Here is a 72,089-nt window from a genome sequence, read left to right as displayed (position 1 = left end):
CCACTGGACTGAGCATGGGAACCCAATGCAAGAGTTAGCAGAAGAACTGAATGAACTGAAGGGGTTTGCAATCCCGTAGGAAGAACAATATCAACCAACAAGGACCTCTCTCCCCACCCCACCCCCCAGAGCTCCCATGGACTAAACCACCAATCAAAGAGTACACATGGAGGGATCCATGGCTCCAGCCGCACATGTAGCAGAGGATTGCTTTATCTGGCATCAATGGGAGGGGGAGGCCTTGGTCTAGTGGAGGCTTGATGCCCCAGCATAGGGGAATGCCAGGGTGGTGAGGCAGGAGTGGGTGGATGGGTGGGGGAGCTCCCTCATAGAAGTAGGGTGCAGGGGATGGGATAGGGGGTTTGTAGAGGGGAAACAAGGAAGGGGGCAACATTTGATAAACATATAAATAAATAAAATAACCAATAGAAAATAAAATTTTGTTTCCATGTTTAGCAGAAAAAAATAAGATTAGATACAACACTAACCTACCGTCAATAAGTTCTTGCTCAGTGAAGATGTTTCAGTGCAACCAACAGAACATTGTAATTTGAATCTTTGCTTCAAGACTTTCTCCTCACGCCATCATTAAGAAATAACTTTTATCATAACAATGCCTTTATGAAACCTAAATCCTTGTGTTTTCTAAAAGTCAAACTTTCTTGAGCATGATGAAGAAAAAGAGAGACATGTGGTATGTGTGAAGTAAAACATCTTAAGATAGTTTACTGCTAAGGCACACACAGAGGAATGGGCAAAGCTTTCACCAGAGCCTCTGTCCTCCCTTGTGTGGATGGAATAGTGGAGTCATGGGAACAGACAGCAGGGGCAAGGCGGAATGCGACTGGAAGTATGGCTTTGTTAGAGAATTCCCAGGTCCCTCAGAGTGGATCCCTGCTCATTTGATCAGGAGCGAGACTAGCAAACCCACAGCAGACCCCAATATTCCCTTCAGCTTCACTGTCTCTCCTCAAACAAACGGTCTTGAGTATGAAAGTTGAGATCTCTGGGCTTTCTGAGTTTCAACGTGTATACATTTTTTCAAAGTTAAAAGAAATAGAAGTTGGTCCAGACCAAATTATCAGGCAAGTCGTTTAAAGTGGAAGTAAAGAGAACAGCACTTAAGTGCATGGTCTTCAAAGAATAGGGACCCTGCCCACTTCATTCTGTCCAAATACAGTTCACAAGTGATGAGTCGTCATGGGTGAGCTTGCAGAAGCAGGCTTGGCCCAGGGCTAGTGAGCTGAAGATCTCCCTAATGATGTAAAGAAAAATTCTCAGATCTCAGACCCAGTTAGACCTGAGCTCATCTACGATTAGCTTTATGGCTTCTAGTTGATAGTTAATTTTCTAGTTCATGAAATATAGACAGAAATGTATACTAAAGGTGTTGTATTGAATTAATACCCCAACACCACATTAACTGGCATAAAGCGGGTCCTCGGCAAATTTGCTTTGAAACCATACATTCTTTGTTGAAAAAAGAGTTTATCTAGTCAGCACTAGTCACAATATTCACAATGCCTAATCAATAGGGACACACACCAAGAGATGAATGATACAAAATAAATGTATGTTGCACCATAGTCTCTTTATTAGCTGTAAAAGCAGAATTACCTCACTTGAAGAAAAATTGTGTGCAGCTGGAGTCTGTAACAAGTAGCAAAGTTATCCAACAAAGAAATTACTCATGTTTCTTTCATGTGTGGAGAAGAGAAGAAAGAAGAGAAATAGGCTAACAGAGAGACACAGAGAAATACAGAAAGGTGAGAAAAGAGAGGACAAAAATCTAGGGAAAAGGACAGGACCTCAGAGGAGGGCAAAGTGAAGTGATGAAAACCATCTGATCTCTAGATGCACACACATACACACAGACACACACACACACACACCAAAGTCACAGTGACTTCCATTAATTTGTACAATTAATTATAATTAAAAAAGAAGAAGAGTGAAATCTCTTTATGCTTGGTAATGATTTTCTTAGCATTTTAATCTGCACTAGAGGGGACTTTAAATTTTGTGTAAATTAACTTCATTCTTTATTAGTTATTTACTAAAGCGTCGCTCTATTAAGATCTTAAAATCTCCACATCAACCTAAAACTGGGTAGCTCCCATGTGTACCTCTTATTTAAGAGTTTCTAAGAACATTCATCTGGGATCAGTCTAGTCACCAATGTGTACTAAACCATCTGTGCTGGGGTAGTCTTGTTCTCAGTCACTAGATCAGTTATTTTGTTGTCATAAGATGCATACTAACTATTCAGCTTCGCCATCCCCCTAGGAGCTAAGCTGATGCCAATTAGTGCACAGCACTGGATTATCTCATCACGGCATTGTGAAATTAGTTGTTCTGCCAGCAGCTCTTTGTAGCCAGCAAGTCCAACACTTGGTCAGTGACGTGCATCCTCAGCAGCTTTCTCCTAAGACATCGGTAGAGAAAGTCCCTCCACAAATTTTGACTCACATGACATTTTAACAGCTGCTATTCTTCATGATTACTATTTCTCTCACACTGACATGAGTAGAAGGACAGACTGTGAAAGAAAACTCAGTTTGGTAAGAAAATTTTCATGAGAATTGGCATTAGAAAATGAAAGATTTATTCTGATTTAATAAACCCTAACTTGGGTACTTAAATATTCTCGTGCAATTTTTTTCTCTCTGTGGATTATGCTATGGAGAAAATAGGATAAAGTGTCTGAAAGAGCCTGGCCCCTCATAACTGTTCAACAAATGCTACTTCTTTTGACTTCTCTTCCTTTTCCATAATAACTGCCTAACCTGCTTGATGGCTGCTATTAAAATAGGAAGAACTTGATCGAAGAAAAGTCTACTTTAACAGCACAGCTTTGCTCACAGATCCTTGATTACATTCACTTTGCTCGCCAATATCAGTCTTACTTTTACAGAACATTTATGCATTCAGAGATCTGGGAGGAGGATACGAGTGATTTTTTTCCAAAAGTATTGTGTTTGTTTGCATTATACATATGTGCTTATGCGGGTGTGTGCACTTCTGTGGGGGGTCTAAATGCATGTGTGTGCATGTGCACGTGGTGACCGGAAGCCAACATAAAGTGTATTCCTTGATTGTTATCCGATTTACTTTTTGAGATAAGGTCTCTCACTGGACCTGTTGTTCATGGATAGAGCTAAGCTGACTAACCAGAGGGCTACATTGACCCTTGTGGCTCCCTCCATTCCAAACCCTAAGAGCAGGATTGCAGACACATACTCTCATATCTGACATTGTGTGGGTGCTAGATGGAGAGCCAAACTTAGGATTCATGCTTGTGAAGGAAGCGTTTACCAACTGAGCAACCTCCCTAGCTCTCAACCTCAATCTTGTTTTGTTTTTTGTTTTGTTTTGTTTTGTTTTGTTTTGTTTTGTTTTGTTTTGTTTTGTTTTGTTTTGTTTGGAGCACTTCTATGCCTGGAATTCAAAAAGGGTGACACATTGTTATGTAAACATTGCTTACTAAAGACTTAATGGATGTGAAAAAGAATGAATGTGCTTAGTACATTGAATTACACACATTCCTATAGATATTCTTAAAATCTAAGAAAATCTATTTGGTTGAATCTTCCACTTCATATCCTTTCCTTTGGTTTAATTTGAATAGATTTATCAGAAGTGGAGCCTCTAGTTTCAAATCAAGAGACATCATTAATGGAATGAAATTTTGCACACCAATCTAAAAACACAGTAATAGTCATTAATTTTTCAACTTGTCAGTAGCAACTGTGTTAATGTAATAGTGCCTAAGATATCTAATGTTTGTCTTAACGCTATCACAACAGTTTTCTATGAAAACCTTTATCTTTAGTAACTTCATGAATGGACTCACAGTATCTGTTGTTTCAGGATTCTTGTTGCCATTGTTTGGCTCCTTCTGGTGTAAGTCTTTAGAAATGCAGTGCCTCATGACTGTGTGTAAAAGTTTTTAATCTCATGTGAAATCTCTTCCTTGAGGGAGACTGTGGAGGAGGAGGAGGAGGAGGAGGAGAGAAAGAGGAGTGGGGAAGAGGTGACTCCAAGTAGACTGAGCAATCATAAAACGTAATGTCTTTGGATCCACAAGAACATGGACTAATGTTCCTGTGGACCATAACAAACACTGTCTAACAAAGTGTTCACTGAGCTTGCAAGGGCACCAAGTCCTTAGGATGCTGAAACATCTGCTCCATAGTTCACAGAAAAGCTAGGCTAAGTGGACTGAGGAAATCAGATGTGTCCTTAGTGAATTGTATAGGAGGACCATGTGTTTTCTTGATACCCAGTACTGTGATGAATGAAACATCTGTGAAATCTTACACCGGCAGCTAAGTTTGAGATCCTTTTCTGAAATAAAAGATAGGTGCATCCATTTTTATCTGTTATGAGACTCCTGCAAGCTACTGGAAGATTTTTCACATGATCTGACAGCTGCTAGCTACAAACAAATACAGGAGCCCAGAGAAAAGCAAAGCCTTCCTCAACATCAGGGTAAGAACAGCAGGTTACCAGCAGAACTCAAGCTTCTCAGGGTTGGAGTGGGAAGAGGAAATGATGTACCCTTGACCTGCACCCACAAACTCAGAGCTCCAGTATAAGCACCCCACCCACACACAGCTGCATGGCCCAATTTTAAGCATGTGATCTTGAGAGGGAAAAGCTGGGAAAAAGAAACAGAGTGATTGCATAATTCCCCAAGTTTTTGCCAAAGTGCTCTACAGCTTAGCACTAGACACTCTCAGTCTGGTTCTAGACAGGCCAAAGTGCTTCCCTTGATCTCTACAAGGCCATAGGGAGGGCAGCGCTAGCAGGCAAATGACTCTCCTGGGCCGCTCAGACTCAAGTTCAGCAGTTTTGTAACATCTGGATGCAGCAAAGACCCTTTGTTGCTTGTGCAGCATCAGACCAACATAAAGTAAAATGAACTAAGTAACATGTTAGTAAGCCTTTTGATTGTTCACTATTCTCTTCCCACGTAGAAATGGTTTGTTTTCAATCAAGCTCAGCTAATAGTCTTCTCTCTTATATTGCATCTTTTCAAAAAAAATAATTAGCTGAGGAAAAGCATTAAACTATACTTAGTCAATGGGAAACTCTTATAAATATGGCCTTAAATAAGAAAATATTCATTTCACCTGCATTGGAGAATGATAAAATCCTGAGGTCAACATAAATGTTGTCATAATAAAATTAATGAGGATGTCATTATATCTATGGGGATAAAGATACCTCTTTGTTTCATATTATCCCCTGTGGCATGCATATGTATATATGCATATATATATGTGTGTATATATATACACACATATATATATACATATGAATAGCTTCAAATATTTAGTATTTTTCTAAAGCTGGTTTTGAAGTTGTCACCTTTAAACAAATAAAGATATGGGAGTAGATGGTAAAAAACAACAGGAAGAGCGAGGCCCAGGGTGCAGCTCAGGGGTGGAACACTTGATTAGCATGAACAAGACTGTACCCAAGACCACAACCCGGACTGAAGGTTGAAATGGAAAGAGGAGAAAGAAGAAAGTAATGAGCACACTTCCTTTCTTGGTATCCAAGAGCCCATAGTAATGCTCCTGAAAGGAGGCCAACCTCCCACTGATGAAGATAAAATGAGCACTCGGGTATTTGGTGTATGGCTCATGAGTACATAATCAGTGTGTGACTATGACAGCTCTATTTGGTCCCTAGAGAGATACTGAAGGGACTCTGGCCAGCTCTAGTGTGGTGAGTGTGGCTATGGCAGGCCTTACCCTTCTCTATCATTCCTTCTGCCTTCTTAAAAACCATTAGATTACATTCATTAAGCTAGCCACCAAGACCTATTTACTCCCTTCTTTAGCTACTTCCTCTTCCTGACGCTGACTACTAAGGTTGAGTTCTCAAAGTATTAAAGTTCAGCAATCAAAAGCCCCCTTTGGCTCACCTAAGTAACATTCCAAATTAAAATTAAACACCTCATCCTCACATGGTGTTTCCCCTTGTACCTTTATAAACCTCCATTTTCTAATGTGCCACACCCATCTCCTCTCTATCCAGAAGAAGCCCTTTGTCCTTTGGAACAAATATCCCTTCCCTCATTCCCTTGTTCCTTCCTCTTCTCCCTTGACCTCTATCTCCTGACTTTGTCTCTTATTCCCTACCCTCTGTCCTTCTGGGGTAAATAAATCTCCTTTGTGCTTGGTCTTAGGACTCATGAGCTGATACTTTTCTTTAGAGAAACTACACATCTTGGGTTTCTACTGCTATAATAAACCAAGAAACAAAATCAACTTAGTGGGGTAAAAGGTTTCTTTCCTCCGCCTTCAACTTATAGTCATCAAAGGAAGTCAGGGGAAGAACTCAAGGCAGGAAACTGAAGGCAGGGACCGAAGCAGAAGCCATGGAGAAATGATGCTAATTGGTTTGCTTGCATGGATTGCTCAGCCATTCTTTCTATACAAACAAGGATTACATGCCTAGAGTGGCTCCACCCACAATGACCTGGACTCTCCATATCAATCATTAATCAAAAAAAAAAAAATGCCCCATAGACTTCTGGTTGGTACAGATCAATCAGATGGAGGTATTTTCTCAATTGACGTTCTCTCTTTCCAGATGTCTTTGACTTATGTCAAGTTGACAAAACAACACATGCACACATACACACACACACAATTAGACATGTGGAGATTATATTTTGCCCAGGTAAGGATGTAACATACCCCAAAGGAAGGTGGTCTTTAAGGACTAAGGAGATTAGTGCCTTTGGTAAAGTGCTTGACTTGCAAGTATGAGGACCCAAGTTCAAGTCCTGGAACTCACATACAAATGCAGAGCATAGTAGTATTTATTTATAAGCTCAGCTCTGGGGACACAGCAACTGGAGGATCCCTAGGACTTCCAGTCAGCCAGGCTAACACCATTGGTGAGCTCCGGTTAAAACTCCATAAGGGAGGTGAGCATCAATTTTGAAAACGACAGCCAAGTCATTTTTAATCTTTCCAATAGAAAGGATTAGAAAAGCATCATTCATACTTCAGCAAATCATAAAACTATATTGACAGGTAACTCTGGAATATACCTACTATGACTCAAATAACAAAGTTGAACAAGATGAATATCCTTAAGGCAGCACGAACTACTCTGAGGAAAGCAAGCACCATTTTTTAATTCATTACACAAGCATAACCACAACATGGAAATCCCCTTTCTATTATTGAAATATCTGTTCTTTATTATATAAAACATAAGGGAGCAATTTTAATTATTAAGAACATTTTTACTGTATTTTTGGAGGAACCTTAGCACGTCCTATTGTTGCTGTTTTTAATTTCCCTATTATTTGTTCTTTATTGTCTCAGAACATCATTATAGAGAATTCATACATTACCTCACTATGAACTTCTAGGTACTTGATGCTAAACTCTGATTGCCTATCTTCAATTCCATGGGCAATATTATTAGCAGAATATTCTCCTAGCACAGCTCTGCCAGCCCTTAACCTGTGGACACTTTTCCTGTATTTGTGCTCAGCTGAACACAGTCAGCCACAGCTTCCTGTGTGGTGGTGATAACACATGCCAGGTTTTGTTGCTGGCTGCTAGAGTGAAGGGGAAGACAGTGCCCTTTGACCTGAGAGAAGTACAATAAAGCTTATCAGATCCTCGCCAGACATCATTAAAGGAAGTGAGTTGAGGAGGCCACCTCGGTAGGAAGCATATATTTTAGAAAGCTGTCACTGCTAATCTTCTGTGTTGTGGCATGAGACAATTGTTTCTGCAAATATCAGTCCTTCCAGACAATGACACTCTTCTAAAGGTACAGTGCAGTAGGCAGTAAGAAAAGCATACCAGGCCGTAAATTACTCTCACCAGAACAATATTCTCATGATAATTATTGGAAAACTAAGTCTGAACTCCATTAAGTAAAAAGAACAGTGACTAATGCAAAATTTTATAAACTTTAAAACAGTAGGGTCCAGTGTGCGTATGCGTGTGCGTGTAAGGGTATTTTTCCTGTATGCATGTCTGTATACCACATGTGTGCCTGGTGCCACTGGAGGTCAGAAGAGGGGACTGGCTCCCCTGGAGGAATAGATAATTTTGAGCAGCTTTATTGGTGCTGGGACTCTTCCTCTGAAAGAGCAAGAAGCTCTCTTAACTGCTGAACCATCTCTCCAGCCTTCTACTTAATTTCTAACCGCCGTTACCTTAGACAGTTTCAATCTAGTCCTACAGACTTTCAGCTTATTAAGAGAACTCCAGAATGTTTGTCTCTGTATAAAACAACTCAATCTTTGAAATGTTGACAATAAGTTCAAAATTTGTTATTTACAAACATTGAACTAGACATACAAAACAAGACTGCTGATTTTCGTTCTAGGAGCACTGTTATGCACCAGCCAGGCTAGGACAATTCCAGCAGCAATATACAACTCTCCAGTATCACATGGAGTTTGTGTTGGGAGGTAAGTTGTGTCTTCCTTTTTAAGAAGTTTTTTTATTTTCTAATATTATAGGAAAAAAATAGGATAAATAATTCCCGAAGTTCCTTGTACCCGAACTGATTCCAAGTGACATACAGAGCTCTGGACACAGGTCTGCACCTTAGGAAATAACTAAGTGCTTCTGAGGCTTGCTGACTTCTAATTGTACTCATTAAATGAGTCAAAAATATAAGAATTTGGATAGAAAATCATAACCATAAAGGGATTAATATTTGTTAAATGTATATAGAATCATGTGTCTTTCAATTCCAAAGTATAGTAGAGTATATAAGATTTCCATTAAAAAAATAAGCATTAGGATGACATCAGCAAGATAAGAATAGTAAGAATTTCTCATACCTGCTCTTTTATAGTAACGTCAAATCTCCAGTTGCATAAATGGGAAATCTGGAAACCAGTTAAGAGATTCCTATATTCCAAGCAAGTATGAGCTGGCTGCATCAAAGACAGCAAGGCACTCTGGACCCTCATCACAGTCCTTTCTGACTGACCTACATGACCAGGAGGGAGCTCTCAGCTTCTCACTTCTCTCTAGAGAGTTGGGGGAAGAGGGTGAGACTAGATTTCACATTGTGACTTCCTGAGAGGCCCTCTGAGGTTCTAGTTTATACCACTGCCTCAGGAACCAGAGTTGGCAATAGGACCCAACATATTTGAGATGCACGGAGAGAGCTGGGCAGCATGCTGCTGCCTCCAAGGAACCCACAGAAGGGCAGACAAGGTCTGTGTGATTAGGTAGCCACTCCCCCAGCAGCTAAGACAAGAGTAAAGCATGTGTCATGTTGCTTTTTCTGGACAGCATCCAAATGACTGATTCCTGTCTTAGCTACATAAGAACATGGTTGAAACGGAACAGATTCCAATGAGACATGCTGCAACTTCAGAGGATCCAGCAAATAGAGACCAAATTAACTCAAAGCCATTCCCTCGTGAGGGCAAGAAAAGAGTGGGAAATCTGTTCCAAATTTATGGTAGACTCGCAGAGGAGCTGGTCTGTCTCTCCACCTGGGCAAATAGGCAGGTCCTTGAATGACCAGGATGCTTAGAGCTCACAGAACTCAAAGGACAGGAGTTGATATACAACTGTCCTCAAAGATCCAGACAGACAGTGGCCTACAGACTTTGGTGGCAGAGGAAATGTGTTCTAGCTTTGGGACAATATCCATGAAAGACTGATTCCTATCAGGCTCTACTAGCTATAAGATGCTAGTAAGACCACAGAATGTTCCAGAAGCCTGAAAGCAGCTAAGAACAACAGAGTTGGATGCATACGGCTTCTTGAGGGGACCTGTGGTATAGCAAACCAATAAAAGAGAGGAACTCATTGAGAACGTCTAAGAAAAACAGGAAGATATCTCTAGTGAGCAATATACATGGACAACTTCTGAGAAAGACACAAATGTTCAAAATCTCTAGCCAATCTAAAGGCCTAGGGTCTTTCTGCATATAAAACCCACCTATAAAAAACAGTAAAAGTTGTTTTGTTTTCAAATGAATAGATGTCAACATTAAAGTTACAAGGAGCATAAATAAAAAGAGTAAAGGGATGGGGGGGGGGGTGCTGGAGAGATGGCTCAGCAGTTAAGGGCACTGACTGCTCTTCCAGAAGATCCAGATTCAAATCCCAGCCCTCACATGACAGCTCACATGTGTCTGTAACTCCAAGATCTGAACCTCCCACACAGACATATATAAGGCAAGACAACAATGCACATAAAATAAAAGTAAATAAACTTAAAGAAAAAGAGGGTTAAATGGTCAACCAAAAATATAAAATATTAAAAATATTCAGAAACCCACTATTAAAAAATTTAAGAATTTTAATGAGCTGTTAAACAATTAAAAATAAGAATGCTCAGTGAAGACTGATGACATAGCTTAGCAGGAAAAAGTACGTGTCACACAAGCCTACCTATCTGAGTTGGTTTGCCTGAATCTATGACAGAAGAGAAACTACTCCCGAAAATTATTCTCTAACCTTCACACATGCAATGTGACAGTTGAGTACACACACATCATGCACACAGGACAATAATAAATAAATTGTTTTCAATGAGATGAAGAAAATTACCCATTGGCAAATGAGACTTTTAGTAGAGAATGTTTTAATTTTTAATCAGAGCTTTATAATATAGTAAGCAAATAGAAATTTCATGAAAGAGCGCAAGCAGAAAATCTAGTAAAGTACTTACATAACAAACAGACAAGCAAATTCAGGATGAGGCATTTTAAATAATCCATTCAGTGGAACAGGGGAAAATGAAAGTGTTAAGGAGATCTAAGGAGATAATGAAATCTGATCACATGGATATTATGTACACCATAGAGGCTGCAGAGAAAGAAAGAGAAAAAAGTGAACATGAAATTTTATTTGTTTATTTTAATGACTAAAAACTTTCCAAATCTATGAGGAGGAAGGAATATCCAAGTCCAACAAGTCTAATGAGACCTCATTAAGATGAAGCAAACAGATTTACCCCATGCCACACAACAGCATAACTGGAAAAACTATTGATAAAGGAGAACATAGCTTATTACATGAAGAGAACTCAGACTGCTGGAGCCTTGCTCTATAAAACTCGTGCAGAACAGAAGGGACTGTGAAGATGTATACAAATGGAAGTGGAGGGCCAACAGCCAATACTGTATCTGCAGAGTGAACTTTCAGGAGTACAGGAGACACAAAGCTTTCTCAGAAAAACAAAAGCTGAGCATACCCATTTGCATCAGCTCTGCTTTGTAAGATGTGGTAAGAAAGACATCTTCAGGTGGAGATAAAAGGTACAGAGTGACAAGAAAGCGTGTGATTATTCAAAGCATGAAATACAGAGTTACTGGGACTGGAGAGATGGCTCAGCGGTTAAGAGCACTGACTGCTCTTCCGAAGGTCCTGAGTTCAAATCCCAGCAACCACATGGTGGCTTACAACCATCTGTAATGAGATCTGACGCCCTCTTCTGGAGTGTCTGAAGACAGCTACAGTGTACTTACATATAACAATAAATAAATCTAAAAAAAAAAAAAGAAATACAGAGTTACTGCACTATTACTTAATGAAATACTGTACTATGGCTGCAAGGGTACATGGGATGTTTCTTAATTCTTAGATAGAGCTAAAAGATAAAATTATCAAAATGTTTAAAAATTATGCAGTAAAGAGAGATGTAATTTGGAACCTCAATACTATAAAGTGAGAGATAGATGTCTCAGTGCTGAGAGCTCTTACTGCTCTTGCAAGGGACCCAAGCTGGTTCCCAGAACTCACATGACTGCTCACAACTGCCTGTAGTATCAGCTTCAGGGGATCCAACACCCTCTTACTGCCTCTCTGTACAGCTGCTATCATCATTATCATCATCATCATCACCATCGTCATCATCATCAAATTACATAATAACATAAATTTATAATAATATAAATATAATAGCAAAAACATAGAGTGGAGATGAACAAAAGTATGGTTTTTACATAGTTGAACCCAAGTTATTATAAACTTAAATGTGATTGTTATAAATATGAGAAATTTTAGGGCAGCTTCATTGGAACCAAAACAAGAAAAACAAACAAAAAATATAAACAACGTGGAGGATATTGAAATTATACCACAAACATTTCCATGTCCAGCTTCAATGGAGTGAAACTAGATATCAATGGCAGAAGGAAAATAGAAAATTCACAAATACATGGAATTTAACATACTATAGAATGAATGCTTTGAAAAAGAAATCAAAAGTAAAGTTAGAAAACAGTTTAAAATAGTGGAAAACAAACAGTCCCAAAACGGAAGTCTATAGCAATAAAAAGATGAAGTATATCAAGCAGTGTAATCCCATTCAATGATGGGATTATAAAAGAACAAATTAGGTTTAAAGTTAGGAAAAATATGCTAGGGCAATGGTGGCACAAAGCTTGTGGAAATAACTAGCCAATATCTGATTTGACTTAAGGACAACTCCATGAGGTAGAACCTGTACCTGACACTGCTTGGGTGACCAAAAACCAGAAACTGGATATCCCAGAGAACTTAGTACTAGTGAGAAAGAATAAGAAGAAAGGAGGAGGAGAAGGAGGAGAAGGAGAAGGGAGAGGAGAGGAGGAAGAGGAGGAAGGAGGAAAAGGGAGGTGGAAGAAGAGGGAGGAGGAAGAAGAGGGAGGAGGAAGAGGAGAAGGAGACAATAAAAAACACTTGCAATGATAATCTGGTATAGGCATAGATGGGTGCCTTATTGAGCCATCATTAGAGAAGCTTCCTTCTGCAGCATATATTCCTTCTGGGAATAAATGCAGACACATACAGTCAGATATTAGAGAGAAAGAGACAGAGAAAGAGACCTTGGAACACAAAATTCTAAGCAAGATGTCTCAGTCTAAAAATCCCTTCCCTCAGCTCAGAGAACCCCGCAGAAGCAGACACAGAAGTGGGGAACAGGGGGCAGGGAGCAGCACAAGAACACGTTCCTCTAAGTCAACTGATCAAAGCGCATATGAACTCACAGAGACTGAAGCAGCAAGCATGGGTCTGCACTGTGTAATATATACAGCTTCCAGTTTAGTGCTTTTATGAGACTTGTAAATGTGTAAACAAGTGGTTATCTGATTTTTGTGCCTTCTCTTTTATTTTTCCGTTGCCTTCCCTCATCCAGCTTGGATGTGACGGTTTTGTTTTGTCTTACTGCATTTTGTTTTGTTATGCTTCGCTGTCATCTCTTAGATGCCCATTCTTTTCTAATGAGAGAAGGAAAGGAAGTGGATCTGATTGAGAGAAGAGGTGGGGAGGAACTGGGAGGAGTAGAGGGAGGGGAAATTGTGTGCAGAATATACTGTATGCGAAAATAATCTGTTTAATTAAAGAAAAAAAAAAAGAACAGTAGTGCTAGAAAAAAACAACCAAAACCTTAAATGGCCATTTAGGAGTTTCTTCATAAAATCTCTACAGAAATTTAAAAAGCAAACCAAAACCACACTCATATCCATCTCCTGACACACACACACACAACACACACACACACACACACACACAAAGCTCAGGGCCTCAGGACCTTCAAAGCTGACCCAGTGCAAACCTGTAAAACACTGGCTACAAACCCTTCTAAGCTTTCCTGAAAAGACAGAAGTCTCCCTAAAGCACAGTACGGAGCCAACATAAAACAACCGTCCAGTCAGATCTACAAAGGAAGAAAATCTGCTATGGACAACAACAGAGATGAATTTTAAGAGTATACCAGATAAAATACACTAATCTCAAGACAAACAAACACTGCATGATCCCATGTATTTGAGGCTTACAAAGTAATGGAATCCATCAAAGCAAAAAGCATACTGGCATTTGTCAAAGATGGGATAACAATGGATGTGAAGTTTCAGTCATGGGATATGAAAACACCCTAGACATCAACTTCCATCAAGAATGGACGTGCGCTTGAGAAGGTGAAAGCAAACTGCAGTCATTACATAGCATGTGCTTCACTTTGGTGATTCAGCCACAAGCCAATGACATAATTCAAAAGAATCATTGGGACATTTGTATGAATGGTCTCGTTTTCTTCTTAGGGTCAGATAAAATGCAGTTATTCTTGTGCTATGTACCCTGCAGTACTTGATGTATTTTGACATCTTACAAGCAAAAATAAGTAATTTTTATTTAGAACCTCCCAAAAACTGACTCCCCACTCTTGGATTCTAGAATAGCTTTAAAATTCCAAGCATACCTATAGCACTATCCTCCAAATTTTGGATTTAAACATGCCTATCACGTTTAGATCTCTGTTCTCTTCATTTTTCCATAAGCCATGTGTCTAATCACCAGTTTCTGATAAAGTGGTACCCTGTCAGGTACTCCACATTGTATGGAAATAGCTTTAGTAATGTTATAAAAACATTTCTGCAGTCTCTACTCTTGGTACCAATATCCCAACACTTAATGAAAGCTCTTTTTGTTTACTGAACACCTTAATTTGTGCTTTAAAAGGTAGAGATCTTCTATGGTAAATCACATAGAACTACATCCATGAAAATTGTACTCATACAGAAAACCAATCCTAGAAACTGACGGCTGTCAACATTGGCTACTTCTCTTACTTTTAGGAAATATGTGTCCAGGTCTAACTACCAAAGTCCAAATTGTTTTCCATCCCTTATGAGCTATGTGACTTTAAATAAACTATTTAACTTAGGTAGCTTTATTTTTCCCAAATGAAAAAAAAAATCAAAATTTTACCTCCAAATAAGGCTATTGGGACATTGGGGACACACGGTACTGAGAATGGTATCTGTAGGAAGTGAGAGTTACAGGAATATAAGCCAATAGATGGCCTCTGCTTCTTTCTGTGTACCCTCCCAGTCACTCCATCTGGACATGGCTTCCACCCTATATGTTACCATCACAGTCACTCGGCCCTCCTCTCTTAATGGCTTCATCATTTGCACCATGCAAACAGACAGTTAACTGGCACTGGCCTAGCTGTCCTCCAGCAGCTGAAAGGATTATGAGGCATACATAGGGTGTGAACCATTTCGATATACTGAAACCTATGAACACATTGTCTTGACTCTATTCACTAAATGTTTGTGATCAATTTCCGAATGCAGTTTGGGTCATTTTCTGTTGATATTTCTAACAATTTGGTGGCCCAGACATCCCTAGATACGGGATGACTCATCTCTGTTTGATAGTTCATTTTGCTTATTCATCAGTGCTGCTACTCTACAGCAAGCAGGTTATTTCACCTCTCTCTCCATTGGCTTCTCAGATCTGTAATGTAATTTTATGTAAATCAATGTTGCTTAAACACTTTCTTCATATATCCAGATATTACAGACATTCTACCATGGAATATAGAAAACAATACAGACAAAAGAATATCTCTGAGCTCTCTCCTCTCTTTTTTTCAGAAGAGTATACCTATTAGTGGGTGAATCTGATATGGTCTGGAAAGCCTCTATCATTTAGACATAACTCAAGTTCTTGGAGAATACTTCAGGTGTGTCCACCCTCAAAATTACAGCACTGCCATCTTTACAGTTCATACTCAAGAACCTGCAATTGTGTTACCAAAAAACAAAAAAACATTTTTTTCATGTTTTAAATAAGTTTGTGATTTGGTGTGGGCTAAAATCTTCAATCCTGTGAGGTTACAGTTTATCTAGCAGGTTCCCCACTAAACAATCTAACCACAAAAATCAACGACAATTCTCTGATGACCTAATAGCCATTCATGTTGAGAAAGCAAAGATTTGGGATAAGCTCTCTCAAGAGTGAGCCTCCCCCATGGACTCCGAAGAACCATGGTGGCTGTCCTGTAGGCTGTTTGAAGGACTAAGACAAACTATTCCTTAGTTACTTATATTTGCTAATTATATTGGCAGAGATATGTGGATGTAATTACTCAATTCCAAACCTAGCCTACGTTTATGCTCTTAACACTAACTTTTATGTGTTATGCTCTTAACACTAAAGTATTATGAATATCTTGGTTCTAGAATAATAATTCATTTCTAAGCTCACTTGGATTTACTTTAGGGTAATAATCTAATATGTGACCTTTTTGAATTAAAAACAAACTTTCATTCTCTTTGCAATGGTTTTGGCATAAAATGGACTTAACTCTAAAGTTATTTTCAATCTTAATTGTTAGATAAAAATGTTTTATTAACAAAAGCATTTCACATCTTATCTTACTACACTATTTGTGTAGGGCCAGTTACCCTGCTGGGCTATTCCCAGGGGGTACATCCCTACATTAATGGCAAAGAGAACAATTCTTTAAGCACAGGATTTCCTGTTCAGTGGCTGCAAAATCTCAAGGACCTTGATTTGGAATAACTTCAAGCCAAGTACCAAATAGCAAGTAATAACATATATTTGCAGATTCCAGATAAAAATGCAGGCCTGGCTACAAAAAATTTTTTTATTTATTTCAATGTTTTAAATGCATTCGCTTATATTTCCTCAGCTCCATGAAGTAAATGATACATCATATTAATGCTTTTCTTTCTTTCTTCTCTCTTTCCTTCCTCTCTCTCTCCTTTCTTCTTCCTCCCTCCCTCAATATCTCCCTCAGTCCATTATCCCTCCATTCCTTCCTTCCTTTCTTCCTTCCTTCCTTCCTTCCTTTCTTTCTTTCTTTCTTTCTTTCTTTCTTTCTTTCTTTCTCTCTCTCTCTCTCTCTCTCTCTCTCTTTCTTTCTCTCTCTCTCTCTCTCTCTCTCTCTCTCTCTCTCTCTCTCTCTTTCTTTCTTTCTTTCATTTGTTTGTACCAGGAACCAAATCTGAGGCCTTTTTTTTCTCCTAGGCAAGTATTATATCACAGATAGAGATAAATTCATAACTGCTTAAGGGTATCAATATATAGTCATATATTCTTTTTATGTAGAGCTCAGGGTGGTCATTTCATTAGCCTATTTGACAGTTTCAAGATTTTTGGTGTTTAACAATTCTTTGTAAATTCTGACATTAGCCCTTTGTGTGAAGTATCATGGTAAAGATTCTCTCCCATTCTATGGGAAAGAAATACTAAGGAACATAGCATACATATCACAATACCTGAACTCAAAATGCACTACAGAGCTATTGTGACAAAGACAACATGGAGCAGGCCTAAAACCAGACAGAAAAACCATCAAAACAGAGCACAAGATCCAGAGATAAATCATCAAAGCTGTGGTCATCTAATCTTTGTAAGATGCCCAAACATATGGTTGGGGGAAAAAAGCCTGTTTAACAAGCACTGCTCGTAAGACTGGATAGCCACTTATAGAAGGATAAATTTGGATCCGAACCTCCCACCCTATAGAAAATCAACTTGAAAAGAAACCTGAGATTCAGAAACTTCTAGAGGAAAATATATGGGATGCACTTCAAAGTGTAGGTGTAGATAAGAACTTTCTGAGCAGAACCCTTGTCACACAGCTGGTGGGAGCCAGCTTTTTCCCTCCTTCATGTGGGTCATCAGACTTGGCAGCAAAAGATCTTGACATAAATCAGCTCTAAAATATTTTTAATCTGTTACCAGACCGAATTGTTCCAGTATCAAAACACTTCATGTCTTAGACTAAATTGTTTCAATAACAAAACATTTCATGTCTTATCTTACTCTATTATTTGAGTAGGGTCAGTTACCTTCTCGGGCTATTCCCAGTGGACATATACCCTGCATTAATGGCAAAGAGAACAGTTCTTTCTGTGCAGCTTTCCTCTGAGCACATGCTAAGTCATCCAGCTGGCCCTCCACAGTGCTCGTGACACTTCCTCTATGGTTGCAATAGGACATCCTTATCACCAGATGCCACTGCCCTAAAGGTCGGAATGTGGATATGAGCAATCAATGGAAGCATCATTTGTGTCCACCTCCATTCCTTCCACAAAAGATGAAATGATTTTGTTAAATATTCTCCAGCAAATTTCCCCTTCTTTCATACTTGTTTGAACTGTCACATTGCTGTTTCTGGGTGTACAGGAATAGAGGAAATGGACTGCTTTCCTAAGAAAAGTAATATTGCCCTGAGAGGCTCAGAACACTAAGAATCTGCACAGATACACTTTGGATTCTATAAGCATTAAAAGGAGTGATTATCTCCAATAATATATACTATTCAAAAGTACCAAGTTCCATCAAAGAAGCCAGACATAAAAACCACTTACTATATAACCTTAGTTATGTCATTCAGAGATAGGCAAAACAAGAAGTCTTTTTATCTACAACACAGTGTTTTGGGGGAAGGAGGCTGGCTACATAGAGACATGAAGGAGAATATTTCTGATTTTTAAATGTTCTTCATCTTGACCACAGTCACAGTTCCCACTACAAGCCTCATGGTAGTGATAAAACTAAAACAACTGTTCACTACATGTATGTCATGCTAAAATAAACTAAAAGAACAATAAAGGCTTTCTCTTACTAAGTTAAACAGCAACGTGTTACAGCTCCTTCTGTTACACTTTCCTATGGGCCCCTCAATGTGCTTTGAAACTCTATCTTGATATCTAGAATGAAGTCTTCTGCTTAAAGGCCCTCCCAGAAAAGTAGCCTTATCCTGGAAAATCATGGATGTCAGCAGAGACTAGAAGACATCCAGGTGCTCCAGAAAGTTCCTGGAATAATCTTAGCATTTGTGTCGGCCAAAATCTGTTTCCCATGGCTGGCAGCAAAAAGCAGAGGCAGACTTGGCCAGAAAATAGTCCCCTGGCTGTGCTTGCTGTACAGAGCATTGAGAATGCCATGTGCCTGTGGAGGCTGGCTAATTAATACAAAATGATGATCTAATGTGCATAATAGCAGTCACATTTCAGAATGAGTTCTTCAGAAAATGTAAGCCTTATTTAATCTTACCACACAGAAATTTCTTGCACAAAACACTGTATTTTAATTCTAAGTTTTGAGTCTCTTTATGCGATTTCAAATATATTATTAATATTCTAGGTAAAGAAAATAAGATACTTTATGTTTTCTTGTAATACAGACGTGCCAGTGCTTACTCTAACTGGCATGGATATCTCTGTGGGGTGTAGAGAATGCCTTCTCATTGACACCTGAGACATAGCTGGATAAAATTGTATGTGTGTTTCCAAATGAGCATGGCCACTGGTCCAGTGTTTAAATGAAAGCCATGCCAACTAGGCAAGAAATTGCAAAGTAAACACTGAAATAAACCACAGTATGAATCTGAACCCAATCATAACTTCTATCCCCTTTTCCATCTTTTCCATCTTGAACAAGCATTCAGTTCTCTGTGTTACTTTATACAGAGCAAGAAAACGTAAGAGGAAAATGAGGGAGGAGAGATAATAAATCCAAAAAAACCCGGGTGGAATTTTTATTTTAAGGAGATTTCGAGAAAGTCATTAGACATTTGAATGAATATTTGTCCTTATGGAAACAATGGACAGCCTCCCATGTGTACTGCCACCGTCTAAGCCATGACTTGCTACCAGCATCCACCCACTCTTTCAGTGCAGTTGATCGTGGAAGGTCAGAGGGAGAGCACTTGGCAGATAGTTACCTTGCCTTCAGAATGTGTCCTAGCAATGTGTCTACTCGTGAAGACTCCCCACAAAACCCTGAGAAACATGGCTGTTCTGCTGAGTAACCAACCTTAAACTCTCAAAACAAAGCATTTCTATTAAAATAACTTGTTTGGCACATCATTAGGTTTCTGCTATTATTAGTTTTTAGCAAACAGATGTCTTCCTGGATAAAATCCAAGCCAGGAATTCTTTTTTTTTTTTTTTTTTGGCAAGTGTATAACATGGTAAATTATACTTCTTCCAGAACTTCAGTCACTTTGGAAGGGGGGAGTTGCAAAGAGGTTAAAGAGCCATTTTGCAGACAAAACAATTTCAGAAAAATATTTAGCTTACTGATGTTACAAAAGATGTTAATATTCATGTTTGTGCTTTTAATTTAAAAAGAAATTTATTTTAAAAGAAGATACAACCTTGCAGTTCCATTGAGATCAAAATTTTCATATACCCTTTTGTAACAGATGTCATTAAAATTTGATTCTTTATAAAAGCAAGATAGTAAATAGCAACTTTTCTTAAAAGTCAGACAGGCTATTTATAATCACTTAATAGTATGATTTTCCATTCCTTAAAAACTGAAAAATATGTATCAACATTCTTCCTAAAATTGTGCATACTAATGTCAAAAATTAAAAGAACTCCCAACAGAATCACCAGGCATGAAGGCTTTGATTGGATTGGATGCTGTATTAAAGTTACTGCAACTTTCTGTCTCAATAGAAGAACATTTCCTTTTATATTTTTCCACACAAAACCACAATTTAACATGTTTTCTAAAGTAAAAGTAATTTTTAACATTTTTGTTTGTGAAACTTGCAATTTTGTTTGTAAAGACATTAAATGTTTATAAAACTAAAAGAAGTATAGAGACTGGGATCCATTGCCCCTTTTTCCTTTTGATAACAGAGTGTTCCTATGTTTGCATAAATACATGATTAGCCATATAAACGCCATTTTCCTAACACCAACTGCCACATGACCCCATTCCAGCCTATAGAATATACAAGGAAGGCTCGAAGCAAGTTTCAGATCATTTCCTTAAATGGAATAAAAATATATCCTCTATCTCTCTCCTTTCTGCCCTGGGACTTCTGCCATTGAGCCTGTTCACCTCTAGAAGACAGGGAACGCAAAGTGGAAGAGCCTTTAAATCCTGATTGACCTTAGATGAGCCATTTAAATTCCCTAAACTGCTTGCCTATATCTAGAAATGTTCTAGATGGGCAGGCTAATGTCAGTGTCTGTGCACTGTGTCATCTAATTGATGCATCAGGTCTTACGGTATAGTTAATCCATATATAGAATATGTGAAATGTTTTGTAATTCACATTAATTTGGATTTTAGTCAACTGACAAGATTTTGTTTTCGTTTTGTTTTTGTTTTCTTAAGCCATGTAGTTCAGCTATGGATACCACTATCACTAATAGCTATGATTTGGCACAGTGCTCTCCTTAATTCCCAAAACCATAATAGTAAAAGGTACAGGCCTTGGGAGGTGACCAGGTCATAAACTCCCCTCTTGTGAGTAGTATTAGCATCTTATTAAAACATCATTTAAGGATGGAGGACTCATGCTCCTGTAACTTTATCCCTTCTGGGAAATGAACAGTAGGTAAAATAGAGCTAGATAAGATAGAAAATAAGAATTATTCTGGGCCTTCCGGCCCACTACAGCACTGGGGTCCCTGGCCCAGGGAGTCTCCGGACACCCGCAAGGACCCACACAGGATCCGCCACGGGAACCAAAGACCTCTGGTGAGTGGAACACAGCGCCTGCTCCAATCCAATCACGCGTGACCTGAGACTGCATTAATTAAGGAAGCAGATAACGTGGCCTGATCCGGGGCTCAAGTCCCTTCCAGTCCACTGCAGCACCGGGGTCCCTGGCCCAGGCAGTCTCCGGACACCCACAAGGACCCACACAGAATCCGCCAAGGGATCCTAAGACCTCTGGTGAGTGGAACACAACTTCTGCCAGGAGGCAGGTTCAAACACCAGATATCTGGGCACCTTCCCTGCAAGAGGAGAGCTTGCCTGCAGAGAGTACTCTGACCACTGAAACTAAGGATAGAGCTAATCTCCCAGGCCTGCTAATAGAGGCTAACACAATCACCTGGGGAACAAGCTCTAACCAGAGACAACTATAACAACTAGCTCCAGAGAATACCAGATGGTGAAAGGCAAACGTAAGAATCCTACTAACAGAAATCAAGACCACTCACCATCATCAGAACGCAGCACTCCCACCCCACCTAGTCCTGGGTACCCCAACACAACCGAAAAGCTAGACCCAGATTAAAAAGCATATCTCATGATGATGGTAGAGGACATCAAGAAGGACTTTAATAACTCACTTAAAGAAATACAGGAGAACACTGCTAAAGAGTTACAAGTCCTTAAAGAAAAACAGGAAAACACAACCAAACAGGTAGAAGTCCTTATAGAAAAACAGAAAAACACATCCAAACAGGTGATGGAAATGAACAAAACCATACTAGACCTAAAAAGGGAAGTAGACACAATAAAGAAAACCCAAAGTGAGGCAACGCAGGAGATAGAAACCCTAGGAAAGAAATCTGGAACCATGGACATAAGAATCAGCAATAGAATACAAGAGATGGAAGAGAGAATCTCAGGTGCAGAAGATTCCATAGAGAACATTGGCACAACAATCAAAGATAATACAAAATGCAAAAAGATCCTAACTCAAAATATCCAGGAAATCCAGGACACAATGAGAACACCAAACCTAAGGATAATAGGAGTTAATGAGAATGAAGATTTTCAACTTAAAGGGCTGGCAAATATCTTCAACAAAATTATAGAAGAAAACTTCCCAAACCTAAAGAATGACATGCCCATGAACCTACAAGAAGCCTACAGAACTCCAAATAGACTGGACAAGAAAAGAAATTCCTCCCGACACATAATAATCAGAACAACAAATGCACTAAATAAAGATAGAATATTAAAAGCAGTAAGGGAGAAAGGTCAAGTAACATATAAAGGCAGGCCTATCAGAATTACACCAGACTTTTCACCAGAGACTATGACAGCCAGAAGAGCCTGGACAGATGTTATACAGACACTAAGAGAACACAAATGCCAGCCCAGGCTACTATACCCGGCCAAACTCTCAATTACTATAGATGGAGAAACCAAAGTATTCCACGACAAAACCAAATTCACATATTATCTTTCTACAAATCCAGCCCTTCAAAGGATGATAACAGAAAAAAATCAATACAAGGATGGAAATCACGCCCTAGAACAAGCAAGAAAGTGATCCCTCAACAAACCAAAAAGAAGACAGCCACAAGAACAGAATGCCAACTGCAACAAGAAAATAAAAGGAAGCAACAATTACTTTTCCTTAATATCTCTTAATATCAATGGACTCAATTCCCCAATAAAAAGACATAGACTAACAGACTGGCTACACAAACAGGACCCAACATTCTGCTGCTTACAGGAAACCCATCTCAGGGAAAAAGACAGAAACTACCTCAGAGTGAAAGGCTGGAAAACAATTTTCCCAGCAAATGGTCTGAAGAAACAAGCTGAAGTAGCCATTCTAATATTGAAATGGTTGGACCTGGAGGGCATCATCCTGAGTGAGGTAACACAATCACAAAAGAACTCAAATGATATGTCCTCACTGATAAGTGGATATTAGGCCAGAAACTTAGTATAGCGAGATATAAGGTACAATTTGCAAAACACATGAAACTGAAGAAGAACGAAGACCAAAGTGTGGACACTTTGCCCCTTCTCAGAATTGGAAACAATCACCCATGGAAGGAGTTAGAGACAAAGTTTGGAGCTGAGACAAAAGGATGGACCATCTAGAGACTGCCATATCCAGGGATCCATCCAATAATTAGCCTCCAAACGAAGACACCATTGCATACACTAGCAAGATTTTGCTGAAAGGACCCAGATATAGCTGTCTCTTGTGAGACTATGTCGGGGCCTAGCAAACACAGAAGTGGATGCTCACAGTCAACTATTGGATGGATCACAGGGCCCCCAATGGAGGAGCTAGAGAAAGTATCCAAGGAGTTAAAGAGATCTGCAACCCTATCGGTGGAACATTATGAACTAACCAGTACCCCAGAGCTCTTGACTCTAGCTGCATATGTATCAAAAGATGGCCTAGTCTGCCATCACTGGAAAGAGAGGCCCATTGGTCAGGCAAACTTTATATGCCCCAGTACAGGGGAATGCCAGGGCCAAAAAATGGGAATGGGTGGGTAGGGGAGTGGGCGGGGAGAGAGGGTATGGGGGACTTTTGGGATAGCATTGGAAATGTAATTGAGGAAAATACGTAATAAAAAAAATAATTATTCTGGAAGTATAGACAAGAGCAGTCCTTACCAGATACCAATCCTGCCAGCACCCTGATCTTGAACTTCCCAGGCTCCATATATTTCTATCATTTATAAATTGCCCATTTTGTAGTCACTGCTGTGGTAGTACCGATGGACTAGCACACTAAGCTTTTCTACAGAAATAAAAATAACCCCACTAGGTCAGCTCAGCAACTCTTTTTATTCTCTTATGTTTTTACTTTTTAATTACTTAATTTACATCCCAAGTATTGCTCCCTGTCCCAGCCCCTCCCTCACACAGTCCCTCCCCCACTCCTCCTCTGAGAGGGTGAGGTCCCCCTGGGTATCCCCCCCTACCCTGGCACATCAAGTCTCAGCCTGATTAGGTGCATCCTCTTCCACTGAGGTCAGACAAGGCAGTCATGAAGGCTGAGCTGCCTGTCTGCTATATATGAGCTAGGGACCTCGTTCCAGGAGGTGTATGCTCTTTGGTTGTGCCTCAGATTCAGAGTGCTCCCAGGGGTCGAGGTTTGTTGTCTCTGTTGGTCTTCCTGTGTGGTTCCCATCAACTTCAATCTTTCCCTCATCTCTTGCATAAGTGCCCCCTACCTTTGTCTAATGTTTGGCTGTGGGTGTCTGCATCCATTTCGGTCCATTGCTGGGTAAAGCCTCTCAGAGAACTCTTATGCTAGAGTCCTGTCTGCAAGCATAATCGAATACCACTAATAATGTCAGTGATGGATGCTTGTCCAGGGGATGGATTTTTGAGTTGGGTTGGGTATTGATTGGCCTTTCCTTCGGTCTCTGCTCTATCTCTGCATTTTTTTTAGACAGGATAAATTTTGAGATGAAAGTTTTGTTAGTGGGTTGCTGCCCTTGTGCCCTTATCCCTCTGCTAGGATTCCTGACTGGCTACAAGAGGTGGCCTCTTCGGGTTCTATGACCACACTGTTAGGCATTTCAGCTAAGTTCACCTGCATTGACTCCTTTAGGACTTCCTAGATATTCTCTCCTGCCCCCAACCTGCTGCAGCTGCAAATTTCCTTTCATTCTCCCAGCCCTCTGGGCCTCTCTACTGTCTCTCCCCTCACCTGATCCTGCATCCCGTTCCCCCTCCTTTCTACCACCCACTTCCCTCCCTTCCTCTGCCTCCTATGACTATTTTGTTTCCCCTTCTAAATGTGATCCTTGCCTGGGCCTTCTTTCTTGTTTAACTTCTTGGGTCTGTGGAATATATCATGGGTATTTGTCTTAGTCAGGGTTTCTATTCCTGCACAAACATCATGACCAAGAAGCAAACTGGGGAGGAAAGGGTTTATTCGGCTTACACTTCCATACTGCTGTTCATCACCAAAGGAAGTCAGGACTGGAACTCAAGCAGGTCAGAAAGAAGAAACTGATGCAGAGGCCATGGAGGGATGTTCTTTACTGGCTTGCCTCCCCTGGCTTGCTCAGCCTGCTCTCTTATAGAACCAAGACTACCAGCCCAGAGATGGTCCCACCCACAAGGGGCGTTTCCCCTTGATCACTAATTAAGAAAATGCCTTACAGTTGGAGGCATTTCCTCAACTGAAGCTTTTTCTGTGATAACTCCAGCTGTGTCAAGTTGACACACAAAAACAGCCAGTACAATTGACCCCTTGACAACTTGACACAAACACATCTATTAAGCCTCAACCCTTACATTCTTATTCATCCCCAAAGTCTAAATAACTTTAAATGTCCCACAGTCTTTACATGTTCTTAAATTTTCAATCTCTTTAAAATATCCATCTCTTTATAATCCAAAGTCTTTTAAAATTCAAAGTCTCTTAACTGTGGGCTCCACTAAAATACTTTCTTCCTTCAAGAGGGAAAAATATCAGGGCACAGTCACAATCAAAAGCAAAAATTAAACTCCAACTGTCCAATGTCTGGGATCCAACTCACGATCTTCTGGTCTCCTCCAAGGGCTTGGGTCACTTCTCCAGCCCTGTCCTTCGTAGCACACAGCTTTTCCTCTAGGCTCCAGATGCTTGTACTCCATTGCTGCTGCTGTTCTTGGTGGTCATTCATGGTCCTGGCATCTCCAAAACACTGCATGACCCCTTCAGTCCTGGGCCATCAATTGCAACTGAGGCTGCACCTTCACCAATGGCCTTCCATGGCTTTTCACAGTGTTGAGCCTCAGCTGCTCTGCATGACCCCTTCATGCCTTCAAAACCAGTACCACCTGAGTGACTCTTACACATTACCAAGTCCAGCCACAGCACAAGGTACAACAAAGGAACTCAAGCAGGTCAGAAAGCAGAAGCTGATGCAGGGGCCATGGAGGGATGTTCTTTACTGACTTGCCTCCCCTGGCTTGCTCTATAAGAACCAAGACTACCAGCCCAGAGATGGTCCCACCCACAAGGGGTGTTTCCCCCTTGATCACTAATTGAGAAAATGCCTTACAGTTGGATCTCATGGAGGCATTTCTTCAATTGAAGCTCCTTTCTCTGTGATAACTCCAGCTGTGTCAAGTTGACACAGAAAACCAGCCAGTACAGTATTCTATAGCTAATATCCACTTACCACTGAGTGCATACCATGTATGTCCTTTTGGGTCTAAGTTACCTCACTCAGGATGATATTTTCTAGTTCCATCCTTTTATCTGCAAAATTTATGATGTCCTTGTTTTTGATATCTAAATAGCTTTCCATTGTATAAATTAACCACCTTTTCTCTATCCATTCTTCAATTGAGGGACATTTGGGTTGTTTCTAGTTTCTGGCTATTACAAATAAAGATGATATGAACATAGTGGAGCATGTGTCCTTGGGTTATGGTGAAGCATCTTTTGCATATATACCTTGAAGCATAGCTGGGTCTTCAGGTATTACCAATTTTCTGAGAAACCGTCAGATTGATTTCCAGAGTAGTTGTACAAGTTTGCAAACCCATTAGCAATGGAGGAATGTTACACTTTCTTCACACCCTTGTCAGCAGAGGGATAAGGACACCAACCCACCTACAAAATCCTTGAGGTTTTGATATTAACCATTCTGATGGATGTAAGATGGAATCTCAGGGTTGTTTTGACTTGCATTTCCATGATGACTAAGGATATTGAGCATTTCTTTAAGTGCTTCTTAGCCATTCAAGATTCCTCTTTTGAGAATTTTCTGTTTAATTCTGTACCCCATTTTTAAATTGGGTTATTTGTTTTTCTGGAGTTTAACTTCTTGAGTTCTTTATCTATTTTGGATATTAGCCCAAGTCAGATGTAGGGTTGGAGAAGATCCTTTCCCAATCTGTAGGTTTTCATTTTGTCTGGTTAACAGTATCCTTTGCACTTACAGAGCTTTTAGTTTCATTAGAAGTCATTTATTAATTGTTGAACTTAGAGCCTGAACCATTGGTGTTCTGTTCAGGAAAATTTCCCCGTAACAATATATTCAAGGGTGTTTCTCACTTTCATTTCTATGAGATTCAGTGTTTCTGGTTTTATGTTGAGGTCCTTGATCTACTTGCACTTGAGTTTTGTGCAGGGTGATAAATATGGATCTATTTGCATTCTTCTACATGCAGACATCCAATTACAATAGCACCATTTATTTTTTTTCTGTTGTATGGTTTTGGCTTCTTTGTTGAAAATCAAATGTCCATAGGTGTGCAGGCTTATTTCTGGGTCTTTGATTCTATTCCATTGATCAAACTGTCTCTGTAAAAATATCATGCAGGTTTTATCACTTTTGCCTGTATTACAGCTTGAGGTCAGGGGCAGTTATTCCTCCTGAGGGTATTTTATTATTCAGGATTGTTTTGGCTGTCCTGTGTTTTTTGTTTTTCTATATGGAGTTCAGAATTGCTCTCTCAAGGTCTGTAAAAATTGTGTTGGAATTTTGGTGGTGATTGCATTAAATCAGTAGATAGCTTTTGGCAAAATGGCCATTTTCATTATGGTTTTTCTGATTGTTTGTTTGTTTGTTTGTTTTTTGAGACAGGGTTTCTCTGTATAGCCCTGGCTGTCCTGGAACTCACTCTGTAGACCAGGCTGGCCTCGAACTCAGAAATCTGCCTGCCTCTGCCTCCCAAGTGCTGGGATTAAAGGCGTGCGCCACCACGCCCGGCTCATTTTCATTATGTTAATCCTACCAATCCATGAGCATAAGAGATCTTTCCATCTTCTGATATCTTCTATTTCTTTCCTCAGGGACTTGAAGTTTTTGTCATACAGATCTTTACTTGCTTGGTTAGAGTAACACCAAGGCATTTTATATTATTTGTGCCTGCTGTGAAGGATGTTGTTTCCCCAAAATTCTTTCTCTGCCTGTTTATCATTTGTATAAAGGAGGGTTAATAATTTCTTTGAGTTAATTTTATAGACAGCCATTTTGCTGAAGGTTTTTATCAGCTGCAGGAGTTCTCTAGTAAAATTTTGGTGATTGTTTATGTATACTATCATATATATATATATATATATATATATATATATATAATTTGTAAATAGTGATACTTTGACTTCTTCCTTTCCAATTTGTATTTACTTGATCTCCTTTTGTTGTCTTATTGCTCTAGCTAAAACTCCAAGTACTATATTGAATAGATATGGAGAGAATGGGCTATTGATGTGGGCTATTGGTTTGCTGTATATTACTTTTATTACGTTTTGGTATGTGCCTTTAGTCTCTGATCTCTCCAAGACTTTTAACCATGAAGGGGTGCTGGATTTTATCAAAGGATTTTTGTCAGCATCTAAAGAGACAATCATGTAATTTTTGTCTTTCGGTTTGTTTATATAGTAGAGATTATGTTGATGGATTTTCATATATTGAACCATCCCTGTATCCTTAGGATAAAGCCAACTTGATAGTGGTGAATGATATTTTTAATGTGTTCTTGGATTCAGTTTGCAAAAATTTTTATTGAGTATTTTTGCCTTGATGTTCATAAGTTAAATTGATCTGAAGTTCTCTGTTGTTGAATCTTTGTATGGTTTAGGTATGGGATAACTGTGGCCTCATAGAATGAATTAGGTAGTGTTCCTTCTGTTTCTATTTTGTGGAATAGTTTGAGTACTGTTGGTATTAGCTCTTCTTTGAAGGTCTAGTAGAATTCTGCATGAAACCCATCTTACCTTGGCCTTTTTCGGGGCGGGGGGGGGGGAGGGTTTGCTAGTGACTGATTTTATTTCCTTAGGAATTATAGGCTTGTTTAGATAGATATGTACTCATATCTGTTAACATTGAAGCTATACTGTAGCAGAGTTCCATAGGCTCCATCTATTGTATGCATATATTGTAGTAACTTTCTACAAGTCTTTACTCTTGCAGGAAAATTACAGATGCAGATATCTGTCAGCTGACATCACCTGAGCATCACTCTACATCACCAAGAATTCTCAGTTCCTAAGACATTCTGTCTCGATAACCATTTCAGCACAAAAATGCAGTTCCTACAAGTGACCTTAATTTTGTGTTTCCATTCTCGTATCTCTCAGTGCACCCAACTGCTCTGCTCTTCCTTAGCATTTTCCTTTGCATTCTATGAGATTCTTTCTCTCTTTTGTCTTGTAATTTATTATATGTGGCAATTAATGAACTTTATAGTGAGTGATAATGTGCAGCCTGAATTTAACGACTAAGCTAGACATGGCACTGCTTGTTCTGTGATTTTAATCCAGCCTAGTCTGCTTTGAGAGCTCCAGGTGTCCAGGTCTACATAGTGAGTCCTTTTTTTCTTTTCACAAAACAAAATAGGTGAACTATTGTTTTCTTGTTTTTATCCAATTGAGGAAAGCATAACAGTGTAGAATGGGATAGATGGGAATCAAACTTTGGGTGCTAGCAGTGTAATTCAACTATTGACCTCTGTTCAAGTTCTATGCCCAACGTCAGTCATTTTATGGGAAAAAAAATATATATATATATAATGACAGTCTATGATTTTCTTCAACGGTTTTGAAACCAAAGAATTAGGAAATCCCATCCTACACTTTTACACTTTCCTCAGTTGGCTTGAGCTTCTGGAAACTCAAAGTTTCCCTCTAGTAGCAAACACTCCAACAAGGCCACATGTCCTAATCCTTTCAAATAATGTCACTCCATATGAGTCTATAGGGTCATTTTTGTTCAAACCACAATTCCCATTTCCACCTCAAACTTTCCTACTAAATTCACTTGTTGACTGCCAACTCCCCTCAGAAAGTAAACCATTATCAGTCTCTATTACACTTCAAAATCTCCAAATCCAAACTCTTTCCTGCCAAATTTATATCTCTTCTTGAAGTCCTAACTGATTATAAAATTTACCACCAAGGCCTCTAAATTAATAAGTGTCAAATATTTTTCTCGATTCTTCCCATTTCTGATCCCATAAGAAATCAAGTCTCACTAGTATTTGAATAACACATTTCAGGGGCCTTTGATACATCCTTTTAACAAATATCTGTTGCACATTAATTATGTTTCTTGTACTGTTTTAATCATAAGTAACAGAGATAAACATAAACCTACTCCTATTTTAGATGCTTTCACATAGTGTACATATATATTCTCTGTCATAGAGTTCTTTCTCATAAAAAGTAGTCAGTACAAATTTACTAAGATTACTATGCAAAAAGGAAAGGGCTGGGTTGCCTTTCCTGGCCTCAGTGGGAGAGGATGCACTTAGCAGAGACTTGATGTACCAGGAGGGTCCCCACTCACTCAGGAGAGAAGGGGATGGAGAATGGGTGAAGAATTGTGGGAGGGGGTGACTGTGAGAGAGGCAGTGAGCAGCATGTAATGTGAATAAGCAAACATAAAATGAAAATAAAATTATTGGCTTCTGTGGCATTACTATTGTGGGTTTATTATCATTATTGAAAATAATTTTGCTGTATATATAATACAGCATAGTAGAGTAGAATTTCCCCACAATTTTAAGAAAATTGAAAAGAAAAATTATAAACACATACCTAACAACCATTGATTAATAAGTTTAAAATATCTCCTGAAATATCAGAATATCTTATATTTCAAAATGTAATAAAACATTGACTACATTAAAAGCAAATGTCCTAAACTGTGCATTTCATTGAATTTTGTGCGCTCTTATTTGAAAACATGTGTAGGCGCGTGTTTCCTTGTTTGTTTGTTTGTTTGTTCATTTAAAATATAATGAGATCTGGGCATGGTGATGCATATGTTTAATCCCAGCACTTGGGAGGCAGAGATAGGTGGATCTCTGTGGGTTTAAGGCCAGTCTGGTCTGCAGAGTGAGTTGAAGGCCAGCCAGAGGTGCATAGTGAGACCCTGTCTCAAAACAAAACAAAAGAGAAAGTAGGAAGAGTTGTAGTCTAAGCGAAACAGAAAAGCTCTGTCACATGAAGGAGACAGAAATGCACAATGAAGAACTTTCCCACATCTAGACACCGACTTCAGGCATCTTCTGCACGTATGTAATGTAAGATGAAAGTTACTGTGAATATAGTAAAAATGGCTATCTTGCCAAAAGCAATCTACAGATTCAATGCAATCACCATCAAAATTCCAACTCAATTCTTCAACGAATTAGAAAGGGCAATCGGCAGATTCATCTGGAATAACAAAAAACCTAGGATAGCAAAAACTCTTCTCAAGGATAAAAGAACCTCTGGTGGAATCACCATGCCCGACCTAAAGCTGTACTACAGAGCAATTGTGATAAAAACTGCATGGTACTGGTATAGTGACAGACAAGTAGACCAATGGAACAGAATTGAAGACCCAGAGATGAACCCACACACCTATGGTCACTTGATCTTTGACAAAAGAGCTAAAACCATCCAGTGGAAAAAAGACAGCATTTTCAACAAATGGTGCTGGCACAACTGGCTGTTATCATGTAGAAGAATGTGAATTGATCCATTTCTATCTCCTTGTACTAAGGTCAAATCTAAGTGGATTAAGGAACTTCACATAAAACCAGAGACACTGAAACTTATAGAGGAGAAAGTAGGGAAAAGCCTCGAAGATATGAGCACAGGGGAAAAATTCCTGAATAGAACAGCAATGGCTTGTGCTGTAAGATCAAGAATCGATAAATGGGACCTCATAAAGTTGCAAAGCTTCTGCAAGGCAAAAGACACCGTCAATAAGACAAAAAGAACACCAGCAGATTGGGAAAGGATCTTTACCTATCCCAAATCAGACAGGGGACTAATATCATATATATATATAAAGAACTCAAGAAGGTGGACTCCATAAAATCAAATAACCCCATTAAAAAATGGGGCTCAGAACTGAACAAAGAATTCTCACCCGAGGAATACCGAATGGCAGAGAAGCACCTGAAAAAATGTTCAACATCCTTAATCATCAGGGAAATGCAAATCAAAACAACCCTGAGATTCCAACTCACACCAGTCAGAATGGCTAAGATGAAAAATTCAGGTGACAGCAGATGCTGGAGAGGATGTGGAGAAAGAGGAACGCTCCTACATTGTTGGTGGGATTGCAAGCTTGTACAACCACTCTGGAAATCAGTCTGGCAGTTCCTCAGAAAATTGGACATAGTACTACTGGAAGATCCAGCAATACCTCTCCTGGGCATATATCCAGAAGATGCCCCAACCTGTAAGAAGGACACATGCTCCACTATGTTCATAGCAGCCTTATTTATAATAGCCAGAAGCTGGAAAGAACCCAGATGCCCCTCAACAGAGGAATGAATACAGAAAATGTGGTACATTTACACAATGGAGTACTACTCAGCTATTAAAAAGAATGAATTTATGAAATTCCTAGGCAAATGGATGGACCTGGAGAGCATCATCCTGAGTGAGGTAACCCAATCACAAAGGAACTCTCACAATATGTACTCACTGATAAATGGATATTAGCCCAGAAACTTAGGATACCCAAGATATAAGATACAATTTGCTAAACACATTAAACTCAAGAGAACGAAGACCAAAGTGTGGACACTTTGCCCCTTCTTAGAATAGGAAACAAAACACTCATGGAAGGAGTTACAGAGACAAAATTTGGAAGTGTGACGAAAGGATGGACCATCTAGTGATTGCCATATCCAGAGATCCATCCCATGATCAGCTTCCAAACGCTGACACCATTGCATACACTAGCAAGATTTTGCTGTAAGGACCCAGATATAGCTGTCTCTTGTGAGACTATGCTGGGGCCTAGCAAACACAGAAGTGGATGCTCACAGTCAGCTATTGAATGGATCACAGGGCCCCCCAATGGAGGAGCTAGAGAAAGCACCCAAGGAACTAAAGGGAACTGCAACCCTATAGGTGGAACAACAATATGAACTAAGCAGTACCCCGGAGCTCTTGACTCTAGCTGCATATGTATCAAAAGATGGCCTAGTCGGCCATCACTGGAAAGAGAGGCCCATTGGACTTGCAAACTTTATATGCCCCAGTACAGGGGAACACCAGGGCCAAAAGGGGGAGTGGGTGGGTAGGGGAGTTGGGGGGGGGAATGGGTATGGGGGACTTTTGGTATAGCATTGGAAATGTAAATGAGCTAAATACCTAATTAAAAAATGGAAAAAAAAAAAAGAAAGTTACTGTGAGATGAGTCAGGGCCAAGTCAACACAAAGCTGACACAAATGATGCTGCTTTAGGAGTCAGTGAAGGAAATGGTTAAAAATGCTTGCAAATGACACAATGTCTTCTAAGGAGCAAGAGTATCATACCTTACCGCCTGAAGCTACTCAATTACCGCTCATATCCTTTAAGGCATATTTATAAATGAAACAACTGAAAGAGGAAATGTTATACGTTTGATCTTCCCATAGTTCAAATGTTTTTCATAACCTCCAGAAGAGAAAAGCCACCAACTGAAAACCCTCAGCTCAGAAGCAGGAAGTGCTCGAGTTACTGTCTTTCCTGAGCTGTGTGGGGTTGGTTTTTTCTTTCCTAGTTCCCTCGGTGGGGTCCAGCAGCCAAACTTTTTACACGGCTGACTCTAATCAGAATGGTTTTTAAAAATTAGGCAGAGAGTGATTATTGCAATACACAAGATAATTGCATTGTCGAGTTTCAGTTTTATACATCATCATTCAGGAGACAAGTAAAAGCTGTTTACTACAAACAAGCAATGACTAAATGGTCGCCAAGACATTGCGAGTGGTGCTCTGCTGACACCCAGTGGAATAAACATAGACATAGACTCCCAGCGCTGCTGGAGAAGTCATTGCTGTCACCTTCTACCCAACAGAGTCACATAGACACACTTAGTGTCAATTCAGTTACTTAAAAGAAATTGAAAAACAGAATCCATTGAATTTCAAACAATACTTCACCAAAGTCCCTGCTAAGGACAATGAAAATTAGCTTACTCAAAAGCAAACAGTAGATTTTATTTTTATCAAAATTCTAAATTAAAAACTCATTTACTAAAATAAAACAGTCCTTCACTTTCCACATTCTGTCATCCATTTTTTTTTCAATGAACATTTGTTCCTTTTATTCACAAAACATAAGACTTACCCTTTTGTTGAATCCCTTTTCTTTATGATTTTACACAAAGAACCTTGAGATATATCAATTATAAAACATGTCAAAAAGGAAACATCTTCAAAATTTACAAACAGGTACTTTATACAAGAGTTCTCTATAAAATTCATCAATGTAAAAAAGACACTGAACTAAATTAAGTGTAAGACATGTTCAGTTGTCATTAGGATTATTTCTGTGTTGTTGGAGACTTTTCTCTCCTCCGGTCCTGACTTCTCTTTGACTCTCTAGACTGTTCAGGGCGTCTGCTAGGCTTTTCCCAGCGTCTCTCTGCACCGTTCTGACACCTGGCGTCGTCTCCCTTGTGACCAGAATGCCTTCTACTCCTCTCCCTTGACTTGGAACGATCTTTTCTTCTAACATTATCACTGTCCTGATTTCGGCTTCTTTGCTTCTCATTTTCAGAGAAAGAATCTCTTCTCTCTCTGCTTCTTCTTTGGTTCGCCATGCCTGTCTTCTGGCTCTCTGTGTGAGCCTTGTTCTCGGCCATTGCCAACTCTGCTGTGACTATTCTCATGGCTTCTGTCATCTATGTGCTTTGCTAGGGAATCTCTCCAGTCTGCATCTCGTGAGTTCTGAGCTCTGTGTCTTTCAGACCTTGCTCTCTCAGTCCTCCCTTCCTGGTGCCTTTGGTCCTCCCTGCCTCCTTGCCTCCGCTCAAGTGCCTGGTGGCCCCTGGCTAACTTATCAACTTCTTCGCCTCTGGCCTTCCCTTGTCTCTTCTTTCTTGTACCTTTAGCTGAGGTAGAGCTCTGAGTGCTGGAGGAGGAGGAGGAGTCGCTCGCTTCACTAGAGGACTCTGAGCTGCTTTCGCTGCTGTCAGAATCTGAGTCAGAGGAATCAGACGCCGAGGAAGACTCTGAAGATGAAGATGTCAGGGCTGTTTTCTTTTGTTCAGCTTCTGGTTTCTGGGCTACGATGACCTTGGGCGTATTTTTCAGATGTTCTCGCAGTTCATCCGTCAATCCTCCGAGACCTATGGAAGTGAAGAAGTTGATGGCAAACCGAGTATTGCGTGGGTTGTCTCTGGGTAACAGACCTTCAAAGAATGGCTGGAGAGTTTCATCCTTTAACCTCGCATTCAGTTTAGGAAGACCCATGTATTCACACAGTTCCTGGAAGAAGATCTTGACAAAAATTCGACTAGACGATGTCGTGGTCTCTTCACTCAGTTTTATACATTCGAGAACACTCCATGGAAGTGAATCTGTGTATAAAAGGTGAGCAAACACCTTAGCAACATTTCTCAATTTGTTTGTCTCTAAGCGATGGATGGTGTCGTACTGTTCCTTGAATATACTTTCAAATGATTCCATGTATTCCTTTTCCAGCATACAAAACCGCCCAGCTAACAAGCCAAAAAAATTTTCATAGGTCCTTTGTTGGGCACAGCAATCAAGTATCATGTTGCAGAGTTCTTTTGTTTGGCTCTCTGCAAACTCCATTTTCAGCAACTTGTGTGCACATTCTTCAAAATCTAAACTTGACTGAATGGCAAGATAGATTGTACGGCGAAATGAGACGAGGTTGATTTCTGTTTTGTCATGAATAGTTACTTTTTGCCCTCCTTCCTCGTCTTCTCCTTCCTCCTCCTCTTCTTCCTCCTCCTCCTCTTCCTCCTCCTCATCTTCACTACTTCCAGCTCCTTGGTCTGTGTTTGAATCACTGTCTCCTTCATCAAGGATTTCTTTTTTAATAGCCTTGTACTTCTCTTCATTCTCCATAAAATTAGGATCCATCTTGAAAACATTAAGAACATCTTCTGGATTGTAGTCATCCTCTAAGGGGAGCATATGTGTAAACTGATCGTCCTCTTCCACTAAATCAAGTCCTTCAAGAATAACAGGGTGGTCCTTGAATCCATCCTTCCGTACAGCAAACATCACTTCAATCATGTACTGAACTCTTTTGTCGATCTCAGACTCGTGTAGGATGTTTCGAAGGCGTTCAAAGATTGCATTAATTCCCCTTGGTGACACCTGGGCTAATTTGAGACCACACTCTTTGAGGAAGCCGATAGCTACTTCAACACTGTCATCTGTTGGTCTCTCCAGGAGCAAAGTGAGCATCTCCAGGCACAGAACCTCATGTGCCACATTTTGGTTAATAAGATGTGCCACAAATTTTGAAGCAGTCAGGCAAAGTTGCTTATCGTTCCTTCGATAGCCTTTCCGAAAATTAAGAATTAGTCTCTTGAGGATCAATTCTCCAATCTGTGGGAATTTTGAGTTGATTATTGCCACCAAAGCTGCATAAACGTGAGTGAAGATTGGAGACGCACTCTGGGCTTGCAGAACAGATCTGGACAGCAATCCTCTCCCTCTGACAATGTTCTCTTGAAGGAGCTCTTGGATAATAATGCTTATATTAGAGATGTTGACCTTGTTGATGAGACCATTAATGGATTTCTTCAGAGCCTCCCAGCTCATCCTCTGATATGCTAAGCTGCTTTTATCTGTGATCTGCTCCTGCATCATCCTGAGCTTCGCAGGAGGGATATACGCTCCCCCAGTGCGGGTGAGCAGCGGGTCCAGCTCATCCTTCTTCTTCTTCCATGTCGGTTCTTCCTGAGGAGAACTCTGCCTTATGCCTCGGGCTGGACTCCTGTCGGGGGATGGCGATTTCCAGGGCCGTTTCCGATGATCTGCATCTCTCTCTCTTTCTCTGCGTTTTTCTCGGTCCCTACTTCGTGATTCCATGCTGTCATCGTAAGAGTATCCTCTTCTAGATCGCTCATAGTCTGACCGGCTGTAATCAGAGTAATCTCTATCCCGGGGGAACCGCTCTTGCTCTGTGTATCTGTCTTCTGGGGAGGAGCTCCGGCAGTATGAACTGTGGGTCTCCCTTCTGTTGTGACCAGAGGACTGCTTCATGTGTGCCACACTACTTTTCATTTTCTATTGTCAGCTGCCCCAACCAGATTCTTCAGGTTCATTCAATGGTCTGAGTTCCTCGACAGTTTTTTCTGTCTCTACACGTCACAGTCGGCAGCCCAATTCCCAACAATGGTTCAGTCGCAGCTGTGAATGGAAGTCCAAGGATCTAGCAGTTACTCAGTCTCACACAGCAAGCAGGCGAAGGATCAAGTTGAGCTCAACTCCCTTCTTCCAATGTCCTTATATTGTCCCCAGCAGAAGGTGTAGCCCAGATTAAAGGTGTGTTCCACCACACCTTTAATCCCAGATGAAAGGTGTAGCCCAGATTAAAGGTGTGTTCCTTAAACTCGGAGATTTAATCTTCTGAATCCATAGCCACTATGACTCAAGATCTCCATACCAAGATCCAGATCAGAAACTTCTATCACCAAGCCTCCAGATAAGGGTCACTGGTGAGCCTTCCAATTCTGGATTGTAGTTCATTCCAAATATTCCAGTATTCCGACTGGGGAAGCGACCCAGGGAGCTCCCAGGAGAGATGTTCACCCATGACAACCCAGACCAAGGCCCAGACACGCACGCCCCGCCGCTGGCGCTAGGCCCAGCCGGCTCACACCACACCTCGCAGGCCGTCGGTGGAGACGGCGCAGCCACGTGAGAAAAGCAAGACCCACCGGGCAAGCGCCCCTCGCAAGTCCCTGCCCTCTCCACGCGACCTAGCAACCCGCCGCCCCCACTCTGGCTCCTAGTCTATCCCAAGTCTTCAGAGTTCCGTAATTACCTAAAGCTCCACCGCGCCGCCATCATACCGGAAGTCTGTCATTCATTCTTCAAACGTACGTGTCAATTAATTTATCTGTGTTTTATTTTCATGTCTATATCCTACAGCAACTACTTAATTGTTTTATTTGCTTCCCACAAGTGGGTTGAGGACTTACCTTTTTCTTTTCAGTCCTGTCGTTCTCATCAGAGGACTGCATCATGCTTTCTGTTACCATTGATAAACACATCTTGAACATCTCCATAGTGTTCAGAGACTGCTGTAGCGTGGTAAACTGTAATTCCATTTTGTATCTCTCAACAACATTCTATCTAATTAATGTATTTTTGTTGTTGACATAGTCTGTTTCCCTCTAAGCCCAGTTCTCTGGATAAGAATCTAGAATAAACTGCAATGGCAATATTTTAGGGGGAGGTGTATGTGTATGAAAAGTCTCTGGAGAAAAGAGGACGGAGGAGAAGAAGGGAACTCGGGAAAAATTGAGAGCACACTTATTGGATATTATTTTTGGCGTCAAGCAGAGCTGGTGCTCCATGCAGCAAGGCCATCTTCAGAACAGTCAGGAGTGGGATATTAAAATCCCCAACCTTATGCCCCAAATTAGTACTGAAAGTTCTACTTCCTTGCTACTAACTTCATTCCAAAGAAGTTAGAATGGTCCTATGAGCAGTATCTCAGCCTTGCATTAACAGCCCAGCGAGGCAAACAGGAGACAAGGGACACATGGCCACACATAAAATAAGGCCCTGACAAGGCTCATGTGAACTTTGTCAGTCACACTGCTACTGGGCTGGAACTACGACCCAACGATCACCAAAATAGATGCATCCAAGACCTTCTTGAGAGATTTGTTTCTTACATTTCTGTCTCTATTAGTGATTTAACAAGCTCTGAAACTATCTTTTAAAAAATTCACTCAATACTTTTCACACATCCTCTGTTCTACTAATACATACGTTCTCCTTGAAAATAACAAATCTGGAAACTTCTGAACTGCTTCAGTCTTAGATACCTGTGTACAAATTACCCTGATCATCTGTATCTCTAACAAGATTCATTGTGGCTGTGATTCTCTCTTCATTTATTCACTTTTATAGTTAAAGAGCATGTACCCTAATAGATTCCAGAAGGTAGTCCAAAAGAAAAAGAATGCAAGCAATCTAATAGCTATGGTTTCAATGTTTGTGTTCCTCCTTATAATCATGGGAGGCAAAGGGAGGGAGGGATCAGGATGACAGAGGAGAGGGAGAGGGTAGAGGGGGTAAGATTAGGTATGGGGGAAGACAGAAGAGAAACCCAGAGGGTCAGGAATGGAAATATGCAGCTAAGGGTTGTGGGAGGTAGGAGGGACCTCTAGAAAGTCCCAGAGACCTTGGAAGTAAGAGGCTCCCAGGACTCAATGGAGATGACCTTAGTTGAAATGCCCAACAGTGGAGAGATGGAACCTAAAGAAACCACCTCCAGTAGATAGACAGGGACCCCAGTGGAGGAATGGGGTCACTAACCTACCTTCAAATTTTTGACCCAGAGTTGTTCCCATCTAAAAGAAATACAGGGACAAAAATGGAGCACAGACTGAAGAAAAGGCCATCCAGTGGCCGGCCCAACTTTGGATCATCCCATGCACAGGCACCAAACCCTTGACACTATTACGGATACCATGTTGTGCTTGAGTTTCAGTTTTATACATCATCATTCAGGAGACAAGTAAAAGCTGTTTACTACAAACAAGCAATGACTAAATGGTCGCCAAGACATTGCGAGTGGTGCTCTGCTGACACCCAGTGGAATAAACATAGACATAGACTCCCAGCGCTGCTGGAGAAGTCATTGCTGTCACCTTCTACCCAACAGAGTCACATAGACACACTTAGTGTCAATTCAGTTACTTAAAAGAAATTGAAAAACAGAATCCATTGAATTTCAAACAATACTTCACCAAAGTCCCTGCTAAGGACAATGAAAATTAGCTTACTCAAAAGCAAACAGTAGATTTTATTTTTATCAAAATTCTAAATTAAAAACTCATTTACTAAAATAAAACAGTCCTTCACTTTCCACATTCTGTCATCCATTTTTTTTTCAATGAACATTTGTTCCTTTTATTCACAAAACATAAGACTTACCCTTTTGTTGAATCCCTTTTCTTTATGATTTTACACAAAGAACCTTGAGATATATCAATTATAAAACATGTCAAAAAGGAAACATCTTCAAAATTTACAAACAGGTACTTTATACAAGAGTTCTCTATAAAATTCATCAATGTAAAAAAGACACTGAACTAAATTAAGTGTAAGACATGTTCAGTTGTCATTAGGATTATTTCTGTGTTGTTGGAGACTTTTCTCTCCTCCGGTCCTGACTTCTCTTTGACTCTCTAGACTGTTCAGGGCGTCTGCTAGGCTTTTCCCAGCGTCTCTCTGCACCGTTCTGACACCTGGCGTCGTCTCCCTTGTGACCAGAATGCCTTCTACTCCTCTCCCTTGACTTGGAACGATCTTTTCTTCTAACATTATCACTGTCCTGATTTCGGCTTCTTTGCTTCTCATTTTCAGAGAAAGAATCTCTTCTCTCTCTGCTTCTTCTTTGGTTCGCCATGCCTGTCTTCTGGCTCTCTGTGTGAGCCTTGTTCTCGGCCATTGCCAACTCTGCTGTGACTATTCTCATGGCTTCTGTCATCTATGTGCTTTGCTAGGGAATCTCTCCAGTCTGCATCTCGTGAGTTCTGAGCTCTGTGTCTTTCAGACCTTGCTCTCTCAGTCCTCCCTTCCTGGTGCCTTTGGTCCTCCCTGCCTCCTTGCCTCCGCTCAAGTGCCTGGTGGCCCCTGGCTAACTTATCAACTTCTTCGCCTCTGGCCTTCCCTTGTCTCTTCTTTCTTGTACCTTTAGCTGAGGTAGAGCTCTGAGTGCTGGAGGAGGAGGAGGAGTCGCTCGCTTCACTAGAGGACTCTGAGCTGCTTTCGCTGCTGTCAGAATCTGAGTCAGAGGAATCAGACGCCGAGGAAGACTCTGAAGATGAAGATGTCAGGGCTGTTTTCTTTTGTTCAGCTTCTGGTTTCTGGGCTACGATGACCTTGGGCGTATTTTTCAGATGTTCTCGCAGTTCATCCGTCAATCCTCCGAGACCTATGGAAGTGAAGAAGTTGATGGCAAACCGAGTATTGCGTGGGTTGTCTCTGGGTAACAGACCTTCAAAGAATGGCTGGAGAGTTTCATCCTTTAACCTCGCATTCAGTTTAGGAAGACCCATGTATTCACACAGTTCCTGGAAGAAGATCTTGACAAAAATTCGACTAGACGATGTCGTGGTCTCTTCACTCAGTTTTATACATTCGAGAACACTCCATGGAAGTGAATCTGTGTATAAAAGGTGAGCAAACACCTTAGCAACATTTCTCAATTTGTTTGTCTCTAAGCGATGGATGGTGTCGTACTGTTCCTTGAATATACTTTCAAATGATTCCATGTATTCCTTTTCCAGCATACAAAACCGCCCAGCTAACAAGCCAAAAAAATTTTCATAGGTCCTTTGTTGGGCACAGCAATCAAGTATCATGTTGCAGAGTTCTTTTGTTTGGCTCTCTGCAAACTCCATTTTCAGCAACTTGTGTGCACATTCTTCAAAATCTAAACTTGACTGAATGGCAAGATAGATTGTACGGCGAAATGAGACGAGGTTGATTTCTGTTTTGTCATGAATAGTTACTTTTTGCCCTCCTTCCTCGTCTTCTCCTTCCTCCTCCTCTTCTTCCTCCTCCTCCTCTTCCTCCTCCTCATCTTCACTACTTCCAGCTCCTTGGTCTGTGTTTGAATCACTGTCTCCTTCATCAAGGATTTCTTTTTTAATAGCCTTGTACTTCTCTTCATTCTCCATAAAATTAGGATCCATCTTGAAAACATTAAGAACATCTTCTGGATTGTAGTCATCCTCTAAGGGGAGCATATGTGTAAACTGATCGTCCTCTTCCACTAAATCAAGTCCTTCAAGAATAACAGGGTGGTCCTTGAATCCATCCTTCCGTACAGCAAACATCACTTCAATCATGTACTGAACTCTTTTGTCGATCTCAGACTCGTGTAGGATGTTTCGAAGGCGTTCAAAGATTGCATTAATTCCCCTTGGTGACACCTGGGCTAATTTGAGACCACACTCTTTGAGGAAGCCGATAGCTACTTCAACACTGTCATCTGTTGGTCTCTCCAGGAGCAAAGTGAGCATCTCCAGGCACAGAACCTCATGTGCCACATTTTGGTTAATAAGATGTGCCACAAATTTTGAAGCAGTCAGGCAAAGTTGCTTATCGTTCCTTCGATAGCCTTTCCGAAAATTAAGAATTAGTCTCTTGAGGATCAATTCTCCAATCTGTGGGAATTTTGAGTTGATTATTGCCACCAAAGCTGCATAAACGTGAGTGAAGATTGGAGACGCACTCTGGGCTTGCAGAACAGATCTGGACAGCAATCCTCTCCCTCTGACAATGTTCTCTTGAAGGAGCTCTTGGATAATAATGCTTATATTAGAGATGTTGACCTTGTTGATGAGACCATTAATGGATTTCTTCAGAGCCTCCCAGCTCATCCTCTGATATGCTAAGCTGCTTTTATCTGTGATCTGCTCCTGCATCATCCTGAGCTTCGCAGGAGGGATATACGCTCCCCCAGTGCGGGTGAGCAGCGGGTCCAGCTCATCCTTCTTCTTCTTCCATGTCGGTTCTTCCTGAGGAGAACTCTGCCTTATGCCTCGGGCTGGACTCCTGTCGGGGGATGGCGATTTCCAGGGCCGTTTCCGATGATCTGCATCTCTCTCTCTTTCTCTGCGTTTTTCTCGGTCCCTACTTCGTGATTCCATGCTGTCATCGTAAGAGTATCCTCTTCTAGATCGCTCATAGTCTGACCGGCTGTAATCAGAGTAATCTCTATCCCGGGGGAACCGCTCTTGCTCTGTGTATCTGTCTTCTGGGGAGGAGCTCCGGCAGTATGAACTGTGGGTCTCCCTTCTGTTGTGACCAGAGGACTGCTTCATGTGTGCCACACTACTTTTCATTTTCTATTGTCAGCTGCCCCAACCAGATTCTTCAGGTTCATTCAATGGTCTGAGTTCCTCGACAGTTTTTTCTGTCTCTACACGTCACAGTCGGCAGCCCAATTCCCAACAATGGTTCAGTCGCAGCTGTGAATGGAAGTCCAAGGATCTAGCAGTTACTCAGTCTCACACAGCAAGCAGGCGAAGGATCAAGTTGAGCTCAACTCCCTTCTTCCAATGTCCTTATATTGTCCCCAGCAGAAGGTGTAGCCCAGATTAAAGGTGTGTTCCACCACACCTTTAATCCCAGATGAAAGGTGTAGCCCAGATTAAAGGTGTGTTCCTTAAACTCGGAGATTTAATCTTCTGAATCCATAGCCACTATGACTCAAGATCTCCATACCAAGATCCAGATCAGAAACTTCTATCACCAAGCCTCCAGATAAGGGTCACTGGTGAGCCTTCCAATTCTGGATTGTAGTTCATTCCAAATATTCCAGTATTCCGACTGGGGAAGCGACCCAGGGAGCTCCCAGGAGAGATGTTCACCCATGACAACCCAGACCAAGGCCCAGACACGCACGCCCCGCCGCTGGCGCTAGGCCCAGCCGGCTCACACCACACCTCGCAGGCCGTCGGTGGAGACGGCGCAGCCACGTGAGAAAAGCAAGACCCACCGGGCAAGCGCCCCTCGCAAGTCCCTGCCCTCTCCACGCGACCTAGCAACCCGCCGCCCCCACTCTGGCTCCTAGTCTATCCCAAGTCTTCAGAGTTCCGTAATTACCTAAAGCTCCACCGCGCCGCCATCATACCGGAAGTCTGTCATTCATTCTTCAAACGTACGTGTCAATTAATTTATCTGTGTTTTATTTTCATGTCTATATCCTACAGCAACTACTTAATTGTTTTATTTGCTTCCCACAAGTGGGTTGAGGACTTACCTTTTTCTTTTCAGTCCTGTCGTTCTCATCAGAGGACTGCATCATGCTTTCTGTTACCATTGATAAACACATCTTGAACATCTCCATAGTGTTCAGAGACTGCTGTAGCGTGGTAAACTGTAATTCCATTTTGTATCTCTCAACAACATTCTATCTAATTAATGTATTTTTGTTGTTGACATAGTCTGTTTCCCTCTAAGCCCAGTTCTCTGGATAAGAATCTAGAATAAACTGCAATGGCAATATTTTAGGGGGAGGTGTATGTGTATGAAAAGTCTCTGGAGAAAAGAGGACGGAGGAGAAGAAGGGAACTCGGGAAAAATTGAGAGCACACTTATTGGATATTATTTTTGGCGTCAAGCAGAGCTGGTGCTCCATGCAGCAAGGCCATCTTCAGAACAGTCAGGAGTGGGATATTAAAATCCCCAACCTTATGCCCCAAATTAGTACTGAAAGTTCTACTTCCTTGCTACTAACTTCATTCCAAAGAAGTTAGAATGGTCCTATGAGCAGTATCTCAGCCTTGCATTAACAGCCCAGCGAGGCAAACAGGAGACAAGGGACACATGGCCACACATAAAATAAGGCCCTGACAAGGCTCATGTGAACTTTGTCAGTCACACTGCTACTGGGCTGGAACTACGACCCAACGATCACCAAAATAGATGCATCCAAGACCTTCTTGAGAGATTTGTTTCTTACATTTCTGTCTCTATTAGTGATTTAACAAGCTCTGAAACTATCTTTTAAAAAATTCACTCAATACTTTTCACACATCCTCTGTTCTACTAATACATACGTTCTCCTTGAAAATAACAAATCTGGAAACTTCTGAACTGCTTCAGTCTTAGATACCTGTGTACAAATTACCCTGATCATCTGTATCTCTAACAAGATTCATTGTGGCTGTGATTCTCTCTTCATTTATTCACTTTTATAGTTAAAGAGCATGTACCCTAATAGATTCCAGAAGGTAGTCCAAAAGAAAAAGAATGCAAGCAATCTAATAGCTATGGTTTCAATGTTTGTGTTCCTCCTTATAATCATGGGAGGCAAAGGGAGGGAGGGATCAGGATGACAGAGGAGAGGGAGAGGGTAGAGGGGGTAAGATTAGGTATGGGGGAAGACAGAAGAGAAACCCAGAGGGTCAGGAATGGAAATATGCAGCTAAGGGTTGTGGGAGGTAGGAGGGACCTCTAGAAAGTCCCAGAGACCTTGGAAGTAAGAGGCTCCCAGGACTCAATGGAGATGACCTTAGTTGAAATGCCCAACAGTGGAGAGATGGAACCTAAAGAAACCACCTCCAGTAGATAGACAGGGACCCCAGTGGAGGAATGGGGTCACTAACCTACCTTCAAATTTTTGACCCAGAGTTGTTCCCATCTAAAAGAAATACAGGGACAAAAATGGAGCACAGACTGAAGAAAAGGCCATCCAGTGGCCGGCCCAACTTTGGATCATCCCATGCACAGGCACCAAACCCTTGACACTATTACGGATACCATGTTGTGCTTGAGTTTCAGTTTTATACATCATCATTCAGGAGACAAGTAAAAGCTGTTTACTACAAACAAGCAATGACTAAATGGTCGCCAAGACATTGCGAGTGGTGCTCTGCTGACACCCAGTGGAATAAACATAGACATAGACTCCCAGCGCTGCTGGAGAAGTCATTGCTGTCACCTTCTACCCAACAGAGTCACATAGACACACTTAGTGTCAATTCAGTTACTTAAAAGAAATTGAAAAACAGAATCCATTGAATTTCAAACAATACTTCACCAAAGTCCCTGCTAAGGACAATGAAAATTAGCTTACTCAAAAGCAAACAGTAGATTTTATTTTTATCAAAATTCTAAATTAAAAACTCATTTACTAAAATAAAACAGTCCTTCACTTTCCACATTCTGTCATCCATTTTTTTTTCAATGAACATTTGTTCCTTTTATTCACAAAACATAAGACTTACCCTTTTGTTGAATCCCTTTTCTTTATGATTTTACACAAAGAACCTTGAGATATATCAATTATAAAACATGTCAAAAAGGAAACATCTTCAAAATTTACAAACAGGTACTTTATACAAGAGTTCTCTATAAAATTCATCAATGTAAAAAAGACACTGAACTAAATTAAGTGTAAGACATGTTCAGTTGTCATTAGGATTATTTCTGTGTTGTTGGAGACTTTTCTCTCCTCCGGTCCTGACTTCTCTTTGACTCTCTAGACTGTTCAGGGCGTCTGCTAGGCTTTTCCCAGCGTCTCTCTGCACCGTTCTGACACCTGGCGTCGTCTCCCTTGTGACCAGAATGCCTTCTACTCCTCTCCCTTGACTTGGAACGATCTTTTCTTCTAACATTATCACTGTCCTGATTTCGGCTTCTTTGCTTCTCATTTTCAGAGAAAGAATCTCTTCTCTCTCTGCTTCTTCTTTGGTTCGCCATGCCTGTCTTCTGGCTCTCTGTGTGAGCCTTGTTCTCGGCCATTGCCAACTCTGCTGTGACTATTCTCATGGCTTCTGTCATCTATGTGCTTTGCTAGGGAATCTCTCCAGTCTGCATCTCGTGAGTTCTGAGCTCTGTGTCTTTCAGACCTTGCTCTCTCAGTCCTCCCTTCCTGGTGCCTTTGGTCCTCCCTGCCTCCTTGCCTCCGCTCAAGTGCCTGGTGGCCCCTGGCTAACTTATCAACTTCTTCGCCTCTGGCCTTCCCTTGTCTCTTCTTTCTTGTACCTTTAGCTGAGGTAGAGCTCTGAGTGCTGGAGGAGGAGGAGGAGTCGCTCGCTTCACTAGAGGACTCTGAGCTGCTTTCGCTGCTGTCAGAATCTGAGTCAGAGGAATCAGACGCCGAGGAAGACTCTGAAGATGAAGATGTCAGGGCTGTTTTCTTTTGTTCAGCTTCTGGTTTCTGGGCTACGATGACCTTGGGCGTATTTTTCAGATGTTCTCGCAGTTCATCCGTCAATCCTCCGAGACCTATGGAAGTGAAGAAGTTGATGGCAAACCGAGTATTGCGTGGGTTGTCTCTGGGTAACAGACCTTCAAAGAATGGCTGGAGAGTTTCATCCTTTAACCTCGCATTCAGTTTAGGAAGACCCATGTATTCACACAGTTCCTGGAAGAAGATCTTGACAAAAATTCGACTAGACGATGTCGTGGTCTCTTCACTCAGTTTTATACATTCGAGAACACTCCATGGAAGTGAATCTGTGTATAAAAGGTGAGCAAACACCTTAGCAACATTTCTCAATTTGTTTGTCTCTAAGCGATGGATGGTGTCGTACTGTTCCTTGAATATACTTTCAAATGATTCCATGTATTCCTTTTCCAGCATACAAAACCGCCCAGCTAACAAGCCAAAAAAATTTTCATAGGTCCTTTGTTGGGCACAGCAATCAAGTATCATGTTGCAGAGTTCTTTTGTTTGGCTCTCTGCAAACTCCATTTTCAGCAACTTGTGTGCACATTCTTCAAAATCTAAACTTGACTGAATGGCAAGATAGATTGTACGGCGAAATGAGACGAGGTTGATTTCTGTTTTGTCATGAATAGTTACTTTTTGCCCTCCTTCCTCGTCTTCTCCTTCCTCCTCCTCTTCTTCCTCCTCCTCCTCTTCCTCCTCCTCATCTTCACTACTTCCAGCTCCTTGGTCTGTGTTTGAATCACTGTCTCCTTCATCAAGGATTTCTTTTTTAATAGCCTTGTACTTCTCTTCATTCTCCATAAAATTAGGATCCATCTTGAAAACATTAAGAACATCTTCTGGATTGTAGTCATCCTCTAAGGGGAGCATATGTGTAAACTGATCGTCCTCTTCCACTAAATCAAGTCCTTCAAGAATAACAGGGTGGTCCTTGAATCCATCCTTCCGTACAGCAAACATCACTTCAATCATGTACTGAACTCTTTTGTCGATCTCAGACTCGTGTAGGATGTTTCGAAGGCGTTCAAAGATTGCATTAATTCCCCTTGGTGACACCTGGGCTAATTTGAGACCACACTCTTTGAGGAAGCCGATAGCTACTTCAACACTGTCATCTGTTGGTCTCTCCAGGAGCAAAGTGAGCATCTCCAGGCACAGAACCTCATGTGCCACATTTTGGTTAATAAGATGTGCCACAAATTTTGAAGCAGTCAGGCAAAGTTGCTTATCGTTCCTTCGATAGCCTTTCCGAAAATTAAGAATTAGTCTCTTGAGGATCAATTCTCCAATCTGTGGGAATTTTGAGTTGATTATTGCCACCAAAGCTGCATAAACGTGAGTGAAGATTGGAGACGCACTCTGGGCTTGCAGAACAGATCTGGACAGCAATCCTCTCCCTCTGACAATGTTCTCTTGAAGGAGCTCTTGGATAATAATGCTTATATTAGAGATGTTGACCTTGTTGATGAGACCATTAATGGATTTCTTCAGAGCCTCCCAGCTCATCCTCTGATATGCTAAGCTGCTTTTATCTGTGATCTGCTCCTGCATCATCCTGAGCTTCGCAGGAGGGATATACGCTCCCCCAGTGCGGGTGAGCAGCGGGTCCAGCTCATCCTTCTTCTTCTTCCATGTCGGTTCTTCCTGAGGAGAACTCTGCCTTATGCCTCGGGCTGGACTCCTGTCGGGGGATGGCGATTTCCAGGGCCGTTTCCGATGATCTGCATCTCTCTCTCTTTCTCTGCGTTTTTCTCGGTCCCTACTTCGTGATTCCATGCTGTCATCGTAAGAGTATCCTCTTCTAGATCGCTCATAGTCTGACCGGCTGTAATCAGAGTAATCTCTATCCCGGGGGAACCGCTCTTGCTCTGTGTATCTGTCTTCTGGGGAGGAGCTCCGGCAGTATGAACTGTGGGTCTCCCTTCTGTTGTGACCAGAGGACTGCTTCATGTGTGCCACACTACTTTTCATTTTCTATTGTCAGCTGCCCCAACCAGATTCTTCAGGTTCATTCAATGGTCTGAGTTCCTCGACAGTTTTTTCTGTCTCTACACGTCACAGTCGGCAGCCCAATTCCCAACAATGGTTCAGTCGCAGCTGTGAATGGAAGTCCAAGGATCTAGCAGTTACTCAGTCTCACACAGCAAGCAGGCGAAGGATCAAGTTGAGCTCAACTCCCTTCTTCCAATGTCCTTATATTGTCCCCAGCAGAAGGTGTAGCCCAGATTAAAGGTGTGTTCCACCACACCTTTAATCCCAGATGAAAGGTGTAGCCCAGATTAAAGGTGTGTTCCTTAAACTCGGAGATTTAATCTTCTGAATCCATAGCCACTATGACTCAAGATCTCCATACCAAGATCCAGATCAGAAACTTCTATCACCAAGCCTCCAGATAAGGGTCACTGGTGAGCCTTCCAATTCTGGATTGTAGTTCATTCCAAATATTCCAGTATTCCGACTGGGGAAGCGACCCAGGGAGCTCCCAGGAGAGATGTTCACCCATGACAACCCAGACCAAGGCCCAGACACGCACGCCCCGCCGCTGGCGCTAGGCCCAGCCGGCTCACACCACACCTCGCAGGCCGTCGGTGGAGACGGCGCAGCCACGTGAGAAAAGCAAGACCCACCGGGCAAGCGCCCCTCGCAAGTCCCTGCCCTCTCCACGCGACCTAGCAACCCGCCGCCCCCACTCTGGCTCCTAGTCTATCCCAAGTCTTCAGAGTTCCGTAATTACCTAAAGCTCCACCGCGCCGCCATCATACCGGAAGTCTGTCATTCATTCTTCAAACGTACGTGTCAATTAATTTATCTGTGTTTTATTTTCATGTCTATATCCTACAGCAACTACTTAATTGTTTTATTTGCTTCCCACAAGTGGGTTGAGGACTTACCTTTTTCTTTTCAGTCCTGTCGTTCTCATCAGAGGACTGCATCATGCTTTCTGTTACCATTGATAAACACATCTTGAACATCTCCATAGTGTTCAGAGACTGCTGTAGCGTGGTAAACTGTAATTCCATTTTGTATCTCTCAACAACATTCTATCTAATTAATGTATTTTTGTTGTTGACATAGTCTGTTTCCCTCTAAGCCCAGTTCTCTGGATAAGAATCTAGAATAAACTGCAATGGCAATATTTTAGGGGGAGGTGTATGTGTATGAAAAGTCTCTGGAGAAAAGAGGACGGAGGAGAAGAAGGGAACTCGGGAAAAATTGAGAGCACACTTATTGGATATTATTTTTGGCGTCAAGCAGAGCTGGTGCTCCATGCAGCAAGGCCATCTTCAGAACAGTCAGGAGTGGGATATTAAAATCCCCAACCTTATGCCCCAAATTAGTACTGAAAGTTCTACTTCCTTGCTACTAACTTCATTCCAAAGAAGTTAGAATGGTCCTATGAGCAGTATCTCAGCCTTGCATTAACAGCCCAGCGAGGCAAACAGGAGACAAGGGACACATGGCCACACATAAAATAAGGCCCTGACAAGGCTCATGTGAACTTTGTCAGTCACACTGCTACTGGGCTGGAACTACGACCCAACGATCACCAAAATAGATGCATCCAAGACCTTCTTGAGAGATTTGTTTCTTACATTTCTGTCTCTATTAGTGATTTAACAAGCTCTGAAACTATCTTTTAAAAAATTCACTCAATACTTTTCACACATCCTCTGTTCTACTAATACATACGTTCTCCTTGAAAATAACAAATCTGGAAACTTCTGAACTGCTTCAGTCTTAGATACCTGTGTACAAATTACCCTGATCATCTGTATCTCTAACAAGATTCATTGTGGCTGTGATTCTCTCTTCATTTATTCACTTTTATAGTTAAAGAGCATGTACCCTAATAGATTCCAGAAGGTAGTCCAAAAGAAAAAGAATGCAAGCAATCTAATAGCTATGGTTTCAATGTTTGTGTTCCTCCTTATAATCATGGGAGGCAAAGGGAGGGAGGGATCAGGATGACAGAGGAGAGGGAGAGGGTAGAGGGGGTAAGATTAGGTATGGGGGAAGACAGAAGAGAAACCCAGAGGGTCAGGAATGGAAATATGCAGCTAAGGGTTGTGGGAGGTAGGAGGGACCTCTAGAAAGTCCCAGAGACCTTGGAAGTAAGAGGCTCCCAGGACTCAATGGAGATGACCTTAGTTGAAATGCCCAACAGTGGAGAGATGGAACCTAAAGAAACCACCTCCAGTAGATAGACAGGGACCCCAGTGGAGGAATGGGGTCACTAACCTACCTTCAAATTTTTGACCCAGAGTTGTTCCCATCTAAAAGAAATACAGGGACAAAAATGGAGCACAGACTGAAGAAAAGGCCATCCAGTGGCCGGCCCAACTTTGGATCATCCCATGCACAGGCACCAAACCCTTGACACTATTACGGATACCATGTTGTGCTTGAGTTTCAGTTTTATACATCATCATTCAGGAGACAAGTAAAAGCTGTTTACTACAAACAAGCAATGACTAAATGGTCGCCAAGACATTGCGAGTGGTGCTCTGCTGACACCCAGTGGAATAAACATAGACATAGACTCCCAGCGCTGCTGGAGAAGTCATTGCTGTCACCTTCTACCCAACAGAGTCACATAGACACACTTAGTGTCAATTCAGTTACTTAAAAGAAATTGAAAAACAGAATCCATTGAATTTCAAACAATACTTCACCAAAGTCCCTGCTAAGGACAATGAAAATTAGCTTACTCAAAAGCAAACAGTAGATTTTATTTTTATCAAAATTCTAAATTAAAAACTCATTTACTAAAATAAAACAGTCCTTCACTTTCCACATTCTGTCATCCATTTTTTTTTCAATGAACATTTGTTCCTTTTATTCACAAAACATAAGACTTACCCTTTTGTTGAATCCCTTTTCTTTATGATTTTACACAAAGAACCTTGAGATATATCAATTATAAAACATGTCAAAAAGAAAACATCTTCAAAATTTACAAACAGGTACTTTATACAAGAGTTCTCTATAAAATTCATCAATGTAAAAAAGACACTGAACTAAATTAAGTGTAAGACATGTTCAGTTGTCATTAGGATTATTTCTGTGTTGTTGGAGACTTTTCTCTCCTCCGGTCCTGACTTCTCTTTGACTCTCTAGACTGTTCAGGGCGTCTGCTAGGCTTTTCCCAGCGTCTCTCTGCACCGTTCTGACACCTGGCGTCGTCTCCCTTGTGACCAGAATGCCTTCTACTCCTCTCCCTTGACTTGGAACGATCTTTTCTTCTAACATTATCACTGTCCTGATTTCGGCTTCTTTGCTTCTCATTTTCAGAGAAAGAATCTCTTCTCTCTCTGCTTCTTCTTTGGTTCGCCATGCCTGTCTTCTGGCTCTCTGTGTGAGCCTTGTTCTCGGCCATTGCCAACTCTGCTGTGACTATTCTCATGGCTTCTGTCATCTATGTGCTTTGCTAGGGAATCTCTCCAGTCTGCATCTCGTGAGTTCTGAGCTCTGTGTCTTTCAGACCTTGCTCTCTCAGTCCTCCCTTCCTGGTGCCTTTGGTCCTCCCTGCCTCCTTGCCTCCGCTCAAGTGCCTGGTGGCCCCTGGCTAACTTATCAACTTCTTCGCCTCTGGCCTTCCCTTGTCTCTTCTTTCTTGTACCTTTAGCTGAGGTAGAGCTCTGAGTGCTGGAGGAGGAGGAGGAGTCGCTCGCTTCACTAGAGGACTCTGAGCTGCTTTCGCTGCTGTCAGAATCTGAGTCAGAGGAATCAGACGCCGAGGAAGACTCTGAAGATGAAGATGTCAGGGCTGTTTTCTTTTGTTCAGCTTCTGGTTTCTGGGCTACGATGACCTTGGGCGTATTTTTCAGATGTTCTCGCAGTTCATCCGTCAATCCTCCGAGACCTATGGAAGTGAAGAAGTTGATGGCAAACCGAGTATTGCGTGGGTTGTCTCTGGGTAACAGACCTTCAAAGAATGGCTGGAGAGTTTCATCCTTTAACCTCGCATTCAGTTTAGGAAGACCCATGTATTCACACAGTTCCTGGAAGAAGATCTTGACAAAAATTCGACTAGACGATGTCGTGGTCTCTTCACTCAGTTTTATACATTCGAGAACACTCCATGGAAGTGAATCTGTGTATAAAAGGTGAGCAAACACCTTAGCAACATTTCTCAATTTGTTTGTCTCTAAGCGATGGATGGTGTCGTACTGTTCCTTGAATATACTTTCAAATGATTCCATGTATTCCTTTTCCAGCATACAAAACCGCCCAGCTAACAAGCCAAAAAAATTTTCATAGGTCCTTTGTTGGGCACAGCAATCAAGTATCATGTTGCAGAGTTCTTTTGTTTGGCTCTCTGCAAACTCCATTTTCAGCAACTTGTGTGCACATTCTTCAAAATCTAAACTTGACTGAATGGCAAGATAGATTGTACGGCGAAATGAGACGAGGTTGATTTCTGTTTTGTCATGAATAGTTACTTTTTGCCCTCCTTCCTCGTCTTCTCCTTCCTCCTCCTCTTCTTCCTCCTCCTCCTCTTCCTCCTCCTCATCTTCACTACTTCCAGCTCCTTGGTCTGTGTTTGAATCACTGTCTCCTTCATCAAGGATTTCTTTTTTAATAGCCTTGTACTTCTCTTCATTCTCCATAAAATTAGGATCCATCTTGAAAACATTAAGAACATCTTCTGGATTGTAGTCATCCTCTAAGGGGAGCATATGTGTAAACTGATCGTCCTCTTCCACTAAATCAAGTCCTTCAAGAATAACAGGGTGGTCCTTGAATCCATCCTTCCGTACAGCAAACATCACTTCAATCATGTACTGAACTCTTTTGTCGATCTCAGACTCGTGTAGGATGTTTCGAAGGCGTTCAAAGATTGCATTAATTCCCCTTGGTGACACCTGGGCTAATTTGAGACCACACTCTTTGAGGAAGCCGATAGCTACTTCAACACTGTCATCTGTTGGTCTCTCCAGGAGCAAAGTGAGCATCTCCAGGCACAGAACCTCATGTGCCACATTTTGGTTAATAAGATGTGCCACAAATTTTGAAGCAGTCAGGCAAAGTTGCTTATCGTTCCTTCGATAGCCTTTCCGAAAATTAAGAATTAGTCTCTTGAGGATCAATTCTCCAATCTGTGGGAATTTTGAGTTGATTATTGCCACCAAAGCTGCATAAACGTGAGTGAAGATTGGAGACGCACTCTGGGCTTGCAGAACAGATCTGGACAGCAATCCTCTCCCTCTGACAATGTTCTCTTGAAGGAGCTCTTGGATAATAATGCTTATATTAGAGATGTTGACCTTGTTGATGAGACCATTAATGGATTTCTTCAGAGCCTCCCAGCTCATCCTCTGATATGCTAAGCTGCTTTTATCTGTGATCTGCTCCTGCATCATCCTGAGCTTCGCAGGAGGGATATACGCTCCCCCAGTGCGGGTGAGCAGCGGGTCCAGCTCATCCTTCTTCTTCTTCCATGTCGGTTCTTCCTGAGGAGAACTCTGCCTTATGCCTCGGGCTGGACTCCTGTCGGGGGATGGCGATTTCCAGGGCCGTTTCCGATGATCTGCATCTCTCTCTCTTTCTCTGCGTTTTTCTCGGTCCCTACTTCGTGATTCCATGCTGTCATCGTAAGAGTATCCTCTTCTAGATCGCTCATAGTCTGACCGGCTGTAATCAGAGTAATCTCTATCCCGGGGGAACCGCTCTTGCTCTGTGTATCTGTCTTCTGGGGAGGAGCTCCGGCAGTATGAACTGTGGGTCTCCCTTCTGTTGTGACCAGAGGACTGCTTCATGTGTGCCACACTACTTTTCATTTTCTATTGTCAGCTGCCCCAACCAGATTCTTCAGGTTCATTCAATGGTCTGAGTTCCTCGACAGTTTTTTCTGTCTCTACACGTCACAGTCGGCAGCCCAATTCCCAACAATGGTTCAGTCGCAGCTGTGAATGGAAGTCCAAGGATCTAGCAGTTACTCAGTCTCACACAGCAAGCAGGCGAAGGATCAAGTTGAGCTCAACTCCCTTCTTCCAATGTCCTTATATTGTCCCCAGCAGAAGGTGTAGCCCAGATTAAAGGTGTGTTCCACCACACCTTTAATCCCAGATGAAAGGTGTAGCCCAGATTAAAGGTGTGTTCCTTAAACTCGGAGATTTAATCTTCTGAATCCATAGCCACTATGACTCAAGATCTCCATACCAAGATCCAGATCAGAAACTTCTATCACCAAGCCTCCAGATAAGGGTCACTGGTGAGCCTTCCAATTCTGGATTGTAGTTCATTCCAAATATTCCAGTATTCCGACTGGGGAAGCGACCCAGGGAGCTCCCAGGAGAGATGTTCACCCATGACAACCCAGACCAAGGCCCAGACACGCACGCCCCGCCGCTGGCGCTAGGCCCAGCCGGCTCACACCACACCTCGCAGGCCGTCGGTGGAGACGGCGCAGCCACGTGAGAAAAGCAAGACCCACCGGGCAAGCGCCCCTCGCAAGTCCCTGCCCTCTCCACGCGACCTAGCAACCCGCCGCCCCCACTCTGGCTCCTAGTCTATCCCAAGTCTTCAGAGTTCCGTAATTACCTAAAGCTCCACCGCGCCGCCATCATACCGGAAGTCTGTCATTCATTCTTCAAACGTACGTGTCAATTAATTTATCTGTGTTTTATTTTCATGTCTATATCCTACAGCAACTACTTAATTGTTTTATTTGCTTCCCACAAGTGGGTTGAGGACTTACCTTTTTCTTTTCAGTCCTGTCGTTCTCATCAGAGGACTGCATCATGCTTTCTGTTACCATTGATAAACACATCTTGAACATCTCCATAGTGTTCAGAGACTGCTGTAGCGTGGTAAACTGTAATTCCATTTTGTATCTCTCAACAACATTCTATCTAATTAATGTATTTTTGTTGTTGACATAGTCTGTTTCCCTCTAAGCCCAGTTCTCTGGATAAGAATCTAGAATAAACTGCAATGGCAATATTTTAGGGGGAGGTGTATGTGTATGAAAAGTCTCTGGAGAAAAGAGGACGGAGGAGAAGAAGGGAACTCGGGAAAAATTGAGAGCACACTTATTGGATATTATTTTTGGCGTCAAGCAGAGCTGGTGCTCCATGCAGCAAGGCCATCTTCAGAACAGTCAGGAGTGGGATATTAAAATCCCCAACCTTATGCCCCAAATTAGTACTGAAAGTTCTACTTCCTTGCTACTAACTTCATTCCAAAGAAGTTAGAATGGTCCTATGAGCAGTATCTCAGCCTTGCATTAACAGCCCAGCGAGGCAAACAGGAGACAAGGGACACATGGCCACACATAAAATAAGGCCCTGACAAGGCTCATGTGAACTTTGTCAGTCACACTGCTACTGGGCTGGAACTACGACCCAACGATCACCAAAATAGATGCATCCAAGACCTTCTTGAGAGATTTGTTTCTTACATTTCTGTCTCTATTAGTGATTTAACAAGCTCTGAAACTATCTTTTAAAAAATTCACTCAATACTTTTCACACATCCTCTGTTCTACTAATACATACGTTCTCCTTGAAAATAACAAATCTGGAAACTTCTGAACTGCTTCAGTCTTAGATACCTGTGTACAAATTACCCTGATCATCTGTATCTCTAACAAGATTCATTGTGGCTGTGATTCTCTCTTCATTTATTCACTTTTATAGTTAAAGAGCATGTACCCTAATAGATTCCAGAAGGTAGTCCAAAAGAAAAAGAATGCAAGCAATCTAATAGCTATGGTTTCAATGTTTGTGTTCCTCCTTATAATCATGGGAGGCAAAGGGAGGGAGGGATCAGGATGACAGAGGAGAGGGAGAGGGTAGAGGGGGTAAGATTAGGTATGGGGGAAGACAGAAGAGAAACCCAGAGGGTCAGGAATGGAAATATGCAGCTAAGGGTTGTGGGAGGTAGGAGGGACCTCTAGAAAGTCCCAGAGACCTTGGAAGTAAGAGGCTCCCAGGACTCAATGGAGATGACCTTAGTTGAAATGCCCAACAGTGGAGAGATGGAACCTAAAGAAACCACCTCCAGTAGATAGACAGGGACCCCAGTGGAGGAATGGGGTCACTAACCTACCTTCAAATTTTTGACCCAGAGTTGTTCCCATCTAAAAGAAATACAGGGACAAAAATGGAGCACAGACTGAAGAAAAGGCCATCCAGTGGCCGGCCCAACTTTGGATCATCCCATGCACAGGCACCAAACCCTTGACACTATTACGGATACCATGTTGTGCTTGAGTTTCAGTTTTATACATCATCATTCAGGAGACAAGTAAAAGCTGTTTACTACAAACAAGCAATGACTAAATGGTCGCCAAGACATTGCGAGTGGTGCTCTGCTGACACCCAGTGGAATAAACATAGACATAGACTCCCAGCGCTGCTGGAGAAGTCATTGCTGTCACCTTCTACCCAACAGAGTCACATAGACACACTTAGTGTCAATTCAGTTACTTAAAAGAAATTGAAAAACAGAATCCATTGAATTTCAAACAATACTTCACCAAAGTCCCTGCTAAGGACAATGAAAATTAGCTTACTCAAAAGCAAACAGTAGATTTTATTTTTATCAAAATTCTAAATTAAAAACTCATTTACTAAAATAAAACAGTCCTTCACTTTCCACATTCTGTCATCCATTTTTTTTTCAATGAACATTTGTTCCTTTTATTCACAAAACATAAGACTTACCCTTTTGTTGAATCCCTTTTCTTTATGATTTTACACAAAGAACCTTGAGATATATCAATTATAAAACATGTCAAAAAGAAAACATCTTCAAAATTTACAAACAGGTACTTTATACAAGAGTTCTCTATAAAATTCATCAATGTAAAAAAGACACTGAACTAAATTAAGTGTAAGACATGTTCAGTTGTCATTAGGATTATTTCTGTGTTGTTGGAGACTTTTCTCTCCTCCGGTCCTGACTTCTCTTTGACTCTCTAGACTGTTCAGGGCGTCTGCTAGGCTTTTCCCAGCGTCTCTCTGCACCGTTCTGACACCTGGCGTCGTCTCCCTTGTGACCAGAATGCCTTCTACTCCTCTCCCTTGACTTGGAACGATCTTTTCTTCTAACATTATCACTGTCCTGATTTCGGCTTCTTTGCTTCTCATTTTCAGAGAAAGAATCTCTTCTCTCTCTGCTTCTTCTTTGGTTCGCCATGCCTGTCTTCTGGCTCTCTGTGTGAGCCTTGTTCTCGGCCATTGCCAACTCTGCTGTGACTATTCTCATGGCTTCTGTCATCTATGTGCTTTGCTAGGGAATCTCTCCAGTCTGCATCTCGTGAGTTCTGAGCTCTGTGTCTTTCAGACCTTGCTCTCTCAGTCCTCCCTTCCTGGTGCCTTTGGTCCTCCCTGCCTCCTTGCCTCCGCTCAAGTGCCTGGTGGCCCCTGGCTAACTTATCAACTTCTTCGCCTCTGGCCTTCCCTTGTCTCTTCTTTCTTGTACCTTTAGCTGAGGTAGAGCTCTGAGTGCTGGAGGAGGAGGAGGAGTCGCTCGCTTCACTAGAGGACTCTGAGCTGCTTTCGCTGCTGTCAGAATCTGAGTCAGAGGAATCAGACGCCGAGGAAGACTCTGAAGATGAAGATGTCAGGGCTGTTTTCTTTTGTTCAGCTTCTGGTTTCTGGGCTACGATGACCTTGGGCGTATTTTTCAGATGTTCTCGCAGTTCATCCGTCAATCCTCCGAGACCTATGGAAGTGAAGAAGTTGATGGCAAACCGAGTATTGCGTGGGTTGTCTCTGGGTAACAGACCTTCAAAGAATGGCTGGAGAGTTTCATCCTTTAACCTCGCATTCAGTTTAGGAAGACCCATGTATTCACACAGTTCCTGGAAGAAGATCTTGACAAAAATTCGACTAGACGATGTCGTGGTCTCTTCACTCAGTTTTATACATTCGAGAACACTCCATGGAAGTGAATCTGTGTATAAAAGGTGAGCAAACACCTTAGCAACATTTCTCAATTTGTTTGTCTCTAAGCGATGGATGGTGTCGTACTGTTCCTTGAATATACTTTCAAATGATTCCATGTATTCCTTTTCCAGCATACAAAACCGCCCAGCTAACAAGCCAAAAAAATTTTCATAGGTCCTTTGTTGGGCACAGCAATCAAGTATCATGTTGCAGAGTTCTTTTGTTTGGCTCTCTGCAAACTCCATTTTCAGCAACTTGTGTGCACATTCTTCAAAATCTAAACTTGACTGAATGGCAAGATAGATTGTACGGCGAAATGAGACGAGGTTGATTTCTGTTTTGTCATGAATAGTTACTTTTTGCCCTCCTTCCTCGTCTTCTCCTTCCTCCTCCTCTTCTTCCTCCTCCTCCTCTACCTCCTCCTCATCTTCACTACTTCCAGCTCCTTGGTCTGTGTTTGAATCACTGTCTCCTTCATCAAGGATTTCTTTTTTAATAGCCTTGTACTTCTCTTCATTCTCCATAAAATTAGGATCCATCTTGAAAACATTAAGAACATCTTCTGGATTGTAGTCATCCTCTAAGGGGAGCATATGTGTAAACTGATCGTCCTCTTCCACTAAATCAAGTCCTTCAAGAATAACAGGGTGGTCCTTGAATCCATCCTTCCGTACAGCAAACATCACTTCAATCATGTACTGAACTCTTTTGTCGATCTCAGACTCGTGTAGGATGTTTCGAAGGCGTTCAAAGATTGCATTAATTCCCCTTGGTGACACCTGGGCTAATTTGAGACCACACTCTTTGAGGAAGCCGATAGCTACTTCAACACTGTCATCTGTTGGTCTCTCCAGGAGCAAAGTGAGCATCTCCAGGCACAGAACCTCATGTGCCACATTTTGGTTAATAAGATGTGCCACAAATTTTGAAGCAGTCAGGCAAAGTTGCTTATCGTTCCTTCGATAGCCTTTCCGAAAATTAAGAATTAGTCTCTTGAGGATCAATTCTCCAATCTGTGGGAATTTTGAGTTGATTATTGCCACCAAAGCTGCATAAACGTGAGTGAAGATTGGAGACGCACTCTGGGCTTGCAGAACAGATCTGGACAGCAATCCTCTCCCTCTGACAATGTTCTCTTGAAGGAGCTCTTGGATAATAATGCTTATATTAGAGATGTTGACCTTGTTGATGAGACCATTAATGGATTTCTTCAGAGCCTCCCAGCTCATCCTCTGATATGCTAAGCTGCTTTTATCTGTGATCTGCTCCTGCATCATCCTGAGCTTCGCAGGAGGGATATACGCTCCCCCAGTGCGGGTGAGCAGCGGGTCCAGCTCATCCTTCTTCTTCTTCCATGTCGGTTCTTCCTGAGGAGAACTCTGCCTTATGCCTCGGGCTGGACTCCTGTCGGGGGATGGCGATTTCCAGGGCCGTTTCCGATGATCTGCATCTCTCTCTCTTTCTCTGCGTTTTTCTCGGTCCCTACTTCGTGATTCCATGCTGTCATCGTAAGAGTATCCTCTTCTAGATCGCTCATAGTCTGACCGGCTGTAATCAGAGTAATCTCTATCCCGGGGGAACCGCTCTTGCTCTGTGTATCTGTCTTCTGGGGAGGAGCTCCGGCAGTATGAACTGTGGGTCTCCCTTCTGTTGTGACCAGAGGACTGCTTCATGTGTGCCACACTACTTTTCATTTTCTATTGTCAGCTGCCCCAACCAGATTCTTCAGGTTCATTCAATGGTCTGAGTTCCTCGACAGTTTTTTCTGTCTCTACACGTCACAGTCGGCAGCCCAATTCCCAACAATGGTTCAGTCGCAGCTGTGAATGGAAGTCCAAGGATCTAGCAGTTACTCAGTCTCACACAGCAAGCAGGCGAAGGATCAAGTTGAGCTCAACTCCCTTCTTCCAATGTCCTTATATTGTCCCCAGCAGAAGGTGTAGCCCAGATTAAAGGTGTGTTCCACCACACCTTTAATCCCAGATGAAAGGTGTAGCCCAGATTAAAGGTGTGTTCCTTAAACTCGGAGATTTAATCTTCTGAATCCATAGCCACTATGACTCAAGATCTCCATACCAAGATCCAGATCAGAAACTTCTATCACCAAGCCTCCAGATAAGGGTCACTGGTGAGCCTTCCAATTCTGGATTGTAGTTCATTCCAAATATTCCAGTATTCCGACTGGGGAAGCGACCCAGGGAGCTCCCAGGAGAGATGTTCACCCATGACAACCCAGACCAAGGCCCAGACACGCACGCCCCGCCGCTGGCGCTAGGCCCAGCCGGCTCACACCACACCTCGCAGGCCGTCGGTGGAGACGGCGCAGCCACGTGAGAAAAGCAAGACCCACCGGGCAAGCGCCCCTCGCAAGTCCCTGCCCTCTCCACGCGACCTAGCAACCCGCCGCCCCCACTCTGGCTCCTAGTCTATCCCAAGTCTTCAGAGTTCCGTAATTACCTAAAGCTCCACCGCGCCGCCATCATACCGGAAGTCTGTCATTCATTCTTCAAACGTACGTGTCAATTAATTTATCTGTGTTTTATTTTCATGTCTATATCCTACAGCAACTACTTAATTGTTTTATTTGCTTCCCACAAGTGGGTTGAGGACTTACCTTTTTCTTTTCAGTCCTGTCGTTCTCATCAGAGGACTGCATCATGCTTTCTGTTACCATTGATAAACACATCTTGAACATCTCCATAGTGTTCAGAGACTGCTGTAGCGTGGTAAACTGTAATTCCATTTTGTATCTCTCAACAACATTCTATCTAATTAATGTATTTTTGTTGTTGACATAGTCTGTTTCCCTCTAAGCCCAGTTCTCTGGATAAGAATCTAGAATAAACTGCAATGGCAATATTTTAGGGGGAGGTGTATGTGTATGAAAAGTCTCTGGAGAAAAGAGGACGGAGGAGAAGAAGGGAACTCGGGAAAAATTGAGAGCACACTTATTGGATATTATTTTTGGCGTCAAGCAGAGCTGGTGCTCCATGCAGCAAGGCCATCTTCAGAACAGTCAGGAGTGGGATATTAAAATCCCCAACCTTATGCCCCAAATTAGTACTGAAAGTTCTACTTCCTTGCTACTAACTTCATTCCAAAGAAGTTAGAATGGTCCTATGAGCAGTATCTCAGCCTTGCATTAACAGCCCAGCGAGGCAAACAGGAGACAAGGGACACATGGCCACACATAAAATAAGGCCCTGACAAGGCTCATGTGAACTTTGTCAGTCACACTGCTACTGGGCTGGAACTACGACCCAACGATCACCAAAATAGATGCATCCAAGACCTTCTTGAGAGATTTGTTTCTTACATTTCTGTCTCTATTAGTGATTTAACAAGCTCTGAAACTATCTTTTAAAAAATTCACTCAATACTTTTCACACATCCTCTGTTCTACTAATACATACGTTCTCCTTGAAAATAACAAATCTGGAAACTTCTGAACTGCTTCAGTCTTAGATACCTGTGTACAAATTACCCTGATCATCTGTATCTCTAACAAGATTCATTGTGGCTGTGATTCTCTCTTCATTTATTCACTTTTATAGTTAAAGAGCATGTACCCTAATAGATTCCAGAAGGTAGTCCAAAAGAAAAAGAATGCAAGCAATCTAATAGCTATGGTTTCAATGTTTGTGTTCCTCCTTATAATCATGGGAGGCAAAGGGAGGGAGGGATCAGGATGACAGAGGAGAGGGAGAGGGTAGAGGGGGTAAGATTAGGTATGGGGGAAGACAGAAGAGAAACCCAGAGGGTCAGGAATGGAAATATGCAGCTAAGGGTTGTGGGAGGTAGGAGGGACCTCTAGAAAGTCCCAGAGACCTTGGAAGTAAGAGGCTCCCAGGACTCAATGGAGATGACCTTAGTTGAAATGCCCAACAGTGGAGAGATGGAACCTAAAGAAACCACCTCCAGTAGATAGACAGGGACCCCAGTGGAGGAATGGGGTCACTAACCTACCTTCAAATTTTTGACCCAGAGTTGTTCCCATCTAAAAGAAATACAGGGACAAAAATGGAGCACAGACTGAAGAAAAGGCCATCCAGTGGCCGGCCCAACTTTGGATCATCCCATGCACAGGCACCAAACCCTTGACACTATTACGGATACCATGTTGTGCTTGAGTTTCAGTTTTATACATCATCATTCAGGAGACAAGTAAAAGCTGTTTACTACAAACAAGCAATGACTAAATGGTCGCCAAGACATTGCGAGTGGTGCTCTGCTGACACCCAGTGGAATAAACATAGACATAGACTCCCAGCGCTGCTGGAGAAGTCATTGCTGTCACCTTCTACCCAACAGAGTCACATAGACACACTTAGTGTCAATTCAGTTACTTAAAAGAAATTGAAAAACAGAATCCATTGAATTTCAAACAATACTTCACCAAAGTCCCTGCTAAGGACAATGAAAATTAGCTTACTCAAAAGCAAACAGTAGATTTTATTTTTATCAAAATTCTAAATTAAAAACTCATTTACTAAAATAAAACAGTCCTTCACTTTCCACATTCTGTCATCCATTTTTTTTTCAATGAACATTTGTTCCTTTTATTCACAAAACATAAGACTTACCCTTTTGTTGAATCCCTTTTCTTTATGATTTTACACAAAGAACCTTGAGATATATCAATTATAAAACATGTCAAAAAGAAAACATCTTCAAAATTTACAAACAGGTACTTTATACAAGAGTTCTCTATAAAATTCATCAATGTAAAAAAGACACTGAACTAAATTAAGTGTAAGACATGTTCAGTTGTCATTAGGATTATTTCTGTGTTGTTGGAGACTTTTCTCTCCTCCGGTCCTGACTTCTCTTTGACTCTCTAGACTGTTCAGGGCGTCTGCTAGGCTTTTCCCAGCGTCTCTCTGCACCGTTCTGACACCTGGCGTCGTCTCCCTTGTGACCAGAATGCCTTCTACTCCTCTCCCTTGACTTGGAACGATCTTTTCTTCTAACATTATCACTGTCCTGATTTCGGCTTCTTTGCTTCTCATTTTCAGAGAAAGAATCTCTTCTCTCTCTGCTTCTTCTTTGGTTCGCCATGCCTGTCTTCTGGCTCTCTGTGTGAGCCTTGTTCTCGGCCATTGCCAACTCTGCTGTGACTATTCTCATGGCTTCTGTCATCTATGTGCTTTGCTAGGGAATCTCTCCAGTCTGCATCTCGTGAGTTCTGAGCTCTGTGTCTTTCAGACCTTGCTCTCTCAGTCCTCCCTTCCTGGTGCCTTTGGTCCTCCCTGCCTCCTTGCCTCCGCTCAAGTGCCTGGTGGCCCCTGGCTAACTTATCAACTTCTTCGCCTCTGGCCTTCCCTTGTCTCTTCTTTCTTGTACCTTTAGCTGAGGTAGAGCTCTGAGTGCTGGAGGAGGAGGAGGAGTCGCTCGCTTCACTAGAGGACTCTGAGCTGCTTTCGCTGCTGTCAGAATCTGAGTCAGAGGAATCAGACGCCGAGGAAGACTCTGAAGATGAAGATGTCAGGGCTGTTTTCTTTTGTTCAGCTTCTGGTTTCTGGGCTACGATGACCTTGGGCGTATTTTTCAGATGTTCTCGCAGTTCATCCGTCAATCCTCCGAGACCTATGGAAGTGAAGAAGTTGATGGCAAACCGAGTATTGCGTGGGTTGTCTCTGGGTAACAGACCTTCAAAGAATGGCTGGAGAGTTTCATCCTTTAACCTCGCATTCAGTTTAGGAAGACCCATGTATTCACACAGTTCCTGGAAGAAGATCTTGACAAAAATTCGACTAGACGATGTCGTGGTCTCTTCACTCAGTTTTATACATTCGAGAACACTCCATGGAAGTGAATCTGTGTATAAAAGGTGAGCAAACACCTTAGCAACATTTCTCAATTTGTTTGTCTCTAAGCGATGGATGGTGTCGTACTGTTCCTTGAATATACTTTCAAATGATTCCATGTATTCCTTTTCCAGCATACAAAACCGCCCAGCTAACAAGCCAAAAAAATTTTCATAGGTCCTTTGTTGGGCACAGCAATCAAGTATCATGTTGCAGAGTTCTTTTGTTTGGCTCTCTGCAAACTCCATTTTCAGCAACTTGTGTGCACATTCTTCAAAATCTAAACTTGACTGAATGGCAAGATAGATTGTACGGCGAAATGAGACGAGGTTGATTTCTGTTTTGTCATGAATAGTTACTTTTTGCCCTCCTTCCTCGTCTTCTCCTTCCTCCTCCTCTTCTTCCTCCTCCTCCTCTTCCTCCTCCTCATCTTCACTACTTCCAGCTCCTTGGTCTGTGTTTGAATCACTGTCTCCTTCATCAAGGATTTCTTTTTTAATAGCCTTGTACTTCTCTTCATTCTCCATAAAATTAGGATCCATCTTGAAAACATTAAGAACATCTTCTGGATTGTAGTCATCCTCTAAGGGGAGCATATGTGTAAACTGATCGTCCTCTTCCACTAAATCAAGTCCTTCAAGAATAACAGGGTGGTCCTTGAATCCATCCTTCCGTACAGCAAACATCACTTCAATCATGTACTGAACTCTTTTGTCGATCTCAGACTCGTGTAGGATGTTTCGAAGGCGTTCAAAGATTGCATTAATTCCCCTTGGTGACACCTGGGCTAATTTGAGACCACACTCTTTGAGGAAGCCGATAGCTACTTCAACACTGTCATCTGTTGGTCTCTCCAGGAGCAAAGTGAGCATCTCCAGGCACAGAACCTCATGTGCCACATTTTGGTTAATAAGATGTGCCACAAATTTTGAAGCAGTCAGGCAAAGTTGCTTATCGTTCCTTCGATAGCCTTTCCGAAAATTAAGAATTAGTCTCTTGAGGATCAATTCTCCAATCTGTGGGAATTTTGAGTTGATTATTGCCACCAAAGCTGCATAAACGTGAGTGAAGATTGGAGACGCACTCTGGGCTTGCAGAACAGATCTGGACAGCAATCCTCTCCCTCTGACAATGTTCTCTTGAAGGAGCTCTTGGATAATAATGCTTATATTAGAGATGTTGACCTTGTTGATGAGACCATTAATGGATTTCTTCAGAGCCTCCCAGCTCATCCTCTGATATGCTAAGCTGCTTTTATCTGTGATCTGCTCCTGCATCATCCTGAGCTTCGCAGGAGGGATATACGCTCCCCCAGTGCGGGTGAGCAGCGGGTCCAGCTCATCCTTCTTCTTCTTCCATGTCGGTTCTTCCTGAGGAGAACTCTGCCTTATGCCTCGGGCTGGACTCCTGTCGGGGGATGGCGATTTCCAGGGCCGTTTCCGATGATCTGCATCTCTCTCTCTTTCTCTGCGTTTTTCTCGGTCCCTACTTCGTGATTCCATGCTGTCATCGTAAGAGTATCCTCTTCTAGATCGCTCATAGTCTGACCGGCTGTAATCAGAGTAATCTCTATCCCGGGGGAACCGCTCTTGCTCTGTGTATCTGTCTTCTGGGGAGGAGCTCCGGCAGTATGAACTGTGGGTCTCCCTTCTGTTGTGACCAGAGGACTGCTTCATGTGTGCCACACTACTTTTCATTTTCTATTGTCAGCTGCCCCAACCAGATTCTTCAGGTTCATTCAATGGTCTGAGTTCCTCGACAGTTTTTTCTGTCTCTACACGTCACAGTCGGCAGCCCAATTCCCAACAATGGTTCAGTCGCAGCTGTGAATGGAAGTCCAAGGATCTAGCAGTTACTCAGTCTCACACAGCAAGCAGGCGAAGGATCAAGTTGAGCTCAACTCCCTTCTTCCAATGTCCTTATATTGTCCCCAGCAGAAGGTGTAGCCCAGATTAAAGGTGTGTTCCACCACACCTTTAATCCCAGATGAAAGGTGTAGCCCAGATTAAAGGTGTGTTCCTTAAACTCGGAGATTTAATCTTCTGAATCCATAGCCACTATGACTCAAGATCTCCATACCAAGATCCAGATCAGAAACTTCTATCACCAAGCCTCCAGATAAGGGTCACTGGTGAGCCTTCCAATTCTGGATTGTAGTTCATTCCAAATATTCCAGTATTCCGACTGGGGAAGCGACCCAGGGAGCTCCCAGGAGAGATGTTCACCCATGACAACCCAGACCAAGGCCCAGACACGCACGCCCCGCCGCTGGCGCTAGGCCCAGCCGGCTCACACCACACCTCGCAGGCCGTCGGTGGAGACGGCGCAGCCACGTGAGAAAAGCAAGACCCACCGGGCAAGCGCCCCTCGCAAGTCCCTGCCCTCTCCACGCGACCTAGCAACCCGCCGCCCCCACTCTGGCTCCTAGTCTATCCCAAGTCTTCAGAGTTCCGTAATTACCTAAAGCTCCACCGCGCCGCCATCATACCGGAAGTCTGTCATTCATTCTTCAAACGTACGTGTCAATTAATTTATCTGTGTTTTATTTTCATGTCTATATCCTACAGCAACTACTTAATTGTTTTATTTGCTTCCCACAAGTGGGTTGAGGACTTACCTTTTTCTTTTCAGTCCTGTCGTTCTCATCAGAGGACTGCATCATGCTTTCTGTTACCATTGATAAACACATCTTGAACATCTCCATAGTGTTCAGAGACTGCTGTAGCGTGGTAAACTGTAATTCCATTTTGTATCTCTCAACAACATTCTATCTAATTAATGTATTTTTGTTGTTGACATAGTCTGTTTCCCTCTAAGCCCAGTTCTCTGGATAAGAATCTAGAATAAACTGCAATGGCAATATTTTAGGGGGAGGTGTATGTGTATGAAAAGTCTCTGGAGAAAAGAGGACGGAGGAGAAGAAGGGAACTCGGGAAAAATTGAGAGCACACTTATTGGATATTATTTTTGGCGTCAAGCAGAGCTGGTGCTCCATGCAGCAAGGCCATCTTCAGAACAGTCAGGAGTGGGATATTAAAATCCCCAACCTTATGCCCCAAATTAGTACTGAAAGTTCTACTTCCTTGCTACTAACTTCATTCCAAAGAAGTTAGAATGGTCCTATGAGCAGTATCTCAGCCTTGCATTAACAGCCCAGCGAGGCAAACAGGAGACAAGGGACACATGGCCACACATAAAATAAGGCCCTGACAAGGCTCATGTGAACTTTGTCAGTCACACTGCTACTGGGCTGGAACTACGACCCAACGATCACCAAAATAGATGCATCCAAGACCTTCTTGAGAGATTTGTTTCTTACATTTCTGTCTCTATTAGTGATTTAACAAGCTCTGAAACTATCTTTTAAAAAATTCACTCAATACTTTTCACACATCCTCTGTTCTACTAATACATACGTTCTCCTTGAAAATAACAAATCTGGAAACTTCTGAACTGCTTCAGTCTTAGATACCTGTGTACAAATTACCCTGATCATCTGTATCTCTAACAAGATTCATTGTGGCTGTGATTCTCTCTTCATTTATTCACTTTTATAGTTAAAGAGCATGTACCCTAATAGATTCCAGAAGGTAGTCCAAAAGAAAAAGAATGCAAGCAATCTAATAGCTATGGTTTCAATGTTTGTGTTCCTCCTTATAATCATGGGAGGCAAAGGGAGGGAGGGATCAGGATGACAGAGGAGAGGGAGAGGGTAGAGGGGGTAAGATTAGGTATGGGGGAAGACAGAAGAGAAACCCAGAGGGTCAGGAATGGAAATATGCAGCTAAGGGTTGTGGGAGGTAGGAGGGACCTCTAGAAAGTCCCAGAGACCTTGGAAGTAAGAGGCTCCCAGGACTCAATGGAGATGACCTTAGTTGAAATGCCCAACAGTGGAGAGATGGAACCTAAAGAAACCACCTCCAGTAGATAGACAGGGACCCCAGTGGAGGAATGGGGTCACTAACCTACCTTCAAATTTTTGACCCAGAGTTGTTCCCATCTAAAAGAAATACAGGGACAAAAATGGAGCACAGACTGAAGAAAAGGCCATCCAGTGGCCGGCCCAACTTTGGATCATCCCATGCACAGGCACCAAACCCTTGACACTATTACGGATACCATGTTGTGCTTGAGTTTCAGTTTTATACATCATCATTCAGGAGACAAGTAAAAGCTGTTTACTACAAACAAGCAATGACTAAATGGTCGCCAAGACATTGCGAGTGGTGCTCTGCTGACACCCAGTGGAATAAACATAGACATAGACTCCCAGCGCTGCTGGAGAAGTCATTGCTGTCACCTTCTACCCAACAGAGTCACATAGACACACTTAGTGTCAATTCAGTTACTTAAAAGAAATTGAAAAACAGAATCCATTGAATTTCAAACAATACTTCACCAAAGTCCCTGCTAAGGACAATGAAAATTAGCTTACTCAAAAGCAAACAGTAGATTTTATTTTTATCAAAATTCTAAATTAAAAACTCATTTACTAAAATAAAACAGTCCTTCACTTTCCACATTCTGTCATCCATTTTTTTTTCAATGAACATTTGTTCCTTTTATTCACAAAACATAAGACTTACCCTTTTGTTGAATCCCTTTTCTTTATGATTTTACACAAAGAACCTTGAGATATATCAATTATAAAACATGTCAAAAAGAAAACATCTTCAAAATTTACAAACAGGTACTTTATACAAGAGTTCTCTATAAAATTCATCAATGTAAAAAAGACACTGAACTAAATTAAGTGTAAGACATGTTCAGTTGTCATTAGGATTATTTCTGTGTTGTTGGAGACTTTTCTCTCCTCCGGTCCTGACTTCTCTTTGACTCTCTAGACTGTTCAGGGCGTCTGCTAGGCTTTTCCCAGCGTCTCTCTGCACCGTTCTGACACCTGGCGTCGTCTCCCTTGTGACCAGAATGCCTTCTACTCCTCTCCCTTGACTTGGAACGATCTTTTCTTCTAACATTATCACTGTCCTGATTTCGGCTTCTTTGCTTCTCATTTTCAGAGAAAGAATCTCTTCTCTCTCTGCTTCTTCTTTGGTTCGCCATGCCTGTCTTCTGGCTCTCTGTGTGAGCCTTGTTCTCGGCCATTGCCAACTCTGCTGTGACTATTCTCATGGCTTCTGTCATCTATGTGCTTTGCTAGGGAATCTCTCCAGTCTGCATCTCGTGAGTTCTGAGCTCTGTGTCTTTCAGACCTTGCTCTCTCAGTCCTCCCTTCCTGGTGCCTTTGGTCCTCCCTGCCTCCTTGCCTCCGCTCAAGTGCCTGGTGGCCCCTGGCTAACTTATCAACTTCTTCGCCTCTGGCCTTCCCTTGTCTCTTCTTTCTTGTACCTTTAGCTGAGGTAGAGCTCTGAGTGCTGGAGGAGGAGGAGGAGTCGCTCGCTTCACTAGAGGACTCTGAGCTGCTTTCGCTGCTGTCAGAATCTGAGTCAGAGGAATCAGACGCCGAGGAAGACTCTGAAGATGAAGATGTCAGGGCTGTTTTCTTTTGTTCAGCTTCTGGTTTCTGGGCTACGATGACCTTGGGCGTATTTTTCAGATGTTCTCGCAGTTCATCCGTCAATCCTCCGAGACCTATGGAAGTGAAGAAGTTGATGGCAAACCGAGTATTGCGTGGGTTGTCTCTGGGTAACAGACCTTCAAAGAATGGCTGGAGAGTTTCATCCTTTAACCTCGCATTCAGTTTAGGAAGACCCATGTATTCACACAGTTCCTGGAAGAAGATCTTGACAAAAATTCGACTAGACGATGTCGTGGTCTCTTCACTCAGTTTTATACATTCGAGAACACTCCATGGAAGTGAATCTGTGTATAAAAGGTGAGCAAACACCTTAGCAACATTTCTCAATTTGTTTGTCTCTAAGCGATGGATGGTGTCGTACTGTTCCTTGAATATACTTTCAAATGATTCCATGTATTCCTTTTCCAGCATACAAAACCGCCCAGCTAACAAGCCAAAAAAATTTTCATAGGTCCTTTGTTGGGCACAGCAATCAAGTATCATGTTGCAGAGTTCTTTTGTTTGGCTCTCTGCAAACTCCATTTTCAGCAACTTGTGTGCACATTCTTCAAAATCTAAACTTGACTGAATGGCAAGATAGATTGTACGGCGAAATGAGACGAGGTTGATTTCTGTTTTGTCATGAATAGTTACTTTTTGCCCTCCTTCCTCGTCTTCTCCTTCCTCCTCCTCTTCTTCCTCCTCCTCCTCTTCCTCCTCCTCATCTTCACTACTTCCAGCTCCTTGGTCTGTGTTTGAATCACTGTCTCCTTCATCAAGGATTTCTTTTTTAATAGCCTTGTACTTCTCTTCATTCTCCATAAAATTAGGATCCATCTTGAAAACATTAAGAACATCTTCTGGATTGTAGTCATCCTCTAAGGGGAGCATATGTGTAAACTGATCGTCCTCTTCCACTAAATCAAGTCCTTCAAGAATAACAGGGTGGTCCTTGAATCCATCCTTCCGTACAGCAAACATCACTTCAATCATGTACTGAACTCTTTTGTCGATCTCAGACTCGTGTAGGATGTTTCGAAGGCGTTCAAAGATTGCATTAATTCCCCTTGGTGACACCTGGGCTAATTTGAGACCACACTCTTTGAGGAAGCCGATAGCTACTTCAACACTGTCATCTGTTGGTCTCTCCAGGAGCAAAGTGAGCATCTCCAGGCACAGAACCTCATGTGCCACATTTTGGTTAATAAGATGTGCCACAAATTTTGAAGCAGTCAGGCAAAGTTGCTTATCGTTCCTTCGATAGCCTTTCCGAAAATTAAGAATTAGTCTCTTGAGGATCAATTCTCCAATCTGTGGGAATTTTGAGTTGATTATTGCCACCAAAGCTGCATAAACGTGAGTGAAGATTGGAGACGCACTCTGGGCTTGCAGAACAGATCTGGACAGCAATCCTCTCCCTCTGACAATGTTCTCTTGAAGGAGCTCTTGGATAATAATGCTTATATTAGAGATGTTGACCTTGTTGATGAGACCATTAATGGATTTCTTCAGAGCCTCCCAGCTCATCCTCTGATATGCTAAGCTGCTTTTATCTGTGATCTGCTCCTGCATCATCCTGAGCTTCGCAGGAGGGATATACGCTCCCCCAGTGCGGGTGAGCAGCGGGTCCAGCTCATCCTTCTTCTTCTTCCATGTCGGTTCTTCCTGAGGAGAACTCTGCCTTATGCCTCGGGCTGGACTCCTGTCGGGGGATGGCGATTTCCAGGGCCGTTTCCGATGATCTGCATCTCTCTCTCTTTCTCTGCGTTTTTCTCGGTCCCTACTTCGTGATTCCATGCTGTCATCGTAAGAGTATCCTCTTCTAGATCGCTCATAGTCTGACCGGCTGTAATCAGAGTAATCTCTATCCCGGGGGAACCGCTCTTGCTCTGTGTATCTGTCTTCTGGGGAGGAGCTCCGGCAGTATGAACTGTGGGTCTCCCTTCTGTTGTGACCAGAGGACTGCTTCATGTGTGCCACACTACTTTTCATTTTCTATTGTCAGC

At 42.0% G+C, this 72,089-nt stretch overlaps 7 pseudogenes; all 7 read right to left on the bottom strand.

The window, feature by feature from the left end:
• Positions 34,250-37,303, bottom strand: Gm13691 (predicted gene 13691; annotated as a pseudogene).
• On the bottom strand, positions 40,060-43,113 carry Gm13697 (predicted gene 13697; annotated as a pseudogene).
• Gm13694 (predicted gene 13694) lies at positions 45,870-48,923 on the bottom strand (annotated as a pseudogene).
• Positions 51,680-54,733, bottom strand: Gm13696 (predicted gene 13696; annotated as a pseudogene).
• Positions 57,490-60,543, bottom strand: Gm13695 (predicted gene 13695; annotated as a pseudogene).
• Positions 63,300-66,353, bottom strand: Gm13693 (predicted gene 13693; annotated as a pseudogene).
• Positions 69,110-72,089, bottom strand: part of Gm13698 (predicted gene 13698) — a 3,054-nt pseudogene continuing 74 nt past the window's right edge.

This window comes from Mus musculus, chromosome 2, assembly GCF_000001635.26.
Source record: "Mus musculus strain C57BL/6J chromosome 2, GRCm38.p6 C57BL/6J".
NCBI lineage: Eukaryota > Metazoa > Chordata > Mammalia > Rodentia > Muridae > Mus > Mus musculus.
The sequence above is the reverse complement of the archived record's forward strand: the minus strand, read 5'-3'. Positions and strand labels throughout refer to the sequence as shown.